At 29.9% G+C, this 60,333-nt stretch overlaps 1 protein-coding gene across 1 annotated transcript; it reads left to right on the top strand.

The window, feature by feature from the left end:
- The first annotated feature begins 20,237 nt into the window (after positions 1-20,237).
- On the top strand, positions 20,238-58,306 carry LOC148310873 (betaine-homocysteine S-methyltransferase-like). Its single transcript, XM_088257685.1, has 7 exons — positions 20,238-20,612; positions 36,987-37,170; positions 46,028-46,189; positions 48,353-48,453; positions 53,234-53,395; positions 54,180-54,394; positions 56,929-58,306. The coding sequence occupies exons 2-7, from the start codon at positions 36,993-36,995 to the stop codon at positions 57,101-57,103; spliced, it is 993 nt and encodes a 330-aa protein (XP_088113811.1). The 5' UTR covers positions 20,238-20,612; positions 36,987-36,992; the 3' UTR covers positions 57,104-58,306.
- The last annotated feature ends 2,027 nt before the right edge of the window (positions 58,307-60,333 follow it).

The raw sequence follows: 60,333 nt of genomic DNA, 5'->3' as shown, positions 1-60,333 counted from the left end.
ATTTACTTTCCTTCACGTAAGTAACGAATGTCCACTGCGTAGTAAAATAGTTAGGCCGTTTCACAACCATGCAGGTAATTATAAAAATAAAATAAAACACCCTAATATTTATATATCACTCTAGACTGATATTTAAAGGACTGATTACTTTACCGTCTTGTAATTAACGAATAATATAATACTACGTCGATGGGCTACAGTACCTTATGCAAAACTTGGTGTGCGGCATTGTCAGAATAAAAAATGTTACGCCACAAATCGTCGATGAAGATAAAACATTAAGGTTTCTTGTAAGTTGATCCGTATTTAATATCTCGGACTCTTTTAAATTCACGTAAATATTTTGATTTAGTATTGTAACCAGGTAATCGTTGATGGGTTGTAGGTACTATAATTTGAAATTAAGATGCAATAAGTGACATTGAACCTAGAATCTTTAACTGATAGTCCGCGACACTGACCACGGGTTTGCAGCTCAAATTCAACATTAACGAATTTTTTTCCTAACCGAGTCAAAGGGGATGATTTTTAAATGTATGTATTATTCCATAAAAATGGTAGTTTTAAATAGTGTTGATTTACTTACATGATTAACGTTTATGCTTTATCTAAGATACTTATATTTTTCTGAATACAAGTTCTCAGACGGAATCTAATAGTGCAATTTAGAGGTTAGTTAATAATTACCAAGTCATGCCGAAGCGAGGGGTATAACGAGTTCGGTTTTTATGACGATTTATTATACAGATTCTGTTGAATGTGCCATAAACATACACAGTAATATTTAATTTAGGCTGTAAAGCCTATTATTCTGCAAATAAACCATGATATATCTTTTGCAGCCTATCGTGACAGTTATTTCGTTTTGAGTATGAACCTAAATATTGATATATTTGTTGAGAGTATAATAGTAATTCCCCAAAATTGCTTCTAAATGATCACCGACGCAAACATGAAAGATTAATGTATGTTTTTATGCTTAATTTGTGCTCTCTTCATCCGTAAAACATTAAACTGATTGCTTAGCTTCAATATTTAATTAAATGGAAAACTTTATTTAAATAATTAGATACATGTACCTACTAATCGATAAATAAATTACGTATTTTTTTTCAGTACTCGCTGTATCTGATCTCCCGTTGCTGTGGCAGCTTTTGGAGAATAAAAGAAAATAGAAAGCCCTCATAATACTGTATGTATACGTTTACAATACAAGCAATGACATAAATTAAAAATATATGAAAAGACAATGAAATCATAAAAGATGATGAAGAATATGGAAGTATGGGCTTTTACTAGGCTGACGGCCGTCATACGCTGGTTTTAGTGATCACTTTAAACACGTGTAGTGTTCACCAATTCTACCCATTATTGACAGCCACACTACTCAAATTCTTAAATTTGCCCCGTAAATGCCCAGCTTCCATATTCTTCATCATCTTTGATGAGATGTCAAAAAATAATATGAAAATAACTCCTTTAATTGAAGATAATCCAGATTTTGTGAACAAGTATTTGGACACACTCAAAATGTTGAAATCATAAATATTGAAAATGCTTACTTATAGCTCTATTCTACCAGGATCTAGGTTATGTGTAGGGGAGAGTTTTACATTTTGTTTTGCAAAATCATAAAACATTTTTGGTACATTACATTTCGGTGGTATCTATCTCAACTTCGATATGAAACATCGATAGATCTTTATATATGAAAGAAGATGGAAGTCTGAGCATTCCAGGGCTTACGACCTGGTATTTGATTTGCAAAACGATCATTTTATACACTTGTGGAACGTTCACCATTCTGCTCATTATTTAAAATCCATATTACATTAATTTTTAAAACTTAAATATATGCAATAGTCTCTGTGATATCCCACATGCTAGTATAATTTACTATAGATTTAGAAGTATGGCTGATTGTGACGCTACCAGTTGAGAAATATTTTTTAACTTGCTCTGGTTACATTTTTGATAGCAAGTAAAAACATGTGGAGGTCTTCACTAAAATGTTACATTTCCATTATAAATCATTTTAAGTAATCAAGAATTCTAGCTTGTAAAATTGTAACGTTTTGTAGCGATATCATTATTAGTCACTAGACAAAGTCATCTTTTTTATAATTCAGCACCATCAAATAACTATTTGAAAAATTCTTTTATATATCGAAGTTTTGGGAAATTCAATGAATATTTTACCCACCTTGACATGTTTTACTTCAATCTTTCTAACTTTAAAGCAAAATTATTAGAAATTTTATAAACCTAAAAGGGTCATTCTATTCCCAGTCCTCTCCTTTTCTTCTTTTCCTATCACTGTCATCTCCTGTTCTCTTTATCCCATCCTTATCTCATATCTCTTCTTATATATAGAATTTTCCTATGCATAAATGTGAATAACTGTAATTGGTATTCATGATTTTTTTTATATTTTGATTTATCATGTATTGAAACTGTTGTTTTTCCTTGTAATAAAATAAAAAAATAATGATTACATATTGGTTTATCTCAGGATTGGTCACGTTTTGTCGCAACTTTAATTAAGATTTCAATAGAATACCGTAAATGGAACAGATTTGCATTTAAAGGATTTTTGTGCAATATTGGTAATTAAACATTTTGGTGAGGACCTCCACACACGTCAAAAGTCAGTGACACTTTTAGACTGGTAGTTTTATTTCCGACCCCGTTCATTCAGGCCTTGTGAGTGCAGTATGCAAGGCCGGTAGGTGTGAATCCCGAGAGTATAGAGCTTCGGTTTACCACACATACATTCTGTAATCCTTGTACTTTGGGATGCGACTTTGGGTCTCAGGTGCGGAACCTTCTAAAAGATTACTGCACCGCGAGCTCGGAATCTGGCCATGTGTGTATACCATGTATTAAATCGTATTAAAAAACTTACATAACACTGATTTTATAATTATGTTAAAAGTTGGATCAGTTTAACGAAAGTTTGTATAAAAGATCCCTCTACGACTAGTAAAAAATATCTTCTAGAAAAATTATAAGAAATTCTGCCGCCGTGGTGTAATGGTTAGCGTATTTAGCTACCGTGCTGGAGGACCCAGGTTCGATTCCCAGTGGAAGGGATAAAAATAAATATTAGTAATTTCACGCTCTAATATTTATTTAATATTACCTTGGACTGGTCCCTGAAGCGCGGGAGTGATTATCTTGCCTTCATGTAAGTAACGATCAAGATAACACTGCGTCAATACAAGGCCGTGCCCTACGCACCATTGGGTGAGGATAAGGGTTAAAAATTATAATAGGCAAAGGAGGTGACATTTGTTGCTGCAAACCAAATAGAAGAAGGAAATTAAATAATTCGAAAAATTACACAATCACTTCACGTTTGATATGTTGGATACGTTTATTAAGTTTCTAGTTTTTTTCAAAAACTTGAATTATTTGTATACGTTTCAAAAATTAACTTAACGGAAAATTCAAATTTTGAATTTTATTATTGATGAAGTCAAATAATAGTATTTTTGGTACTATTAATATATCAATCCGTTTTATAAATCACGGTAATTGATAAAATTGTTTACAGCGCATAGTTTTTATTCCTATATCAGTATTTCTATTCCCAATAGGAAAATAAATCAGGGCTGGCCAATTTTTTCTGATTTTATTGTAAATAAACGTAGTTTATTTTATTTTCTACTTGATTAAGGAGCTCATTCGAAATTTTTGAAATATGTTTTTTATTACAATCTATTATTAATTTCGAACCACAACTAAAATTAAAAATATTAAATTTATTACTATTTTAATACAACATTATACAAAAGTTATCATTAAACTTAATGAAGTGGGTTCATTGTGATCATATTTATTTTTTAATCAATAGATAAAACAAAACAAAAATATGTGTATTTATATATATATATATATATATATATATATATATATATATATATATATATATATATATATATATATATATATATATATATATATATATATATATATATATATATATATATATATATATATATATATATATATATATATATATATATATATATGTATATAAATATTGTTAAAAAAGTCGGATATTTATCCCGTGGTTAGTGTCACGGTCTTTGAGTAAGACGCTCTAGGTTCGATTCCCACCATGCTCAACATTATTTGTATTTTCAAACCAAGCCGAATAGGCGTACCTGAAAAAATATTAAAATCAGAATGTATGTATATCATAAGAATAAATTTTTTATGTGTATTTTTATGTGCCCTCAGCACGGGAAAACCCAGTAAAGACCCATTACTGTAAATTTAAAATTGATTTTTTTTGCATGATGAAATAAATCAATAAAAAATGATAGTATTTTTTCGTATACGAAAGTATAAAGTGATTATATAAGCCAGCCAAATGCTGTGTTGTAAGCCTTGAGTTCTTCAGAATATTCTGAAAATTATTACTTAAGATCTTCATCTTAAGTTGAGACACTTATAATATTGATATATCATCTGTGGGGTGAAAAATCCTCTCATAAAATTATATAATAAAAAATGAAAATAAATCCTTTAATATAATAATTGCATTGGTTTAATACTATGCTGTATGTCATACATGTGCAAGGTGAAAACAATTACTCTTTGATTGACAAACTAGAGATTTTTGAAAAGTATATTTACTCAGACGAGAATAAATCTAGAAACTCATTTGCTGTAGCCGCACTTACATAGGTCAAAAATGCACATTTCCATTTATTTACATTATTTTAAATATTCCTTTGAATTCGGATAAAAAGTTTAACAAGCAATCCGAATTGTTGCACTGCCCAATTATATCTCCCCAAGGCCCTATTTCGAGTGACCCAATAGGAGTCCCAATACTACGATAGGACACTGGCGAGTACTATAGCATAATTTGTGCCATGGATATCGTTACTAAGGCGATGGTTCCATAACAGGCGGATGTTGGTAATCCAGAGACCGGACACAATCAGGAACGCGACATAAAATCCGGGATCGTAGTGCTGTTCTTTACCGGCTGTCATTTTTCCTATTGATATTTTATAGAGGTCATAATATAACGCTGTATACATTTGTACTTACCCACGAATGGTATTCAGTAATAAAAGTACATGTTTAGGGGCTAGGTAGTACTACAAGAATGGATTATGTCGAAAATTGGTTGGGTGACAGAAATTTACTTTCGGCAATATACCTTTTTTGTAATAGATATATTTATTTTTATAGTCCATAGTAAGTTGTTTTATTTTATTATTCTGTATAATTATTATTTTTCTTCTTCTGAGCTTTTTCGCACTCTGTTGCAGAAAAACCATAAACAAACTTTAATTTTAGTTAATTTTAGAAATTTCATTAATGGGTACTGATTGAACTTGAAGTTTCAAAAGAAGTTTATTTTTTTAAAAAATATCAAAGTTATAAGTTTTTTTAACTGTTATAGAAATCGATGCTGGGATTTCATGTACGCTAACTAAGTGTGCTAATTAAATAATTATGCTACGTAAAGGTTGTTAATAACCAATTCAATACGTTTGGATTTACGCACATTTATATATATATATATATATATATATATATATATATATATATATATATATATATATATATATATATATATATATATATATATATATATATAGAAACCTAGTAAAAATGTAAAGAGATTTGTGATTTGAGAACTGGATTTATTCGTCTCGGGATTGTTATTGTCTTTGTTAAGACATAAATCTTATATTTTTGTCAACAGTTTTTAACATATCGCTCACTCCTTTCAACAACGTCATATTTAAAAAAATCAATTTTTCAGTTGTATTTGTTTTCGGAATGCCCATAAAATGTACCATATCCCAACAAAGCGGCATATTTTTAACTTAATATAATTTTTACCCGCTACAGGGCAGAAAGTGTTGTTTTTGCATTTTGAAGAAAAGGTATTTTTGATTTTTTTTTTTTAATATAATTTTTTTTCAAATGGAGATAAAATCTTCAACCTTAAAAGATCTGTTGCACAGTAAAAAGTTCTTAAGTGGCTTGATATTTATTTTTAATACATTTCATCATATTCTTATACTTTAAAAACGATCTCCTGAAAAATAAAGTTTTTTTTTTTATATATGACGTTGTTGAAAATGGCGAGCGATATGGCTTTCCAATTAGCATAAGAAGCGGCAGTTTTAAATAAAAATTCAATACAACTTTTAAAGTTCAAATTAATGTGCATTTATTTTGAATCGTTATTATAGCTGTGAATGTTACGCAAGTGTATAAAGTGATCACATAAAACACCCAAAAGTTAAATCACAAATAAATATTCCCTTTTTCATATTTCCTTCACATCAAAAGTTATTCTCTCACTAGAATTCGTTTGATGTTGTCATGAAAATAATACGGCAATTAATTTTTTTTCAATTAATTTTTGGTGATCAAATTGCGCTCTAGACTCTAATCCAGGTTTAAAAGAACATATACATATTATAGAGTTTAGGAACAAGCATTTATTTTTCAATTTTAGATAAAAATATATTAAGTTGCCTTTCCATAAACTAATACTGTTTTAAATTGATCATTTTATGTTATAAGCACAAACTTCATAATATTATAGGTACTCCGTTTTACGCATAAGTTAGTTTGAATAAATTTGAATTATTCATAACCTCGTAAACTACATAAGCATGTCGACGTTATATTATAAGCCTCGACAATACTGAAAGTAAATATGATTTTAAACATTTATACCTACACGTAAAATCCGAGATTAAATAGAGACATGTTTACTAAGTATAAAGTACATATTTTATCCAAAGATATAAATAAGTTAAGTTAAAATTCGCGTGTCATTGTTGAGGGTATAAAACGGACATTATAAATGAACCTACAAAATCTAGAAAATCTAATTATCCTCCCGGGTGTAATTTCTGTATTCTCTATAGATACTCTTGCATACATACATGTACAATATATGCACAGAACTACCCTCAGATTTTGCAACCGAGGAAATAATAGACATAATAAAAAAAACGTAAGATATCATTTTCCATTTTTACGGAAAATCTTTACAAATGCGTGTACTATTTCTTTTCAACAGTTCTTCATTTCTTTTTTATGTGAAGTTTTATTTTTCTGGCGTAAAAAACATTTATTGAAATTTATTCCATCGGCTTTTTCTCCACATTCTCACGCTGAAAATGTAGCGTTTTATTGAAATATGTTTATCTATTCATCGGCAGCGTTGGGTATTCGCTTCGGCAATAACCAGTTTCCATGTATTCGGGAGTAATCATCGGATTGTTCCGAGCCGAAATATCGCGAGGATTGATATATTTATATGATTATTAGAGGGTACATACCGAGTCAGGTCACGCACCCTCCACTGACGTACCTCGACAGGGGTTACGGAGCTCCCTGAATATTTTCCAAAAATTATTATCTTTATACTCTTGCACGTACGGCGGCTCCTTAATTTATGTATAGTCCGGTTGTTTCTGTAAACCGTGATTATGGCCAATGTAATGAACGATATTTTTCAAACGTACGAAATAAAATTATAAGATAAACGATTCAGACAATTCTGTCCGGTAATTTCGGTAAGGTGAATTTTTAATCAAATTAAGAGTCCAATTCCTTATTCAGGTTTTCACCTTAATCGATACGCGATAATATATTACTAGTAACAGTAACAAAGAGGAGTCCTACCTTGTTTGCATTGGGATGCCATGTTTTCGAGGGAACCCGTCAATGTCAGAATATTAACAACAAAAAAGTGTAGCTAATTTTATTGGATTTAATTCATATTTTATAGATCAGGCGAAAAATTTCGCATTTTGCTGTTTTTTCAGAATTCTAGTCTTTCCAGAACTTTATACCAAAGGGAGAAATTTTCGCTCTATTTTAGATTGTTTAAATTATCTTTGACAAGAGAAGGGAGAAAAAACTTTGAAGTCTTTTTAAATTTATAAATTATACGTAGTTTTCTATGTAAAATAAAGATTAAAACTCATAAGAATCTATTTATATTCTTTAATTATAACTAAATATTTCGATATTTTCTAAATAGTCGAGATATTGTCAATAAAGCTGTCATATATCAAGGGTCGTATAGCAACCATAATATACATGTTCTCAAATGCCCTGAAGTGAAAAGACCCGAGACGTTATTTTAAAACGTTATTTTTCTTTAATTTAATATTGATTTATTGCATTTTTTAATAATAAAACCCTTATCCGCACCCCAATAGTGCATAGGGCACTGCGTCATATAAACGCAGTGTTATCTTGATAGTTTTACACATGAAGGAAAGGTGATCAGCCTTCCGCTTCAGGTACCAGTCTAGGGTAATATTAAATAAATATTACAGTGAAAAAATCACTTATATTTATTGGACCCCCTTGGGAATCGAACCCGGGACCTCCAGAACGGTAGCCTAGCGTGCTGACCATTACACTATGGAGGCGGACATTATTTAGAAAAACTAAATTTTGTACACGAGAATTCGAAAGGAAAAATACTGGAAAAACTCAGTCAGATATCAAGGTTTCAGCTCTCGAATCTTGGTTTGAATTTCCACCCCAATATTTAAAGAGCTCGATAAACGTATGAACTAAAAAAATTAAAACACTTTTGAGCAATCTTTGGACATGCAAATAACCTCTCTAATGTATAAGATTTCTTAAATAAAAATATATTTTAAAAAGATTTGCCAAAATAAAATGACTTAGGTAAACATTAATTACGTTAAAACAATATTTTGCTGGAAATATATCTAAATTATTTTGCGTAGCTGAATATCAAAACACCATGCTTATTGTTCCTTTGATTTCTTCAATATTTTTTTTTAATGTTCAACACTTACAATCTCTGAAAAATGATCTAATATATAATAAAACTACTAAAAACAAACCTCACATCAGTAATGGGTGGGTCAGAATCGAGGTAGTTAAGTTATAATTATCCAAACATTTCCATTCACTCCCCTACATGCAATACATATCACTTAAAATAATATTTACCCGGAATAAATTAACCCCTTTACACAGTTTTTGAGTTAAAACCCGAAAAGTTGAAATGTTATTTAAAGCTGGAATGCTATATGAAGATAAGTATTTTAATAAATTGGGTTTTTATTTGAAAAAAAAAATCTATGTAAAAGCATAAAAATGCATTGATTCGTTTATTTTTAGAAAAACTGGAAGGAGTATCTATTTACACATCTCGATTGACTATTTTTAAATTTGTGTTTTTATCCCTTTTTCAAAACTAGAATGATGGCGAATACGTCAATTTACTTTTCTGCAAACTATGTATTTAATTTATTACGGGATAATTAAGATAAAGTAGTTAAACAAACTCTCTGCATACATTGGTACATAGTAATAATGTCGCCTTAGTATGGTTATCGTCTAGCGAAGATAACAAAAATCACAGATAAAATACTATTATTGCTTTTTAAGAGATAATCGAATCTGGAGATGTGATCTACCTGGAGATATTGAATAAAATAAATATAATAAAAGTCAATCTCTTTTAAGGGTCAATAAAGATATAGATTTTCTTACTCTTAAAAATGCTTAAATATAGTCATAATACAATTAAAGTATCGTTGTAAATACTCGTAGTTTTAAATCTTTGAATTTATAACATTTCCACAAGGTAATGGTTCTTTAATTAAAAGTTAATTAGGAACTCTCTGAAGTTGTATTTTGTTTTCCCTCGCTAATATTTATGAGTAAATACTGATATGTTAAAACATTAGCATTATATAATTCTCATACATTAATTTCATAATTCATTCTCTGGAATAAGCTCCACCCCACTCATTTTCCGGGCCAATTTATAACGGACACGAAAATTTCCAACTTTAAAAGCTGTAACTTATGTTAACCCGATTTTCAGCGAGTCAGCAAGAAAACACTTCGCCTTCTACGCGCTTTATTTTCCGGTTCATAAGTCTACGCAAAATAATTCCGAGTAAAAACACCCTCAGGAAAGCCTTTATGATGTGACTAATAGGAAAACTTTGGCCGGATGAGCCTGTGAAATAAATAAGAGCGAACACCTGGGGAGGAAAAATGGCCAATAGTTACATTCTCCCCGCGCGTCTTGTTACTTCCCAACCGACCCGGGCCGGGCCCTATTTACGGACCGTCACTCACTTCGGCGAGGATTTGGACAGAATTTACCTACGTGACAATAAGAACGACTGACGAGGGTTATAAAAAAATATTACTCCGGTATCAATTACGCCCACGTGTGCAATTTCTCAAATATAAAAAAATATCATTCGAAATATTTATCGTTTGGTTATGCCCAATAGTTTTTTTACCATAAAAAATAGTTGCCATACTATACCAATAGTTGTCACAGTTGTCAGGTCATTAAAAAATTTTGGGAATATTTATCGTTTGGTTTTGACTATTAGTTGTTTCTCAATACAAATTTTAACAGCAGCACAAATATATGTCGAAATAATAGTAAAAATAGGTCAACATTTAAAAACGTTCGTTATCAAATATTCCGTCGCTGATGCTTTAAGGAGCAGGAAATCCTTATAAAAATAAAAGGATTAATTTAATCAACAAATGGCAGATCATAAGTCCTGTAAATGCCCAGACTTCTATATTCTTCTTCATATATGTTGAGGTACCAAAAAATCTTCATTTTATAAAATTATTTTTTTATTTGAATAACAAATTTGATCACATTCCTGTAAGGATATAAAACAACAAGACCTACTGCGGATTTTTTTTTTTAATTCTTAAAAAAGCTCACATAAAGTATGGTATCCGTTGAACCAGTCCAAGTAAAAATTATGAATGAATCTGTATAGATATCTATTTGGTTCTTTTTGTTTAAATTATTAAAAAAACAATTAATATATTCTATCAAATTTATAAGCAAAAACAATTTAAAGTACACTTCCTGCATTGCTTATATTTTATTAAAAGCAAACAAAAAATCGTTATTTAAATTTAATTTTAAATTACTTAATTTTGTTACTTTAATTTATTAATATATGTAACATAAGAGGAACACCGAAGAAGGCCAGTGATAAAAATACATTTTTATTTAATTTATTATTATTTAATGGATCCTGTAATCTTTGATTTTACATAAATCTTGAGAAAATATCATATTTCAAACGATTGTGACCTTGGACACGGCATTTTATAGAAAATATTATACATAATTTATTTTTGTTAGCCAACCAAGTATTCAAAATAATATACTTAGTATAGTGCGAAATATATCATTACTTTTATTTTCTTTGCTAACCATATAAAACAAAAATATAAACAATTTTAAAAAAAAAAGTAATTCTCTAATACCTTAGGGTGAAAAATACTAAAATCTATAGAAAAGATCATCTTCGAGATACCAACCTGACTTTACAATACCAAAATGCAATACCAAACAATTCCAACAGAACTTCAAATATGTACTCGTATGTGGGAACTAAGTACTTCAATAACCTACATACAGATATTTAAAAAAAATATCTAATTAAAATGCTAAAAAATAAATTTAATGAGTTATTTATAAACATCTTAATCCAAGACAAAAAAAAAACAAAAAAGTCTCATAATAAAAATTCATTATATTACGTACCAACAAACGTAAGCAATTAATTATAAATATAAGTCCCTCTTCAAGCACAAGAGCTTAGTCTCTTTATTGGAAAGAACTGCGCTACTAATTTTAAGATTGTAAAAGTAGAAATGTCTAGAAAATGATTTTTTTTCAAAAACTTATCCGCACTCCAATGGTGCATAGGGCACTGAATTATATAAACGCAATGTTATCTTGATTGTTAACACACATGCAGGAAAGGTAATCAGCCCTCCGCTTCAGGTACTAGTCCAGGGTAATATTGCATAAATACTGGAGTGAAAAAATAACTTATATTTATTTGACGCCCCCCCTGGGAATCGAACCCGGGACCTCCAGAACTGTAGCTGAGCGTGCTGACCATTACGGAGGCGGATAATTGAAATTTTTTACACAAACTTTTATGACCATAATAAATAATAATAATAATAATATTACAAATGTTACTATAAAAACATTTATTTCTTATACATTCTTGTAAATGTGGTTTTGTAATTCCGCTTACTGGGGAAGTCTAGGGTGCCTTATGAAATTTGTTTCCATCCGTTGAACATTTCGTCAGTCCTCCACAATAAATCATTCGTATATTGTGAGTGAATTAAGCCTACATTTTTGTGTTTTAATGGCATCTCTCTGTTCGAGTTTTGCCATTTTGTACCATTTATCATTCTACCCAGAATATCGTATCGTGTTGTACATAGCAGCCTTTGTTATTATAGTTTGAGCGTTTATTCTCAGAACACATTAACGAAAGTATTTTAACCCTTAAGGTACTCTAATTAGCTCGATCTGCTCCTCTTATTTACGTAAAATATTTTCAGTTTATCCAGACAATTTTACTTTTAAATTTACATTAAAAGGACTTTTTTTAAAGAATTTAAAACTTAATATTTTAAAAACATGATAAAATGATAAACCATTTCTTTGGAACAATTGACTAGCAACATCTCGCCACATGCTGCTGTGGCTCAGTCAAGTTTAATGGAAATGAAAAAGAAAATGTAAAGCACATATTTCTAATATGTTTAATTTCATAATGCAGGTGAAAATATGTGAAAATATAATGAAAATATGGATTTAAAAAATATTAATTAATTTTAAACATTTTACATGCTAAATGACTACAACTGTCAAGTAGAATGTTGTCCACCATAAAAATGGTTAGCATTGGGTGTATTGCAGATACGTTCAACAGATGGTGGTAAAAATAAGTTCTTCAAAAAAGAGTTTAAGTTGTGTTCTATTAAATTTTCAATAATTTAAACGGCTTATTTAAATACAACGTTGTGTAAAAATTTCAAAACTATTGGTGAATAATATAAGCAGATTAAAGATTTACAACAAATTTGGATTAACATTTTTATTTACATGGAAAACAAATTTGTAATAATCTACTAAAATCTTCTTGAAACCCTTATCCGCACCTCAATAGTACATAGAGCAGTACATCATATAAACGCAGTGTTATCTTGATCGTGAACATATGGAGGAAAGGTGATCAACCCTCCTAAGTAGTACTGAATAAATATAAGAGTGAAAAAATCACTTTTATTTATTAGATTCCCCCCTGGGAATCGAACCCGGGACCTCTAGTACGGTAACTAATACACCATGGAGGTGGAGGTTTTTATTTAAACTCGTTTGGATAACACTTTTGTCATTATATTCTCAAAAATACTTATGTTATGAATACTATGTTCAAAATACTACATTAAAAAAATACGCTTTTTTAATTTATTTTCAGAATTTAGAAACTTTATATAGATAACTTGAATTTTATTTAGTACCAGATTGTATACAATTACATACTTTTTTACAGTATTGTAACTAATCGGATACTTTATGGTCAAGCTATACAGATCCGTTTTCCAAGTAAAACTGGTTTATGGGATTAATTGTGTCGAATGTGTTGTTCAAATAAAAATATACTTTGAAGATCCGTTTTAAGCATTAATATATTACATAATCTCCCAATATTTGATAGAAAATAGCAGTATTTTAATTAATTGCATTCAAGTACTGCTTAATAATACAAAAATAAAAATACAAACCTCCGCACATATCAACAAATTTTCTGACCACATTCAAAATATTGGATGTATTATTCTGCGGTGAGAAGAATTCTGTTGAAAAAAAATTAATTCTCATAAGAGATATAATGATATCCTGTTTTGAATCCTTGTCGTTTTTCCGGGAATTATATATATATATATATATATATATATATATATATATATATATATATATATATATATAAAATATATATATATATATATAATATATATATATATATATATATATATATATATATATATATATATATATATATATATATATATATATATAAATATATATAATTATATATATATATATATATATATATATATATATATATATATATATATATATATATATATATATATAATATATATATATATATATATATATATATATATATATATATATATATATATATATATATATATATATATATATATATATATACATATATATATATGTATATTTATATATTTTTATCTTCCTCTGCTTCTTTTTCCAACCAAATTCGTTTCGTAAATTGGTTCTACCGTTCTTTCCTCACTCATTTGTTCTACATGTCCAAACCATTTCAAAACACTTTTCTCAATTTTATCGATAGTGCTCATCTCAGCTTTGCATTCCTTTCATTTTCCACCATTCGAACATCTATCATACAGCGTTTTGCCACACATTCGTCTGAGGGATCGCATTCCAACTGCATTCAGTCTACTTTAATCCTTCTTTTGCCAACTCCATGCTTCGCTTCCATACCAGGACTCCGTTGTGTACTGCCACTTTTTTATCTTGTTACTAAAAAATCTCAACTTTGATTCGTATAAATTACAATTGAATTGAACGAAATTCGTATAAATTAATTTTTTTGTAATTATCTTATTTACTGTCTCAATAAACACAATAGTTTGCATCATGGTCAGATACTTCAAATTACCATTTTTATTCGTGCTGTGATAACTGTAACAATAATAAATTTATCGAATAAAGTTCATACACCGATGTGGATAGAAACGATCATCTGCAAAACGTGAGTTCGTTGTTCGTCCCGAGAGATAAAAATGCATTTTTTTATTGTATCTTCTCTGCTGTGCATTTTCCTCATAGTTAATATTATCAATATAAGAATGCATATAATATTTGTATGTTTTATTAACTGGTTGGATTGACCTAACAAATATTATCAATATCATTTGACAATGCACTGACATGTGAAATGGTGATAATAATGTTCTAGAATGTCTAGAATCACGTATCGCCATGACGATTTTTATGAAGTTGTTTTACATGAACAGATGATATGATACTTGTATATGATCGCAATAAACAAATTCAATTACACTATATATATATATATATATATATATATATATATATATATATATATATATATATATATATATATATATATATATATATATATATATATATATATATATATATATATATATATATATATATATATATATATATATATATATATATATATATATATATATATATATATATATATATATATATATATATATATATATATATATATATATATATATATATATATATATATATATATATATATATATATATATATATATATATATATATTATATATATTAATTTCAAAATAAAAATTTAGAAAAAAAGGATTTTATGATTAGCATGTTAAGCTACCGTGTTGGAGGTTTCCGGGCCGATTCCCGGGGGGGGGGGTCAAATACATATTAGTTTTTTTTTCACTCTGATATTTATTCAATATTAACATGGACTGGTACCTGAAGCGGAGGGCTGATCACCTTTCCTTCGTGTGTTATCGATTACACTACATATAATGCAGTGCCCTATGTACCACTGGGGTACGGATTAGGGTTAAAAAAAAACAATTAAATAGTCCCTGGACTGGTCCCTGAAGCGCAGGAGTGATCACCTTGCCTTCATGTAAGTAACGATCAAGATAACACTATGTCAATACGATGCAGTGCCCTATGCACCATTGGGTGCGGATAAGGGTTAGAAAATGAAGATATAAAATAAACTTCTCTTCTTTATCCGCACACAGTAGTGCATAGGGCACTGCATCGTATTGTAGCAATATCATCCTAATATTTGATTTTACATGAGGGTAAGGTGAACAGTCTTGCGCTTTGAGTATCAGTGCAGAGAATTATTAAATCAACAACTCATATGAAAATCACCTTTATTTGTTTTGAGTATCTTATTCATTATTTCTTATAATCTATTGTGACACTATTTCGATGCATTACGTATTATTATGCATTTGATAAATATGCGAAATGTTCAAAGACGTTTTAAAGTGGATTTTAAGAACTAGCAGTATTTACCAAATAAAATTTAAATAAAAAAATGACAATGTGACTGCCGAATCAATAAATGAAGAACTGATATTATCTATTTAACTAAAAATCCTCGTACGTCAGGTGTTGTCAGAAGAACGACATTATGATTTATTAGATTTATTTTCTACTCTGATGATTCGCAAAATGATTGAATTATATGAAATGAAAAATTCCAGGAAAGAAAATCTCCGAATAATATCAAAGGATACCTCTTAATATGTATATTAACATAATGAAATAAAATACAGGTAGGCGTAAAGAGCAGATGCTTCCAAAATACGATACAAAAATTGAATCGATTGGAATTTTTTGTGAGTCTATCCATAAAAAGGTGAAATGGACTGATCATTCGACTGTTTGGAAAAAAAAAACACGTTTTGTTGGTTTATATTTTTTTGTCCGCCTGCGTAGTGTAATGGTAAGCACGCTCGGCTACCGTACTGGAGGTCCCGGGTTCGATTTCTGGGGGGGGGGTCAAATAAATATAAGTGATTTTTTCACTCTTATATTTATTCAATATTACCTTGGACTGGTACCGGAAGCGGAGGGCTGATCACCATAGGGGTGCGGATAAGGGTTTGAATGAATGAATATATTTTTTTTAAACCCTAATCCGCATCTGATGGTGCATAAGGCGCTGTATCATATATATTCAGATCTTGATCGTTAACACATGAAGGAAAGGTGATTAGCCCTACTCTTCAGGTAATATTGAATAAATATTAGAGTAAAAACTCACTCATATTTATTTGACCCCCCCTTGGGAATCGAACCCGGGACCTCCAGTACGGTTGCAAGTTACGTGATTTTATTTTTATTACTCTTAATTTATAATTGGCGCCTGTTAAAATTATTCTCGGTGTTTTCAATGCTCTTACAATTGCTCATTATAACTGAACTTTATAGTATTTCTTTTTATATTATTTTTTTTTAAATATTATTTCAACGTGCTTTACTTCATGTATTTCAAGTCAAAAGTAAGTATGTTCAAGTTAAAAGTAGAAGTTTTGACATACTGAGAAGGATTTGGCATGATTAGATACCTCAAAACTTGAAAGTGGATAATTAAGAAGTCGGAATAATCAGCGGATTTGAGGAGATGCATGCACGTGGAATGCAGAGGCGAAGAATACATACTTTCAAAAACAGAGAGATGTAGCGTTCTAACTAATCTGCCAACCTCTAAAAGGAAAGCTGCTTGCTGTTTAGTTATTTATAAGCTCGTTTTATGCATAAATCTCATAAATTACACTCGTTATTTGAATAATAAAACAAGGTTATTTAATAATTACCTAACAAATAACGTTTTTAACTAAAAAAAGTTAAATGTGAAATGTATCTTATGAACATAAAACGTTTTAATGCATCATTCATTTCCTCTTGTACTTTTTTTCTGAGAAACAATCAGTGAAATAAAGGTAATGCTAGCTTTTGAAAATCATTTTTATAATATAATAAGGACTACGCAATAATTCGGCATTATGATTTGATTATTTGCAAAAGATGTTTTTTTTTACAGAAATTGTATGTCATTTCTAACGATTCGATTGTAACGACGTTCATTGTGAGATTGGCATAATTATCACGGTGAGATTCCTGTTTCGTTTTTATAAAATATATGAGTGAATTTTCAATATCATAGCGACTTAAATTTTGCGATATTTGAGTGGAGGAAAAATAATTCAATTTCTTTTTCGATATGTATATTTTCCGATCAATATATACATGTGTGCGTGTGTTTGTATTATAAATTTATATGTATTTAATCTTAATTTCGTTTAAAGAGTTAATATGCAATTATGTTTAAAAAGTACTGAAATTATTAATATGTCTAATTCGTTTCTATGACGGTCAGTTGTATTGACTCATGATAGTGAAATTAGCATTGCAAATTAGATTTACAATTGAAAAAATTATTTTAAAAAAAAATAAGTCGATGCATATTACGATTCTTTATTTTTATTTTATTTATTTTATTATGATAATAAATAATTTAAAATAAAACAGTGTAAGTCCCTCTCCAAGCGCAATAGATATTGTCTTTTTTTATAAAGTACAGCACTTAATACTTATAATTATTAATTATATGTTTGTGTATATATATATATATATATATATATATATATATATATATATATATATATATATATATATATATATATATATATATATATATATATATATATATATATATATATATATATATATATATATATATATATATATATATATATATATATATATATATATATATATATATATATATATATATATATATATATATATATATATATATATATATATATATATATATATATATATATATATATATATTGGCCTAACACCCCTTAAAAGGAATACCTTGAACTATGGGACACTCTGTATATCTTCCTTTTGCTACATCATTTCTCCTCCATTTCCCCTACCGTATGGCATTAATGACGTTTACCTTGAGTTTTGTCACTTACATATACATGATTCTTATGTAAAGGACTGTTGACATTCCCTTCATATAATTAATGATCGAGCTAATACCGTATCGATCCAATATGGCACTCTATGCACCATTTGGGTAGAGGTCAAATAAATAAACTAATTGTTATCACTCACAACAACAATATAAATGAACTTATCCACACTTCTTGACAATTTCGCAATATTTTGTATGATTAATTTTCTGATGAAATTAATTCAATTCTTGGAGCATATTTTTAAATTGACCCTTCTGTTAGATGTAAAATAATACCGTTTTAGTGGCTAATGGGGTATTCAAATTAATGGCTTCTAAATCATGGAAATGTTTCAAACCCACTAACTAACCTGCGATCTCTTAAATTGGGAACCCACTTGAAAGAAAATATTGTTTGATACTTTTGTGTTGTATTTTTTCAAACTCCATTTAATTTTTAGGCGATAACGTAATTTCATAAAGAAAATTCGATGGTTTTTAACAAGGCAATTTTAAATAATACACGACGATCTTTATTGTTATTCAAATGATCAAATTATTTTTATTTTATTAATTTGAATTTTAGTTACAATATTTTGAGTGTGTCCAAATACTTGTTCGCAAATCTGTATTATCTCCAATTAAAGTAGTTACAATCCTGGATTCGGACCTTAAATACTAATGTAAGAATTTCTGCTCAATAAAAAGCTTATTTTCATCTCACCAATAGATGTCTGTAGTGAAGTTCTAGCGATTCAAGAACGAGGTTTCTAAATTGGTTCATATATATATGGAACTTCCAAGAATTTGAGTTGCGTGGTTGTCAATAATGGGTAGAATTGGTGAATATTACACGTGTTTAAAGTTATTTATTAAACCAGCCTATGACGGTCGTCAGCTCCGTAAATGCCCAGACTTCCATATTCTTCTTCATCTTTGACGAGATGTCAAAAAATAATATTGACTTTATTATTGACTTTGTTATTAAAATCAATAAAAATGTTAAGGTCGATTGATTGACGAGTTTTTCATTCGTTGTCAGTCAGTCGACCTTAATACTTTTTTTGTTGAAATACACATTTTCACAATACAAGCATGTGTTAGAGCAGGTAATACAAGTCATCACGTTTTTATGTAGTGTTTTATGGAATTATCAAATGTTATTATTTCTATATCGATTTACTTGTGGATTTGAGTGCTACACATATTGACTACAAATAATTCATTTTTTAAAAATTTAAAACATGTATAAAATACAAATAATCACAAAATGAATGAACAAATAATTAAAACATCTTTTTTATATACCTAGTGAGGATAGAGAGTGTATTATATGTGTGATTATTAATTTCATATAAATTGATTTAATTAAATTATTTATCCTTTTTGCCGTAGCAAACAGAACTTCTAGTTTTATTTACTTTGATAAACGTCAATTTTATGTTCATGAAACTGTAAATTGATGAAAACAAGGAAGACAAAATGAAAAAAGAGAGGTAGAGCAAACAAAGGAAGAATGTTAGTTATTAGTAATATTACGAGAAGCAAAATACTTTTTGAATTGGTTACCCCGCTAATACAAAAGACGTTCATAAACATCGTTAATTTGGATGTATATTAAGTTGTTTATCACAAAAACAGCGAGTTTCAATGAGAGCCGATTAACAATACGTATTCATAGCGATGCAGCGCCTTAGGTATATTATGACAATAAAGTGTCCGCTGAGTTGCGTATGTCGGTAATCAGCAATAGGCATTAACAGCAGAGCAGGCAGTGGATCAGTTGGAGCACCGAACAGTCTAGCTAAGGCGACGAGCGATACCAGAGCGATAGACCAGCCCGGCTTGTTAGTCGTTATCGAGGCACTCAGGCATTCATATTCACCGCGGCAGCGAGACGACGTCTATCTAACCTTACTTCAAACTTAAAACAATCCGAACTAATCTTACGCGCTCGATACTCTGTTCGCTCCATTGGGTTTCAATCAAAGCTCGCTCAAGTTAAAAGCATCAAGATTTGACAATCCGAATAATCCTGTGAAGTCAGTGCTTTCAGTCAATAGTGTGATATTTGTCATCTTCAAGTTTACCTTTCAGTACTAAGGACTTCCCGCTCTTCTTTGGGGAATTCGCCCGGTGTTTGTTCGAGGAGATTGTACTAATATAAAAGGTATTTACATATTTTATTACTAAAGCACTCGACTTCTGTTTTCATTTCTTTTTTTGGCAATGCAAACAAAATAATAGCGAGCGTTCCTTTTAACAAGGGTTATCAAATTGGCAATTTGAACAGTTTATTGTACCATCCGTTTATTTTTTATTTAATACTTTTATGATAAATTCTAATGAGTATTTTTATTCCATTACATTTTTGGAGATATAATCTTAATGTTTTTTTTATGTCATAAATATAAGCCACGTTATTGTTTTGTTTACAAACAACTCCTCATTGTGACGACAATAACATGAAGATAATAATACACGAGTCAATTTCTCTACCCACACCTACAAAATTCATAATAGTAGGCATGTATGTATAATCAGGCCAGTCGCTATGATTTCGTTTGTCTCATTTGAAATTACATCAAATATAGAAGTTTTTATTTTATTATCGCTGAAGTAATCATTGATAACTTTACATAAATCCATTTTTTTGTAACTCTAACCCTACTGTATTAACTGCTTTATGAAGTCATGTCTATTTTTAAATTTTGGCTGATAATATTGATTACCGTATTACAAAAAAAAGTTTTTTTGTTCCAATTTATAATTGAAAAACGATACTGAAATTTGATCATTGTATTATTTCGATAATACGCTTAAAAACATATTTCATAGTACAAAGATATATTTCATAATTCAAAGATATATTTCATAATACAAAGAAATATGTATTTCACGGTGAGTCAAAAAATATTGACCTCAAAGGACAAATTTTGGCAACGTAAAATGAGGAATAAGAATTTATTTACAAATTTAATTAATATTATTTTCAGAATACATAATTTAAGATAGCGACCAACAAAAAAAGAGAACTAATGATCCCTATAACGAACATATAAGAAAAATTTCAGTATTTAAAAAAAATCGTTAGTTTTTTTTTGCATTTCACAATACATTGTAATTACAAATAAAAAATATTCCTTTACATTAATACAAAATTAGATCCCACTTAGGCATGACCTGTGCGCGCGTACACATTTTATTTTAGGTTATAATAAAAGGCACTGGAAAGAATACAATAGATATCAGAAATATAAATAGATTAAATTAAAAGTGCTAATATAAACATTTGATTTTAACAACAAACAAAAATCTTAAAGATGAAAATAAAACAATTAACAAATAAGTAATTAATGATTTATTACTTTTTATAGCATATGGCGACTAGGCTAAATAGATTTAAACATGTAGATGGAAATTTCGGACACAAGCAATGTGTAAATATGTATGAATATAGTGGTACCTCGTAACTCTGTTACCATGTGGAAAAATCGTTGCGCTGATAAAAACATATTCATAAAATAATCATAAGTAAACATTTTTCTAGCAAATTATAGTTTGCCGTCGTTTTTTTGTTTGCGCTCACGTTCACCGGCGTGTATTGTTGTTTACTTTTGCATCGAAGTTCCTTGATGATAATTTGCATAATTAATAAGGCCATAGCGCCAAAAATTTTGCATTACGTGGATGTCGCACACATTGCATAATAAGCAGGTGAAGATAATACCTAGCAAAACAACTTTATTTACTTGCAAATGGTATTCGGTTTGATATAAACACAAAATATTACGTCAGACGTCTATTTCAATAACACGTGTTGTCACCATAGTGTGTTTTTCTAAATTGTTTCAATATCATCTCATACCAGCGGTCAAACAGTTAGTTGAGCGGGTCGTTAGAGACAAGCGGCTATAAATACGCAAGAAAATATTCATTGGAAGTCGAGGCATTAGTATGGGACGCTGTTCGGGGAGAATGTAATAATATTTATAGATGCCGTAAAACAGTGATGAAAACAACAAACCAGGTGCATCAAACTGCAGTTGTTACGAAAGTTAATTAATCTTAAAATACGATTTATTTTACTACCTAACGTAATATTAACACATAAGCGATACAGGAAGTAAGTTTATCTATGTATTGGATTTTTTTCCAAAAAAGGATGCAAAGAATTACAATGACAAAAGCATATTATTTTAAACTAACTATCTAACTAACCATCACGCCACTTCTAGCGAGAATAGAACGCTTCACCACTCTGTCTTTGCGAACATTCTTCGCCTCTTCCACATCCATGCAACTCCTCATACATACCCGCCGATTATTTCGATTTTATTTTTTATTATTTTTTTTGACGTTAAATAAATTTCTTTTCGCGATAAATCAAATTATTTACAAAAGAATATTTTTGATGTTATAAAATAACTTAAACAATTAATTTGTACACATTATGAAAAGCAAAAATAATTTTATATTTTAAATTCTGCGGTAAGGATATCATAAGGACAAAAGATGTTTTTAGTGTCAATTTTTAATGACCTTCATTATTTACGGAAGCCTCTTTCTGCATTATGTGCTGTGTACGGAATTCTTTATCTTAATTCTCAGGGGTCATTTTTTGACTAGTCAATCTATTAAAAAATTACCCCACCTTCTGAAGTCGAAAATATCGATTTTAGAAAGAAAAAAATAACCACAATGACAGACAGGTAAACATAGTTATTAACTTTTAAGCAAAAATGATTTTTGTTTCAAATTAAAAATTATCTTTTCAAGTGTCTCCTAGTATGTAAAGTATAATAATTTAGGAAGAATTTTTGTGCATTTATGAAGGTCTCTACTAAATAAAATAAAAACTTACTCAACTCAATCTTAGATGGTGCCGAGAACTCGCATGCAAGAGGTGTCAATTTAAGGATAAATACAACATCCGAAATTTCAGAAGTGTAGTTGTCAATCATGGGTAGAATGGTGAATGTCACACGTGTTTCAAGAAATCACCTAAACTTTTCAACTCATCCTTAGATGGTGCAAAGAACTTGCAGGAGAAAGAAGCTATCGATTGGAGGATAAATACAACTTCCGAAATTAAAGTAGTATAGTTGTCAATCATGGGTATAATGGTGAATGTTACACGTGTATAATGGGATAGCTAAAACTAGTAAACGACATATCGTTCATGTAAATACCTAGACCTCCATATTTGTATTCATCAATGTTGAGATATCAATATAAAAATTACTTCTTGGTGGACAAACCTAGAATTTGTGAACAAAAATTTGGGCACATTTAACATATTTTTTTTTACAATATTCCATACGTAACATAAATTATCTGTATCCATTACTAAGATTTAATAAGCCTTATTTTATAAAAAAAAAGTAAATACTGCTACCTTAGAACAGATATTTACTATACCTATTGAGGAATAACAATGTCTAATATATTTGATAATAATTTAAATGTAACATTTCTTAATTGTATTATTATAGTTACTCTTTTACCTTTGGAAGGTACTAAACAGAAATTGCGGTTGTCAATCATGGGTGGAATTTGCACTTGTATAAATTGATCACTTAAACCAGCCTATGACGGTCGTAAGCCCCGTAAATGCCCAGACTTCCATAGTCTTCTTCATCTTTATTGAGATGTCAAAAAATAATTTTAAAATATCTCCTAATTGGAGATAATCCAGATTTGTGAACAAGAATTTGAACACACTCAAAATATTGTACAGAACGTATTTACTTTTTACGTTTATAAATGACGATTTTCGGCATTGAAATGAAATTTAATTAAGTGGTGACTTAGATATTTGTAAAGGCAAGGTTCACTCGGTACTTCTTTTGAATATAAAATTATTACATAAAACATATTCTACTCAAATGGATTTGTAATAATCCAGAAAACATCAATTTCCATTAGTTTTATGATACCTTCCATTTATTTCCTTCTTAGGGGAGGAAATATATAACAAATAACATCGGCTAATTCAATCCTCGATTTCGGAAACTCATTCACCATAAGTTGAACCTTTTTATATTTCAATTAGGACCCGGGCTTACCTAGACATAGGCTCTTGGTCCTAACACGCAGGTGTTCCATTACTTACACGACTTAAGAATTTAGGACGAGTATTAGGTTTACAGCCAGAGCTTTGTACTAAAAATTATGTGAAGTTCCGTACATGAACTCCTCGATATATAGGTATGTTATGTATTACAAGGTATGTTCAAATGAAAAAGAAACCCAAATGATGGTATAATCAGTAAAAGCGGTCCTGAAATCGGTGTAAATCAGTTCCCAAATATGGATGATAGTTGAAATTTCGGAATGAATTCACTAAACAAAAGGTTAATAATATATGGAAGTTAGAACATACTGCTGATTACCATATCGCTCACTCCTTTCAAGAACGTCATAAATCAAAAATCGTCAATTTTTAGTTGTGCATGTTTTCGGAATGCTCAGAAAATATACTTTATCCCAGCAAAAGAGGCATATTTTAAACTTATTAAACACTCGCTACAGGGCAGAAAATGAAAAATTTTGCATTTTGAAGAAAAGGTTTTGTTAAATTATTTTTTTAAAAATACTAAATATTTTTCAAATGGAGAAAAAACCTTCAGGCTTTACATGAAAAGATCTGTTGCACAGTAAAAAGATCAATAAGTGGCTTGATATTTATTTTTAATACATTATGTTGTATTTTTAAACTTTGAAAACGTTTTCCTGAAATATCAAGATTTTTTATGACATTCTTGAAAGGAATGAGCGATATGTACCAAAAAAGCGAACCATAAAAGTATTCGATAATTTCAATAATTGATTCCGCAGTCACTTTGTGGTAATATCTATCCATTTTTAATTTTTAACTTTTACTTGGTAAATACCACTATTTCTTAAAATCTATTATGACACGTGTTTCCTTGGGACGTTGAAGGATGACCAAGGACACAACTCTAAAATTTAGACCAAGCTTCATATACGGTGTTTGAAAATGATGCGGAATGCATCAAAACACGTGTTACATTACATTTTAAGAAAAAGTGGTTTATATCAAGAAAAGTTTATCTACCTAACTAACCATCGGTAGGTAGAGAGAATAGAACGCTATACTATCCTATCTTTGCAAACATTCTCGCCTATTCCATGTTCATGCATCTCCTCATACATACCCGCTGATTATTTTGACTCCTGATCCGGCCGCTTTCAAAGTATTTGACATACCTGATCGTGCCAAGTTTTTCTCGGTCTTCCTCTCGACCTTCGCCTCATAAATTTGTTTTACCATTCTTTCCTCACTCATTCATTCCACATGTCCAAACCATCTCAACACACCTTTCTTAATTTTACCGATAAAGCTTATAATGCACTGTTTGCGATTGCGAATGTTTCTCATAAATTATGATCGGTATTACTATAATATACAATTAATTGTACCTGTAGTAAAATTATAATATTTCACATTTTAAATTATTCTAATTTTGTTTAAATGTTATTTCCTTATTGTTTTTATAATCTTGTTTTGGTCTTAACTCGAAGTGATACCAAACAAATGTATCGATTCTCAATATTATTATACGGAGATTTAATGGATCATTCTCCGGTAAAATATTTGAATTTTGCCAGAGAATTACATCGCTTTCGCAATTGTAACAAACAGTGGGCATTCTATCGATTGTTTATTTCGTAGATTTATAATAATGTTAAAGGTCGTCGACATCATTCCCGACCACGAAAATAACGATAAAGTACCCGCCAACTCAACTAGGAAAAGAGTCGTTTGTGTAGTTGATATCGGTCAAGGCAATAGCGCGCTGCCGGTCGTATCAAAAGTGGAACCCGAATAAAAAACAACTCGGTGTCACCGTTCGCTGTTTACAGCAGTGGTTCCCAAAGTAGACCCCCATGGGTCCCTGGGATATTTCAGGGGGTCCGTGAAAATTTCAAATTGATTAGGGGGTCCCTAAATAACGTTAGGGGGTCCGCGCAAGGACACATTTTTATTTATCATTTTATTTTTTATTTTTTTACATCTCAACATAGATGAAGAAGGATATAGAAGTCTGGGCATATACGGGGCTTACGACCGTCATAAGTCGGTTTGAGTGATCACTTAACACACTTGTAACATTCACCAATTCTATCCATGATTGACAACCACACAACTGAAATTCTTGGAACTTCTATATAATTATCTGTGTCGAGGTATCAAAAAAATCATATGAAAAATAACTCCTTTAATTGGAAATAATCTAGATTTGTCACCAAGTATTTGGACACACTCAAAACGTTATAAATATTTTTAATTATTTTAATTGATTGTAAAGTCTGGAAAGCTGCACATTATTGTCAAAGAACTTATTCTACCGGGTGTAAGTGAAGTAATATGTACCGTGTTGCACAAACCAGCTTTCGGTATTATAAAAAGAATTCTACTGAGTAATAATACTGAACGAAGAGTTCACAAGAGGACAGTGTGTGGAAAACTCTTTATGTGACTACTTAAAAACATCTGAATTCTTTATACAGCTTGACGAGCCAACATTGCTAAACGAAGCTTTACTTTTAACATATGTGAGATTTGTAAAATAAGAAGAAGAAAAAAACAATAACTGATATTCTTCTTCAAAATGTTTTATTTTATTTTTACGTTACAATTTACCATTCAACATATTAAAGTTAAATTTGTAATTTTTCTATTATGAATTATGTTGTTTTTCACCCAGGGTCCAAAGGGCAAGATTTGACTTTTGAAAGGGGTCCGTGGCCCAAAAGCGTTTGAAAACCACTGGTTTACAGTATACCATACATTATTGTATGCGACGACCACTTGGAACGGCTATATTAAAACGTCAAAAGTGTAAAAAATATTCAAATAACACACTTGTTAAACAAGCAGACGCATAAATATGATTTAATTGTTTTCGCAATAGCGCTTCTGCAAATGAATAATTATATCAATGTAGCATAAAGATATTGTAAATTTAAATTTGTAATACATAAAGTACTCACAGTTCAGACAAACAATTTTTGGGGGAAAAATTACGGTAAGTACAATACCATATATAACTGCTCACTCACAATAAATATAGTACCGTAAAGTGGGTATACTTTGCACCATGGGTGATACTTTGCACCACCTTCTGTAAAGAAATTGTAGAGCTGGTCATCTCTGATACATGTCATTTTTCATTCTACTTTCTATTGTTTCTGATAGACGGCACTTCAATCTACTTTTTAGTTTACAGAAGTAATAGTCGGTCGCTATTGCTTCAATGCGTTTTTCCTGTCCGAACGTAAAGAAAGTTTTCTGTCTGAAAATTGTGTCCGAAAAAATCCAGTGGAATCAGTATACTGAAACTAGTTACAACAAGTGAGTGGTCTCTAAATCGTAGGTAGATAGGCCCTGCTTTTCTCAAATGCTGTATTTTTAGTTACGTTGTCAAGTTTATGTAAAAATAATATTTTTTTAAGAACTGACTTGTATTGACCACATTTGGGGTAACATTGCACCAAATGCAAAGTATCCACAAAAGGCCATAGTTAATTAATTTGATGAAAAGTCTTAAAAAGGCTAGTACAACTTGACATGTTTGCTAAATATCTATTGGTTTTGTGTACTTACTTAATTCCTGATGGTATATTTTTTTCAAAAATGTCAAGAACACACAAACAGCGGCCTAATGCCAGACGATACTGCGATTTTACACCGAAGAGAGTGGAGCAGTGTTTGGAGGCCATTCGAAATGGTACAATCAGTCAAAGAAAGGCTAAAGAAATTTTCAAAATCCCCAGAAGGACGATTAACTATAAGCTCAAAGGTCAGCACACAAAACCTGTGGGAAAACCTCCGATATGTGACAAGGGCGAAGAGCAATCCTTCGTAAACTGCAAGGTAGACATGAGTGAGTACGGTTTCCCAGTGAGTGTTTTTATCATTCGCTACATTCTAATAGCCTATTTGGATAGATTTGGCAGAAGAGTACGAATATTAAAGAACAACGTACCAGGCTCTGAATGGATAAGATCATTTTTGCAAAGACATAAAACCTTGACTGTTGCTAAAACTAGTCAGTTGCTTAATCGGTTGCCATTAAAAGCGTATGACGATGACGTGCGCAAGAGTTTTCAACAGTTTTTGGAAGAAAACAGATTCAACCCAAAGAATTCAGTCTTAAAACGCAGGAAAACGATACCGATAGAACCAGGTAAGAGCATTGCTCACGATCCAAATGTCGAAATGAACGTTGACGAGACACAAATGCTACCTGAACCAACTACATCAATGATCCCACCTTCCGCATCGAAACTTCCAGCATATCTAGCATTAACAGATTATAGTTCACACGGAAGCTTTGAGGAAGAGGGAGAAGAACAAAAACGATGACTGAAACCAGTTATCGTATTTGTTCTTCCGTTTCATTAGGACCAGTAAAAAAGAAGGTGGGAAAATATGTCGTATTTCATTATGAAGGAGAAAAATTTCCGGGACAGATTTTGGAAATAAAGAAAGACAGAGCTGTTAAATCCATGCAGGAGAGTCTCAAATCGTGGAAGTGGCCGATGAAGGATGACTTTCTTCAATATTCTTGGAAGGATGTAGCGGGTTCCATAAAAGAACCGAAAATGCAATCCAAAAGAGGTTTCTTTACCGTCCCGGAACCTCACCATATTTAGACCTAATTTAATTTTAATTCCTATTACCTTTATAGTACGATATGTTTTATTATCCACCTTTTATTTTATATAATTTTAAACCTTCAGTATTGAAAAAAAAACATTTTTGTTAGATTTTTCAATATTTTTTTTAAAAAATTTCCATCAAGTGTCTTATTTTTCCATAATTATACAATATTATAATCTGCATTTAGTGAACTGTGAGCCAAAACCCTTCATAAGGTGCAACAAAACTTGTAGGATAGCCTTTACTTTGCATAAATTTGGATTCTAGTACGAAAAGTGTAGAGAAAATATCATGGTGCAAAGTTGTACTTTACCCCGGGATACTTTGCACCAAAATTTAATAATTAAAAAAAAATACAGGCAAAATAGATAAAAATTTAAAAACGTATCAGACATGTTACAGGTATATGTGTTATTACATTGCAATAGTTGAAACCTCAGAAAAAGTAAAAAACCTGATCTGAATAGACAATTTTTTGAAAAAATGCAGTATTTTGGTGCAATGTATACCCACTTTACGGTACATTAATATGCCTCCAAAATATCTAAAAGAGCTGTGTATTCTAGACAAATTGGTTAATAGACGTCACACGCTTCGATCGGCTATAACTACTGATATGGCAAAGTGATCTTACCAGGTCGCAACCAGCGCACTAAATTTGGCCAGCGTGCCTTTGATGTTGCGGGAACAATGGCGTGGAATGCTCTTTCTTAGAAAAAAACTAAAAATACGTTTGTTTGCTTAATTATTTCCACTATCTTCTTTTTCACAATTTATTCACAGTGAAGCGGCCTTGAGGTAGGATTTAACAAAAATGGCGCTATATAAATTATAAAAATTAATTATTTTTTTTTATAATGAATATATTTTGAGACCATTTTGAGTTATATTTAAAACAATAAATTATATTATTTTTTCTCAATCTATAAAAAGTAAAACTTAATCTTTGTTTTTAATTTTTTTTTTGGTACTTTTTTCCAACCGGTTTCGACAATCACATTCTCCTCTTCAAGGACGAATACGTATCGTTCGGAAAAAATACCCATAATAAAAGTGGATAAAAACAATGATTTCTTCTTCTTTTACCATATCCGCTCCCTATTGGAGCATATGGAGTCCACAAACTGTCTACAGGCTTTTCTGTCGGCTACCAGCACCCTTGTATCCGAAGTCAGACCCGCGTCCTGAAGTTCAGACGACAACTGCCGACGAATTGTCAGCATTGGTCTTCCTTGGGTACAAGAAAGACTAGTGAAAAATAATTCTAAAATTCATGGAAATATATTCCTGAAATACACGCATAAAACCAATTTATACCTACAATAGTACATATGTTGATTAAATAGCAATGGAATGGAGATAAAAATAAATAAAAATCAAGAGACAAGGAAAAGAGACAAAAACAAACCAAAATAATAATGAATACGAATGTGTTTATAGCAAAAGTAGACAAACAAATATTTTACATAATTAGTTATATAACGAAGGAATAAAAGATGTAGATATTGATAAAAAAAAACACATTTGCATAAATAAGAGAGGTTCAAAGAAGTATTTTGAGCAACGAATATAAAATAAAATAAATGTTTTATAAATATCTATGGGGAAAACGGGACTGGTTCCTGCCTCCAAAAGAGAAAAAACTTTTTGAACTGCACTGGTTACGCTTTTCCAAAAATGTATAAACTCTGTGTGTGAGTATAAACTCTGTTTGCTTGTGTACAAATAAATATATAGTACAGCTCCAGAGTATCTAACATGCTGTGGATTCCAGACGAATTGGTTGATAGACGTCTCACGCTTCGATGGACTAAAACTTCCATGAATAAAGTGATCTTACCGGGTCATAACCAGCGAACTAAATTTGGGGAGCGTGCCTTTGCTGTTGCTGGACCGATAGCATGTTCTTTCACCAACCGTTAAAAACAGTGAGAGTGAGATCATATTTAGAAGAAAAAACGCATTTGTTATCTCAGTAATTTCCACAATTTTCTTTTCCTCAACTTAATCACAGTGTAGCCCTCGAGGTAGTATTTTACAAAAATGGGGCTGTTTCAGTTTATCGAAAATTGTAATTATTATTTTTATTGCTACCTTAACTTACTGTCATCTTTACTACTTACCCTGATTAAAAATTATTTGCATCGCACCCCGATACAATAACCGCAAAATATGTACCAGATCTAAACTTCAACACTGAATACAGCGTCCATTTTTCAACCCCGTGATTCTTCGTAATCAAAAACATAATTTAAAGCAACGAATTTTGTTGGGTAACAATTATTTTACACTCCTTATTATTCATCGTTCACTTTGTGTAATGCCACTTCAAAAAACTTTAAAAAACACTACTTCGTGACTACCGATATCGAAATAATCATCCCATAAACTGGTCAAATATAGATTAAATGAAATTTTTACGGTCTGATTTCATACAAAAATAACAAATTTGAAAAAGTTTTTTAAAGTGGCATTACACAAAGTGAACGATGAATGATAAGGAGAGTGTTAAATTACCAAACCACAAAGTTGACAATGCTTTTTATACACAAAATAAACCATTGTTTTATATACTTCATTCGATATTTTTAATTATTAAGGCAACTTTTTTATTTTAAAATGTATTGTGACAAATTAATGTGAGTACATTAAACTGTAAAAATATATCAAGTCTTATCATAATACAGTGCCTATTTCTAAATTGAATAGATCTAATGATATGCAAATGAGATACCATCGAATTTTGAAATTTCACTGAAAGCGTACTGTTAGCATATTTATTTAATATATTAGAACGGGTTATAGAATTTTCATTATTAGCATAAATTTATTTGTCGTCTTCCCATAATACTAAAAATACATTTTAAAACTTTCTTACTTTTGATTTATCGTACAAACTAAAAAGTAATGCTCACCTCAAAAGAAATAAATATGTATTGAGTATAAAATATGTTGCTTTATTTTATTGAGAATCAAAATGATATCTGTATTTGGAAAGGGTATACTTAAAATACTCGGCACAATCAGGTATATGAAATACATAAAAGCGGCCGGGTCAGGAGTCAAAATAATCGGCGGGTGTGTATGAGGAGATGCATGAATGTGGAAGAGGCGAAGAATGTTCGCAAAGACAGGGTGGTGGTGGTTAGTTAGTTAGTTAGTATACTTCAAATTTTACTCCGTTTTTTACCATCTTCCGCACCCTCTTCCGCTTACAAATAATGCTTCGAGATGCAACTTTTAAGTAACGAGCTACCTCTCATTCTACTAGTGTCCAGGGAGGGAAAAACGCTGTATCACTGTAAAAACAATTATTCATACTGAAAAATATTTTTATTCATTCTTCTTTTACTTATGCATAGTGAATAGGCCACTGCAATAAATTGATACCATGTTAAATTCATCGTTAAATACACGAAGGGAAAGTAATCAGTCTTTTCAAGCACTTCAGCTACCAGTCCATGGAAATATTAAATAAATATATAACCTATTGTTAATTTAAAGAAAAACGAAAACAGTCATCACTACCTCCGTAATTATTTATTACATATTCAAAAAACCATTAAAAACACACGTTCCTATAAATGCTTTCAGTTTCAATTGCCTCATTAATCACTATGCAAAGTATAAGTATATTTGATATGTTAGGTCAGCAGTTATCAATCAGCCTGATAAATGTACTTACTACTTTTACTCTTTCTCTCTCTCTCTCTGACAATTTTTCCATATTTTTGTCTCTTTTTTACTCTTTGTAGTCTATCCGCGATAAACTGTTGTTGAACATTATTTCAAAGACAATAAACCAATAAATAATTGGAAACTGATATTCATTACGAAGTTCAGGGGCATACAGATGTTTACCAAATGTAATTAAATTTTATTAAAAACAATAACAAAAAAACAATTTTAAAAGTATCCTTACACGGTTTAATAAAAATATCGATTTTAGTGAGGCAAATGCAATTTCTTTTGATAGTAAAAGTTAAATTTTGCTTATATCGGAAATAATAATTTATACAAAAATATCATTAACCTACGTCAAAATACACATTTATTAAAATTATTTTTTATCCCTGTAAATATTGACGTTTCTGTAAATGTCGATCACACAGATATTGATTTTTAAGGTATCAAAAAGATTTTTTTTTCAAAAATCAATTTCTCATTCTAATTTCAAGTAATCCATTTTTGAGATCTGAATTTGCCATAATTGTATTTTCATTAAGATTTATGTTCACTCATTTTCCATTAATTTATTTTCGAAATTCTCATCGCCATTTCATTTTTTAACCAATAAAAATTATCATTTTTTTAAATCCATCCAATATAAATAAATTAATTTTGCCGAAATACACAATAGGTATGTATGTCCTACATGTATTGTTTGATTAAGAAGTAAAATTGGTATAATATAGATTATTATATTTTATCCAGCTACTCCACTGATCACCAATCAAATTGAGGTTATCTCATTTTGCTTTGTTATCATCTCTTTTGCTCGATAAAAGCATTTTCAACGGACAGAAAAATTATTTGAATTTAATTGTAACACGTATTTAATATCGTAATTATTATTAATGTTTACTATATACGAATACAATACATTCCCGAACCTTTCTCTTCCTGCTAATAATATACAAATTTCACTGATTAAGGAAACACTCGTTTTAATACCACTTGAGTTTGTTTAATGACTACTAGTTTCGGACGCTAAACTTCCATCGTCAGGTCTAAATAATAGTGTTTCCTTAATCATTTTAACATGTCTTACCACAAATTAAATGCCGAAACAATAAATAAAATACTATTTTAACTGCAAAATAATGTTTTTGAGTATATTATTGGTGGTATTCAGTGTTAAGGTTAAAAATGTGACCTAGTAATAAGAAGTTAACGCAAAAAAGACATTGATTAGACATTTGGGCCATTATATATATATATATATATATATATATATATATATATATATATATATATATATATATATATATATATATATATATATATAAATATTTATGTATATATATTTATACACATATATATATATACATACATTTGTATATATAAATATATATTTGTATATATATATACATTTATATTTATATATTCACTCTTTAACGCATGTACGTAATATCAACATAAACGCAAACTGATTCGTTATTATTAACGAAAATGCCGACGGGAAATAGGTAGTATTCAGTTTACTTTTTCATTTATATTGCACTTAGTCGTATATTTATTATACTTACCCGTATATGGGTGTCTTGTAAAAGACTGGTTTCGTTTTTTCTTACAGTTTTTCGGCTTGTAAAAAATAACTGTTGACCATTTTGAAAGAATGGAACCATATATGGAATAGACTGTTGATGTTGAACAAAACAATAACAAAAAACAGGCAAATAATGCATCGCTGCTATGTAACGCTTCATCGATCTGTCATTGTTCCCAAATTTACGAATAGATATCGAGCATGCGTTTTCATCAAGTAAATCGATATTTCTTATCAAAAATCGAAAAAATATCAATTCTAGAATTAATAACCATCGAAATTATAGAGAAAGTGAAAAACATGTTGAATTTCTTAAAATTTCTACTTATTGTCGTTGAGAATTTCGTTGAATAAAACGAAATTGGATGCTTTTTGCATTGATTTTAAGCATGTAAGGTACAGGGCGGTGGTAATTAATTTAATCATTTTTGTATGAACTTTGTTTGAATTTTATCAGAATCTGTGATGTCTAATATTCTGACATACAGAATCTGTCTAATATTCTTTAAATTTTCATCATATTAATAACAGCGAAGCGCCCTTGAGTTAGTATTAGTAAATGGCGCTTTGTAAGTTATTCAAAATTACTATTATTATTATTACTGAATAACACGATAGTATGATATTTATTTGTTGACCTCTATCTTAAATGACATGAAGGTTAAGTGATCAATCTACAGGTAATTCCTCTAATATCATGTTGTCCCCTTCATTAATCGAATGCATGACCTCTCTCACAGTAGCAAGAATAGCACTATATACAATACATATTTACCTTTTTTAAATTTACTATCCAAAAATATTTTTAAAACGTGAAAAATATATAATTTTTTATATTGTATTATTAAAATTTATTTTAATCATGGAAATTCCTTTCAACTGCCTTTTATATTGTATCATAATATTTCTCAATTTCCATGTCTTATCTCTAAGTAATTTACTATTTTGTATTAAATCTTATAATGAAATACGACTATAATTATGTTATAAATTATGAAATCTTAGTTACATTTTTTAATAACTCCTTCTCCTTCAAACCCTATGGTGCATAGGGCACTGCATCACACAAACACAGTGTTATCTTGTTCGTGAACATATGAAGGAAAGGAAGCCTTCCGCTTCAGGTACCAGTCCAGGGTAATATTGAATAAATATTAGAAAGAAAAATCACGTTCATTTATTTGACCTTACCCTGAAAATCGAATCCGGGACCCCCAGTACGGTAGCCAAGCGTGCTAACAATTTGACAAAATTTAAAAACACTGAAATATAATAATATTTTTTCAAACATACAAAAGTTCGCGATAACAGAACCCATCGAATAAAACGTTTACATTTACGTTTTAAAAAATAAGCGAGTTCAATGACCAAGAAGCTTACTTTCCTTCGAAATAATATTTATGAATGCAACGTTAGCGTTCCTCTAAAAATATTCCGAGTAAGTGAGTTTATTCTTGCTCGTTCCATTTATTTTTAAGTAGGTAATCAAACATTCCCAGAAATTCGGAAATTTGCCCTTCTGCACCTAATGTCTACGAAAACGTAAATTTACTTCTAAAACTCTACTTATTCTTCGTGCCTGCTCATTAAATAACTTGTACACGTGAAAAACTTCCATCATTTTAATTTTAATTTTAAAACATTTTTAAATGGGAATATTTGGACTTACACTGCTTGTTTTAAGGCACGTTTTGACTAGTAAACAATTGGAATTTCAAATGGAAGTAAATTTTTTAACTACATAATGTTGATAACTTTGACTTTACTGTTGCATGCAAATCAATAAATTGTATCATTATCTTCCTCATAGAATATTGTAGTTATAATATCGTTTAAATCTATCTGCACAGCATTGATAAAACGTTTAGTTTATCATCTAATCGATGTCAATGTCCTCTTGACATATCGTTCACGCCTTTCAACAACGTCATACCATATATCAAAAAAACTAGATTTTTTAGGAGATCTTTTTAAAGTTTAAAAATATAATAAAATCTATTAAAAATCAATATCAAGCCACTTATTTAACCTGAGCAACAGATATTTTTAGATGAAATCTGTTTAGTACATTTAAAAGAATAATTAAACAATTCCTTTTCTTCAAAATGCAAAAACAACACTTTTTGCCCTGTATGATATAAAAATATGCGGTTTTTGCTGGGATATAGTATACTTTCTGGGCATTATGAAAACATGCACAACTGAAAATTGACGATTTTTGATATTTGACATTGTTGAAAAGAGTGAGCGATATGATTCTTATTTTATATTTTAAAGTTATTTTACTTTTAAATTTGCCGAAAATTTACACAAATATAAAAGCGAAAAACCAAAGTTTTAATCATAATTATTTAGTTTTCATCCAAATAACAAAAAAAATCCATAATTAAAATAAGTAACTGTAAAAATGTCTGTAACTTTTCATTAGGTATATTTTTTAAACGTCAGCAAATATAATTACTAACCATAAAAGCCTTGAGATCTGAGATATGATATAATAAAAAATGCACGATCGAAGGTGCTTTACACTTTTATCATTTCCTTTATTTTTTCTCCCTTTTCAATATTTATTTATTTTTCAGCTGGCGATGAAACCTACGAATGGTCAGGCTCGCCAGAGGGAAATAGTCATCCTGGATGGCGGGTTCTCTTCCCAGCTGAGCTGTCACCTGGGAGAAGTGGTGGATGGCGACCCCCTGTGGAGCGCGAGGTTCCTCTCCACACATCCTGACGAAGTCATCAGCACCCATCTGGATTTCCTCAGAGGTATGCAAAACTACAATATGGATACTCGTATCATCTTCAAACCCTCATCCGCACCCTATGGTGCATAGGGCACTGCATCATATAAACGCAGTGTTATCTGGATCATTAACACATGAAGGAGATCAGGGTGTTCAGCCTTCCGCTTCGGGTACCACTCCAGGGTAATATTGAATAAATATTAGAGTGAAAAAATTCACTTATATTTATTTTAACGCCCTCTGGGAATCGAACCAGGGACCTCCAGAACGGTAGCCGAGTTTAGTTACAGTAATTACCAGCATCAGCAAAAAATTAACTCCCTTAACGTTTTCGGAAAATAGTATCATTCACACCCAGAGAATTATAGTGTCCGGTACTAGGAACCATCCGGTCATAAAAAGACTTGTCATCGACTGGTTTAAGTGAATCTGCTTATAAGTAAACTTCCATATCGTGTTGAAATACTGAGCTTGAATAGATTATTGAAATCCAAGTATGAACATTTTATTAGAAAGAAGTGTGGCGAAGTGAGGAATGAGAAATACGTCACAAATACCCGGGGAAACTATTTTTGAATTACTCTTTAATTTTATTTGCAATTAGCGTAAACTCGAACCCGTAACGCCAGTTTTACAGTAGGGCGCTCATCCAAATACACCTTTATTTGAAAATAGGCTCTTTATAAAAGTAGGATAATTTGGCAATATTTTCTAAATTAATTACCATATCACCGTGATACTTTTATATCTGAATTGAGCTGTTTCCAGAGAATCGTTAGTCAAACGTTAACCGAAACAAAACGACGCATCTATACTACGGTGTAAGAGAGCTCTTTGTTATTGAGCGATAAACTAATAACCTCTTCGATTAACTTTAACCGATCTTTATACGTCTAAATGACAATTCCGTTAAAAATATAATAAAAAACAATGAAAGTATTTTTATTTTTCGTTATCATGAAAACGAAATATTTTTAACTCTTTTTATCATTCATCGTTCACATTGTGTAATACCACTTTAATACACAATAATTCGTGACTACCATTCACGGAATAATTATTCCATCATCAGGTCATTAAAATAAAATTATTTTGGTCTGACATTTATACAAAAATATTTTTTTTAAAGAAAGAAAAAAGACAAATCAATCACAGTGAGAATATTTTTAAAAGTAGACTTGAAGTTAAATTTAGTTGGTTATTTATTACGGGTAAGTCTTTATTTATTCCTTTACTTATTTCTAATTTTTCTAGATTTAGATAATCAAACAATGACCAGTTTTATTTACATGTAAAATTTCTTTACCCGTTGATTTATTGAAATGATGGTCTTCGGATATTAGCAAATTCAGAAAAATTATTATCATAAATTTGGAAATATTGGTACTTGAGGCATTTCTTTAAGATTGGAATTGAATTTATTATTGTCTTACAACATTTTGAGTGTGTCCACAAATCTTGTTGTTCACAAAGTTGTTCACAAATCTGGATTATCTCCAATTATAGGAGTTATTTTTCATATTATTTTTTGACATCTCATAAAAGATGAAGAAGAATATGAAAGTCTGGGCATTTACGGGGCTGACGACCGTCATAGTCTGGTTTAAGTGATCACTTTACACACGTGTAACATTCACCAATTCTACCCATTATTGACAACCACACTACTCAAATTCTTGGAAGTTCTATATATATATGAACCAATTTAGACACCTTGTTCTTGAATCACTGAACTTCACTAGAGACATCTATTGGTGAGATGAAAAAACGCTTTTTATTGAGCATAAACTCTTATATTAGTATGTGAGGTCCAAATCCTGGATTATAATCGCACACATGAGAAACGCCAGAAAACATCATTTTCATTTTATTATTTCAGCTTTTCATTTGACCAGTTACTTTATTTACAACATTTTGAGTGTGTCCAAATACTTGTTCACAAATCTGGATTATCTCCAATTATATGAGCTATTTTTCATATTATTTTTTGACATCTCATCAAAGATGAAGAAGAATATAGAAGTCTGGGCATTTACGGGGCTGACGACCGTCACAGGCTGTTTTAAGTGATCACTTTACACACGTGTAACATTCAATGAATGCCCAGACTTCCATATTCTTCTTCATCTTTGATGAGATGTCAAAAAATAATATTATTATCTTTGTTACTATGTACAAGTACTTGAGGCTACTGAACCACGTAAAGTGAAGGCTAGTGAAGACACGTTATAGAACTTTAAATGAGCGATATGTGGAATTACGTATACTCTACATCAAAGGAACAAATTCTTGATTTTGACACAAAATTGTTATAGAAACTTCCAACCGATAAAACAACCGCCCAATAAGTTGGTGAGGGTTTATATTTCCTCCGCTAGTTTCAGTTCGCCATAGCATTTACCAGTCGGCGGTAGGTAGACGTGCGTAGGTACTGGCAACCCTAATCTTACCAACCCTTCCCCTGACATGTATCTGGGTGTAATATTTTGGTAAGTTTTACATATCCACATGTTAATATTGTGTAATACAGTAGGCTTTTGTGAAACATGTATTAGCGAAGGGTGATTTATTATAGTAAAATAAAATTTAGTTCCTACAACTACGTATATAAAATGTATGCAATGAGAAATTAAATACTTATAACTTATCATTGTTAAATAATGTTTTTATAAATCTAATTCTCCATACTTAGTTCTAAACTGGTTGAGATTTTTTCGTTTGAAAAAATATAAAAATAATAATAGTGTTTTTACCAAATAAATAAGTAAATAAGAAATCGGAAAGAGTATCGTATAATTAGCCTGTATAGTATATCCTATCATATCCTCTTAAAGACTTTTTTGACAAATGATTTTTTTTCCGTCCCTAAAAAAGGAAGGCGGGTTATGTTTTTCAAAAAAAAAAAAAAAATTATTTTGTAATAAATTTTTGATTATATTTATACAGCCTACATTGTTGTTTTTTTTAAATCGAGTATATTGTACATATTTGTACCTTAGACAGACTATTTATGGAAATAGTGCACAGTAATTTGCTTTTGAGTATATATGTAGTTAGAAATATGAGCAGAGGAAGGCCGAGAGAAAAACTTGGCATGATCAAGTATTTCAAAAACTTAATCGGCGTGTTTGTATGAGTAGATGTTTGAATGTGGAAGAGACGAAAAATGTTTTCAAAGACAGAGTGGTATGGCATTCTATTCTCTCTGCCTACCCCTGCGGAGAAGCGTCGTGATGGTTAGTTAGTTTAGTAAGTACAATAAAGGTTGTATACGTATTATACCTACAATATTTGAAGTAAACCATATTTTCATAGAAAAAACTGGGTGATAACTGTTTTTAACCATCCGAAAATCGATCCAGTTATTCTATTCCGATTCCAAGGATGAACTGGAAATTTATGTCACATCTCCCAAAGTAATTTTAAATCGTCTTTTTTTACACTTTTGTCGGTATTCTACAATATTTCAAAATATTATATGTTTCATGAAATCGAAATAAAACTTACTCAACATAAATTTATACGTATAAAAATATAATGTATCGAAAAGAATATAACGATAAATATTCCAAAAGCACAAAGGTTAAGATGAAATATAACGTCGTATTCCACTCTCACCTAGAGTCGATTCTTGATAAAAATATATCGGTGACAAATAAATTATCGCCATTTCTGTCTGAAATATTTCCCACAAAAATGTTCTAAGATATCTGGCTTGCCAACAGCATTATGTAGGTCAAGATTAGGTGAATAGCAACACATCTTGATAAAAATAAACGGTAATCAAATAGTTAGTATTAGATCATTTAAAAAGCATATTATCATATTATCTCTATTCAATTATGAATGCAATTGGTTAATCCATATCGCATCATCAATAAAAATAACAATGACAATATCGTCATCTGAAAGAAATCGTTTTAAAAATAAGATAATAAAAGTAATAATATCATTAGAACGTTACTAGCCTATTTTTTTTATGTTTTACTTGGTAAATACCACTATTTCTTAAAATCTATTGTGACACGTATTTCAATGCAATCCGCATCATTTTCAAACACCATAGTATTGTAAAATGATGGGGAATGTATCGAAACAGGTCATAATGGATTTTAAGAAATAGTGGTATTTACCAAGTAAAACTTAAATTAAAAATGGATACATATTACTACAAAGTGATAACATTAATTGATTCGGCAATTTTTTCTTAATATGTAGTGGAGACTGCAGTCCGAAAAAAACATTTTTCGGCATTGAAGTTTACCAAATAAACATCTTTTAAAACTGAAGATGCCGGCAGATAGCTTACCAAATATGTTATCTACTTTTATGTCCTCCAGAGATTCCCATAAATATGTTGCTTTTCTCTTTTTCCTTCTTACTAAATCTCTTTTATTCTCATATAGCTATAATATTCTTCACTCTGAGCTTCCTCACTTGAATCATCAGTACGTCATCAAATATATATATCACTCCTACACCAAATAAATAAGACTAATGTACCTTGACGTCCTGTAATTGATATCAAGTTGACACCGCATAGATCCAACGTGGTGCCCTATCCACCAATGTATGTAGTAAGGATTTTTTAAATACAGTTGTTTTAGATTATGTAGATTATGTAGATTATCGCAGATGTGTCTAGTGTTACTTTCGACCAAGATTTCCAACTCCTGAAATCTTTGTACCCAAATTTTCGCGCCTAAGTTTCACGTCACCTCCGGAAAGTAACACGGAAAGAGTGGGACTAAGAAATGTGGCAAAAGCAGAGTGTTTACTTAGCAGAGTGCATAGGAAATAACGTATGCGGGTAGTTATTTTGGACCAGTGTTACTTTAGACCCGATCTCCCCTTTTTATTCTTTAACTCGCCTTTTGACATTTTAGCAGATCCATATTATGTAATGAAGCATTAATATTTTTATGTTGACCTGGTCAAGAATCGACTCTTTTATTTTTTGAATGACAGTTGATGTACCACGATGTAGGCACGATGGTGCCATCAATAAGACGGCACAAAAATAATAGAATAAAACAACTACAACAAAAAATAATCATGAGTGTTTTTTACCAATGAATAAGCTACATATGACAAGACACCTGATGCTCTCAACTGTTCACATAAAATACCTAAATTTAATTTTTTATATATATTTATATATATATATATATATATATATATATGTATATATATATATATATATATATATATATATATATATATATATATATATATATATATATATATATATATATATATATATATATACATACATACATATATAAAAACAGGGTGTCCCATAATCCAACGTATTCCTTTTAAGGAGTGTTAGGCCAGCTTATGACTCACCAAAAAATGAATATATGACCTCAGTAAAAGTTCCTTAGTTTTCCAGATACATATATACCCTTTTATGAATTTCCCGAACGTCTACCCCTTAGATCAGTTTTTTGAGTGCCACTTTTTCAAATTTAGGATTCTAGATAATTGATATTTTACATGTAATTAAAACTGGAGTGTAAATATACATTACAATTACATTACAAATTAACATTTTAGTGTTAACATAACACTGTTATAATAATTATGCTAATCTCCGAAATTGATTAATGATTGTGTACTAATCGCGTACTCAACGAGTATTATACGCACGATAATTATTATTATTATCGTTCCTTGAATATTGCGTAGAGGCAGACAATGCGTACAAACTGTTCAGTGTACAGTGGTAGGGAGACTATTACTGTAATAAATGGTAAGATACAACTCCTTAACACGCTACAGCACGTTTAAGTGAAACATAACAACATACTGCTCCATCAACAAATTTTCATTTGATATCGACCAAAAAAATTTTTCGACAATTTTGAATAAATTATAGTTGCCACAATTGAAATCGCTAGTTTTACAATATCTTTTGCAAGGGCCATTATACATTATCTCGATTTATAATATCCTTGACTCGTAGTATTTTGTGATATACGACTAAAATATCTCCGTAAATTCGTAAAATCTAGCATGCTCTGCAATTATTAGAATTTTTGCTTTTAGACTGCGTTTGTGAACTGAAAAATATAAAAAAATCCGTATTATAATGGTTAGCGCGTTTAGTTGCCGTGCTGGAGGCCCCGGGCTCGATTTCCAGGAGGAGTTAAAATCAAAATTAATGATTTTTTCCCTCTCTTTTTTTTATATCTTGACTAGTATCTGAAGTCCAGGATTGATCACCGTACCTTAATGTAAGAAACGATCAAGATTTAGTACCCTATGCTACATTGGGTTCGGATAAGGGTTAATAAAGACGAAGAAGAAGAAATAATAATTGAGCAATATTACTGGTCCTTTATGCACGTAATACCTAGGTACATGCATTCATCGATTCAAAATCTGTATTAGACTTTCCACTCATTAATTGCATAATTTAATCAAATAATTGCCATCTCAATCAGTGATGTTCCATCTCCCCTGTTTGAATTCGTGTATAAATTTATTTATGAAGACAGAGTATGTTTTAAATGCGAGATAAGTATGTTATAGGTACCTATCGTACCTCATATATTAATAGAATGATAACTGTTGCGTGCTGTGCAGTAACTAAAGATAATTGAGGTGTTTACTTACTAATTCACATTAGTACATACTATTCTTCCTTTCAGTGCAGTGTTACCAAAATACATGAAGCAGTTTGATACGTATTCAAGATACGAAATTAAACTCGGTTAAGATTAAAGGAGGTAAACCAATGTGTAAAGAAATTATTTATTGTTAACTGATGTGTATTTACTTTATACAATTCCATTTAAACTACTCGCATAGGTGAAATTCGTTAGTGAGAAGTAGAACACACAAGATAAATAAATTATATAACACTAGCTGTACCCGGCCACGCATTGCTCTCACTCAGTCTGGTTTAATTAGAAAAGAAAGAATAATTTGTAAGAATAACAATAATAAGAATCATTTTTACTATCGTTTGAGTGATTATTCTCAGAAGACATTAGCGAAAATATTTAAACCCTTACAGTTTTCAAGGAATTCTATAACAATTGGCTCGTTCTGCTCTTGACAAATAAACAAATCAATCGCAATGGAAAACAATTTTCCATATTGTTTTTCAGTTCCACCGATTATAACATCATTAAAAACTTGAGCCTACATACCTTTAAAATCACCTAATTATGTTTTTTATATAAAATCAAACATAGATTTTTTCGCCAACGTTTATTTTTTATCCGATATAATGATTTGATTTTCCTAAGTAGGTACTCGGCTTTTACTCTCTCGAAATAAACATAATTCTTTTTTCTCCAAATTGATACGTAAATATATCATATGAGTACATATTACAAAGAGAGTAAATTACATATTTGAATATATATATATATATATATATATATATATACATATATATATATATATATATATATATATATATATATATATATATACATATTTTCATATATATATATATATAAATATATATATATATATATATAATATATATATATATATATATTTATATATATATATATATATATATATATATATATATATATATATATATATATATATATATGTATATATATATATATATATATATATATATATATATATATATATATATATAAAAATATGTATATATATATATATATATATATATATATATATATATATATATATATATATATATATATATATGTGTGTATGTGTACAGCGTTGTAAAAATGTAACGCTTACTATCCGCAAAAAAGTAAAATGAATTACCTAACCTTAACTAGCCATTACGTAAATATGGACAAATTGTACAAATTATAATATAATATTTTGACGTTTTACGAACACATTTTACTATCGGTATTCAGCTTTCATGTTTAAAGTTTGTTCCTTGTAGTCCATACAAAAACAGGTAAACCCAATCCTTAAAAAAAACATTATTAAACAAGAACCATAGTTTTTCTGGTAATTTTCCGTCACTTTGTACCAAATTCAACATGAAATATATAAAACGCAACATTTTCGATATGTAACACGAAATTTTTAAATCTAGAATTTAATTTTTTTTCTCTATACTTTTGTTCATTTAAGCAAGTTTTTTTTCTGACCGATGTATTAAAAAATATTTTTTTAATCTTTAAAAATGTCAAATACATACGATATCTACAAGCAACTACGCAACAAAATATGCGAAAATTGACAGAAGACACACGACATAATAAGGATATAATTTTGACTGTTTTTCATGTTTAAAAAAACTCACCTTGCTACTTTTGCACAGGCAATATCAAATACATCAAGACTAATCGCAAATAAATAATTTCTTGAGCGTTTCTTTAAAACCCGCTAGTTTCGAGAATATAAATAGTGATAAATATTACTTTTTTTTACAAAAATGTTAATAATATTAGTATATAACCACTCACCGAGATTTTTATGTCTACCGGTTTCGAGACGTACCCGTCTCTTCGTCAGGACAATCACTGCCACAGCATCCAAAAAATACCACCCTTCACACACTTAAAACTGCACAAAATGTTTAACACATGCGATTTTTGGTCGACCCGAAGACCAACATGCACTAAAGGTTTCAGCACAAACATGCGTTACGAGCCGAGGTTAAACATGCACTAGGATTAAACATATTAATGAACCAGCTTACATACTCGTAGGATTAAAAGGAGTGGGCGGGATTTGAATCGGATATTGTTGACGAATCTTGCTTAACCGACGTTGAATCAAATAATGGACTATAAGTCAAATTTATTTGGTTGTTAATTAAAGGAATATTATTTTTTAATATTAATTTTATTTAATATCAATAGGAATATTATTTTTAAATAAATATTAATTTTTTATATTCTGACCGATAAACATTTTTTCAGCTGGAGCTGATCTCATCATTACGAATACTTACCAAGCCTCTATTGAAGGCTTTAAACAGTATCTTGGAATTAACGCTGCGGAAGGCCTGGTTCTCATGTACAAGGCTGTGGAGCTAGCCAAGCAAGCCAGAGAGATCTTTCTGGAAGAATATCCCGATGCAGGTATTATTCTTTTTTTTTCGGGAATGGTACAGCTTACATATTTAAAAAAAATGATATTATAAACAATAGCTACGTTAAAAAAATCCAATGAAACAATTCCACATTTATGTTATAAATCTATTAAAAAACATTCAGAGATTTAAAAAAAGGATATTATATAAAAGAATAGATTTAGCAGGAAGGAGAAGCAGGATTTAAACTATCAGTATTCATCAAATACAATTTTTTGTAATTAATCTTTATGTTCCCTAATTGCCTCCATTCTACCAATCCTGGGTTTAGTTTAGAACATTCAATGATACATAAATAATGAAATTTATAAAAACTAACTAACGATCACTGCTGCCGCTATCCCACAGGGGTAGGCAGAGAAAATAGAACGCCATACCACTCAATCTTTCCAAACATTCTTCCCCTCTTCCACATTCACGCATCTGCTCATACATATCCGCCGATTATTTCGACTCCTGACCCGGCCGCTTTCAAGTATTTGATATACCTGATTGTGCCAAGTTTCCTCGGTCTTCTGCTTCTTTTTCCAACTACATTCACCTCATTTTTTTCACCGTTCTTTCCTCGCTCATACGTTCCACATCTCCAAATCATCTCAACATACCTTTCTTAATTTTATCGATAATGCTTATCTCCGCCTTCCATTCATTCCTTATTTCACCATTCGAACACCTATCATACATCGTTTTGCCACACGTTCGTCTGAGTGATCGCATTTAAATGAAACCCCATCGAAATAATGTATTTAATTTTTATTTTGATTAATAAAAATTATTATTTCACTTCTTCAATATATTTCTTCATATAAAAAAATAATGAATTTAATTAATTTCACTGCTGATGTAATACGAGTATTTAAAAGAATAATATATGTTTTAACGTATTTTTTGTATTAACTTTCTCCCGCACAGCTAGTTCATGAAAAAAAATTACATTCTCTTGAGACAAATCGAGCAATATTTCATTTAAAAATATAATAAATTGATAAGAAATATCTATAAATAAATTATCTTTTTGACATCAAAAAAATATCTGCTCGGAGAGACAAAATGTCTGCTCTATATTTCTGAAAATCGATTTATTTTTCTTAAATCGTTAGTAAGTGGGTAAACTCCACCTTTAAGTAAAATGTTATTAAATATTTTTAAATGATTTCAACCAATTCGTATATTATGAAAAATATTTACAGTGAATTTTTAGATGTTTGTACTCTTGTGATAAGACTGAAGTCGCTTGTGTTTAAAATATAAATCAGTAGATATATGGGGTCGAACAACAAAACTCTGACCCGACCCAAATTTATAAATATATTTTCAGTACTTAAGGCGCGTCTTAATTTTTGTGCAAATACCAGATTTACCCTAAAGGGATTGTTATCAAGATATTATAAACGTCTCATCAAAGAGGTAGGTTTTTTTTTTCAGACGTGACATATCACTCGTTAGCTTGTTTAATTTCTTAATTAACACAGTGTGAAACAGTTACGTTTCTGCTCGATACTGAGTATCCATATTTTACTTTTTTTTATTTCTATGTATAGTATGAACAAAGCACACGCAAATTCCTTCTGTCATCTAAAGTGTAAAAAGTGATCCCTCAACCACCTAATGGTTGGTCGTAAGCTTTGTAAATGCTACAACATTTTGAGTGTGTCAAAATGCTTTTTTTCAAATCTGAGTTTTCTCCACTTTAGTTATTTATATATTTTTTTACATAGCAACAAAGATGAAGCTGTATGTAGATTTATGAAGCTGTATGTAAAAATAATCCTGGTCCGGATCTTGCGTACATCCAAATAAATGGGTCTCTGCTAAATAAAAGTTTTCTCAATCCAACATAGATGCCTCTGGTAAACTCATCTACTATTGTATCGGGAGATTAATGATATATGTAGGAGTTCCAAAAAAATTAGTTGTGTGGTTTTCAATCATGGGTAGAATGGCGAATGTTGCACGTGTGTAAAGTGAACACTTAACCAACCGATGACAGGTCAAAAGTCCTGTGAATTACCAAAACTTTCGTATTATTTTTCATACATATTGAGATGTCAAAAAAATGCTTGAATCTGCGAAATATATTCAATTTGTATGGTTAACCGTTTTCAGGGATTGGTACTTTCTAAATTGAATATTCACTACGTTTTTTTTTCAGGAAGCAAGCCCCTAGTAGTAGGATCGGTGGGTCCTTACGGAGCACATCTTCACGATGGCTCTGAGTATGACGGAAGCTACGCTGATACAACAACAGTACAGGTGAGGTGAGTGAGAGAGAAAAGACTACATTGTAGAACGAGGACGCTACCTATTTCGAAGAAGGATATTAGGTATGCGCCCTTCGCGATTTTCTAATTTGTTTTCCGTCCTTGATCTCAAAAAGTTTGCCGACCCTCGCTAGAGAATGTAGATTAAACTACCCACAACAATAGGGTTGGCCTGCGGGCTAAACTTTCAGGTATCGAAGGGTTGAACGCTGCTTAATTATTGTTTACGTATCGGGACGTTGTTTTTTTGGGATATGTATAAAAATTATGCATACAGCGTACATGTATTGTAGCTTTAGAAAAGTTATCTAGAAAATTAAGATATCATAATTTAAAAAAAAATATATAAACATATTGCATGTGCCTAAAAATTGGCATATAAACCAATGCTAATTTTTCAGCCTTTCGCGAAATTTTTCTTCTTCTGATATTCGGTTCATCAAAACAAAACAAAATATTTTAAACGATAATATTTATAAAAGAAAATATAAATAGAGAGTGTATTTTCTCTTATTTAGTTTTTTTACAAAAATGTTAATAATATTAGTTTATAACTACTCACCGACATATATACTAATATTATTAACATTTTTGTAAAAAAAAAATAAGTAAAAATGACTAACCACAAAGTAAATGCTTTAAATATTAATAAAATTGAGAATAATATATTTTCATTGACACCTTTTATTTTGAGAGTGATTAGAGTAATGATTATATTTATGAATAAATTATAGAACTAAAAATAATCTTACTTACAATTTTCCAATTTTAAATAAATCTAGTTACATATGAATTTTTATCTTAATGACACAAATTATTTAGGGTTGATTTATCAACCTATCATAGTTATCATAAGTACCTATATTTAATTTAAAAATAAATAATAGGCTATCCTAATAAGGTTAGGAACACTAAGTATTAAATTATATAATTTTTTGTTTTCATTATCGTCATCCGAGCTACCTTTAAAATATGCACCGTTAAAACTTGACACCCTGTATATTAATGTTCATTTCCAAATTACCTTACGGTTCAAGGGTCGGGAACAAACTAGATATAATTCCCGGCAATCTTGCAAATTACATGAAGGTTTAATAATAGGCTAGCGTTATCCTAAAAGAGCCAATCCACATTGAACTTAATCAGAAATAAAAAAAACTAAATATCATGTGAATTTATTCGTAATGTTTGTTCATTTGTTCGCTTGAATTTTTTTCTATTTCTAATCAGTTTTAAAGTTCCAAAACATATCATTTTTAATTTTGATGATTTTTTTGTACTTATACATATATATTTTCTATTTTTAGTATGATTGTTTTTTTTTTCATTTTTCAAACCCTTATCTGCACCCCAATGGTGCATAGGGCACTGCATTATATAAACACAGTGTTATCTTGATCGTTAACACACGAAGGAAAGGTGATCAGCCCTCCGCCTCAGGTACCAGTCCAGGGTAATATCAAATAAATATTGGAGTGAAAAAATCACTTATATTTATTTGACCCCCCTGAGAATCGAACCCGGGACCTCCAGAACGGTGGCCGAGAACATGATTGTTACCTACTTAAATTAATTACACATCCAAGATACAAGCCCATATGTATGTGTCCTTATGTGCCCTTATAACCCATTTGATTACATAGATTTTTTAATATTTTTCGTACCCACCTCGATATGTTTTCAAAGAAAAATATGCAGATTAAATGTTAATATCCTGGTTTTACCTTGAACAAACTGTAGAGGTAGGATAGAGATTAATCGAAATTCTAAAATTGCCTAATGTTGAAAGTTACAGGATAGAAAATCGAGTAATAACAAATACTATTGTAACTTCAAGCAAAATCTTATAGTTTTAATCATGTAAAGTTTAAGGATATATAAACAAACAGATTTCATAAATTATGTGTGTTTTCTACTGAAACCAAACAAATGAGATTTGAAACATTGACAATGTTTAACATAAACAAATTGAGAAAATGAATATCAGAACTCGACTATCGACTTTTTTTCATATGTAGACAATCCCCTTTAATGTTTTTTCTTTATTATATTATTTTTATTTGTAAATAATAATAATTAATATATAATTACTATTCTGCCCAGCAATTAGGGGTTATTTCACTGTTTGATGTTATAACATTGAACAGTGAAGTACAAAATGAATTTTGTTCATTGTTGCCAATGAGTTCAAACTTACCGAGATTAACTGCTCTATAAAATGATTGCCAGGTATACATAATATTATTGACAACTTAACAAATTTAATACATGTTTAATAAATACAAATTTTAATTATTTCTTGAATAATTGAATAGTAAATTATTGTTTGAGAAAAAAGAATGCAAAATTGAAACTGTTTAGATTAGTTTTAATAGTTTAGTTATTTTGAGGCAAAAAGTTTTTGTTTGGTAAAGTTTGATCGAATTATGATTAAGTAAGAAACAATCCTTAGTCAAGTAGTAGTCCCAAAGTTTGTGTGTTGTGAAATTAAATCAATCTCCTTAGTGGAATCACAGGACTATGATTCGACCTCACTCCACTTATTGACACAACTTAATTCCATTTTTAATATTCAGGACCTTAGGCCTATAAAATACCAATTTAGAAATATCTATACATATCTCATTATCAATTCCCTATGCATCGATCTTTTTTGTCGACTTTGAGGACTAGTTCATTTCTGCATAACGACATCCAATAATTTGATGGGTAAATCATATTTTGTTGAAATAATACACCAACCACTCGATAAAATATACACCTCACCAAGCATATAAATTAATTCAATATCTTTTACCACGAACCTTTTCGTACGTATGCCTGTTCAAATATATAAATACAAACACATTTTCACGGACACATAAATGTCACATTCGGGTGATTGAAACTTGAGGGTATTACGTGAAAAACAGGTGGGATAAAATTGTCAGTAAACTGAAACATTTAACCCGAAATTTAAACATTTCAAATAAATGTTATTATTTGGTTGGCCCTTGTCAGATACGTACTTACCTTTAAAAAAACGTTATGAAACTATTTTTTAACAGAAGGGAAGTACCTTTTATGATTAAAGTTTGTTTTTTTTTAATTCCCAAAGTGAAAAATTTTCTCCACTTCAAATTACTAAGTGGTTAACAATTACATGTTGTGCTTTAAAAATTTAACAAAACTTTTTTACAAGAAGTCAACATTTGTGTTTAATTTTTTTAATTGTAGAAATATTTTAATTTTATACTATTGTCAGGTAAGCCTTAGCGACTTGTACTTAAAGATAGGAATCAAATTGTAGCAGAGTGCGATCGATCTTGGAAAATCTATCTCATAGTCCGTGATACTAAGGGACTACAATTAGACTCTTATGCAATACTGTTTTGTATGAAGAAAAAAATGTAGTATAAATTAAGAAAGAGAAATCAGAAAATTTCAATATTTGCGTCCTAAACTTTTATTTTGTCATATAAAGATTTTTTCTTCATACAATTATCGCGCCGTTTCGCAATTAAACTTAAATTAAATTAAAAATATAATATTTGGTGCTAGTAAAACATTAGTTTTTAATATTATAAATATTTTGTCAATCGTTCAGGGGCGTGTTGGTGTAATACTCAATTTATTTCGTTGGAAGATTAAATTTCTCACAGTCACGATGGATATATAAAAATAGTGTTTTCTTCTGTACGTCTCATGTCAGGTCCGTCGACTATCACTTGAGTAACTGTCTTTGCCTTAGGCAGCTCTAAAAAGCTCCTCGACGGTTCTGATCCCCATCCAATTTCGTATATTCTGGAGCCAGGAGATCTGTCTTCTGCAAACACCTCGTGTACTATTAATAATTCAGTATGTAAAACATAGAAACATTTTTTGTGTCACTAATAAGTCTAATAAAATCAAATCAAATACATTAAATTAACTAAAATCTTCAAGACTCTATGACTTATGATTTTTATTATCAATTAACGATAACGGCATTGCAACAACAAGTATGTTTGTAATCTTTAAGTGACCTCCGAATATAGATTTTTAAATTTGAAAAAGATAGTGAAAAAGATTGATTTGTTTCATTAAATATGCAATTTTGTGTATTATAATAATCGATCAATAAATATAATACAAATCAATTACATCTTTAGATAAAGATTTTGAATTTCTTTTCAAAGCATTGAGAAATTTAACTACGCATTGGAATTTTTTTTTAAATACTTATCCTGTCGAAATCAGACTGTCATTTTAATTTTAAAAAATTACATATTAACATGGAAAAAGAAGATAATGAAGTCTGGGTATTTACAGGGTTTATGACATGTTATAAGCTGTTTAAGTGGTCACTATACACGCGTGCAACATTCACCATTCTACCCATTATTGACAATCACACTACTCCAATTTTTGGAACTGTTTGATATATGATCAATATGACACAGTACATGGTTCCCAAGAACCATCTTTGTTGGATTGAGAAAGCTTTTATAAAGAAGAGACCCTTTTAATTAGATATATCCTAGAATCGAGCCGCGGATTATATTTACATACTGGGAAATGCCTGAAAATTTGATTTTAAAATTTGTATGCAGCTTGTAATTTGACCAGTTATTTTTATTCACAACATTTTTTAACAAGAATTGAACAAGTATTTGGACCCACTCTAAATATTGTGAATGTCATTTTTACATTTAGTGACTTTAAGCTTGATGAACGAGGATATGCTTCAATATTTCTTGGGTTTTTGTGGTTTTGAAATTGAATGTTAATTTGAAGATTTGTTAATACCAAAGGCGATGAAAGAGTGGCACAGGCCGCGCATAACTGCTCTCGTGGATGCGGGTGTGGACCTCCTGGCTTTGGAGACTATTCCTTGTCAAGAAGAAGCCGAGATGCTCGTGGACCTCATCAAGGAGTGGCCCCATATGAAAGCTTGGCTCTCCTTTAGCTGCAGGGTAAAAAAACGTATATTTTTTATCCACACATATTATTTGCCTTCTTAAAAAAATATTTACTTGTGATATTTTTGCTTTGTGATATATTCCTTATTTGCTTCTTTCTCTATTTTTTTTAAATTAATGTTTTTATTCCTTCGAATTCTTTTTTGTCATTTTCTTCGTTTTCTTATCTAATTATTAGTTCCTTCTTATTAAACCCTTTTTTGTTTTTAAATGTCTATATTTCAATCATTTTTCTTTTTCAAGTATTTTTAGTTAATTACTTTTCTGCCTTAAATTTTTATGGAGTTCTAATTTTTTTTCGATTATTAAATAAATGCAGAGGAACGATTAAATTATTTATAACGTATATTTATAATTTTTTATCAAAACATTCATTAATTTCTATTGACACTTTTATTATTACTTTTTTAAAGTAACATAAAAAATAATAATTATTTATCGGAAATATCGTGGGTATGTATAATAAATTAAGCATACCTGAGAAATTTATAACAAGGTTGTTTACATCATTGGTTCCCCACATGGGCAGTACCGCCCCTGTAAACTCTGGAGAGATCTTCTAGGGAGTATTAGAGACCCTAAAAAAGAGAGTTGTGAAGCGGGTAAAAAAATCTTCTCTCTTTTCTCTAAAGTGGAATATTCTGACAATTTTAGAAATTTCGGGAGGGTAATGAAAGGCAAAAAAGTTTGGGGATCTATCGTTTTACATAATACATTAAAGTTTTACTGAAGCGAGATGTAAATGTTTAGATTTTATTTATGTTATTACTTCTTTCAGGATGATCAAAGTATAGCTCACGGGGAGAGTTTCCAGAAAGTAGCCACGAAGTGTTGGGACAGCAACCCCACGCAACTGGTGGCAGTAGGGGTCAACTGTCTCAGCCCTAGTCTGGTCAAGGGGCTGATCTCTGGCATTAACAAGAATAGGGAGAACAACAGGATTCCACTCATTGTCTACCCCAACAGTGGAGAAAAGTACAACCCTCAAATTGGGTAATTATTTGCGAGAAATATTTTCGTTTCATAAAATTCAATTAAATATAGTTGTCAACACATTAAAGAAAATATAATGGAAAGCCTTTTAAAATATAAAAACAAAATTCAAAAATATCAAAAAGATATTCGAGAAAATAATTCAACGATTATCAATATTTTTCTAATAACACATTATATTAATTATTAAAGATACCAACTAGTCGGTATCAACAATTAAACCAGAAAAAAATAGAATTGATTGAGATTGACAGTATTTCACTTCAAAAAACATTACATTATTTGTCAAAAAATATCATTTGCCTGATTAAAATAATCATAATTAGTGACGTTGGTAAACGAAAAAATAATTAGTATCAGTTTTTAATAAGACTAATCGTCTGAACTAGTAGTCGGTGCATAATGAAATAATGTAGAATAGCATTAAAAATATGAAATATTAATCATATTTTGTTGAATAACGATTTTCTTTACAAGCAATAACAGGGGCAAATACCTTAACGCGTTTAAGTTAAACTTTCCTCGAACTAACGATTTTAAATATGAACTTCACAAGTCAAGTCACAATGCGATTTTTTTAAACACGTATTTAATTTTTTTAATTAAAAATTTACTCATTAAATCCCACTAAATCTTAAAATATTTAGCTTCTAGCTCCTCTTCATCCTTCAACGTCCCAAGGGCACAACTCTAAAATTTAGACTAAGCTTCACATACGGTGTTTGATAATGATATTGTATGCATCGAAACACTTGCCACAACAGATTTCAAAGAATAGTAATATTTACTAAGAAAAAAAATTACAGATATTACCACAAAGTGACTGCCGAATCAATTTATGACATATTGATATATTATGTATTATGTACATAATGAGGTATCATTTGTTGAATCATAAAACAATATTGTTTGTTTTTATTAGAATGAATTGTTATTATTTCCGAGATAAATACAATTTATCGCTTGTCATATGAAGTTAAATATCGAAAACAACATTCTTGTGTATCAGAAAGAAGATACGATAATAGCTTTGTTTACATCATGTGCCAATAAAATTTATACAAGAATAAAACATCATGTCAGTGTCTCGAGTCATAAATTAATACCCTTGACTCTTGAAACGGTTTAACCTCCAAATTAATGATTTATTCAGCGTATTTTGGGATAATCTTTCAACTCACAAACTGCATAGATGTAAATAAAAAACACATTCGCTTATCAGTATTTACTCTATATTGTTATCAAACTCTTTCTTTTGCCAAATAAAACATATACATTTTCTCGTATAGCTATGTTTATAAGATGTTGATAACGTTATAATCTCGGCCAATTTTATAAGTGATGGTTGGGAAAAATATTTATATTTAGCTTGCTGATAAACAAACAACGTTCGAAAACAAGATTATTTTTATATCACTTTTATATTCGCGTTCCTAAATACAAATCGATTTAACCTCTAGATTGCAAATTGTAGTTTTATCAATATCTGAACCCTGAGCTCATTGTAATGATTTAGAAAATAAATTTGTTACATCATAAAGATTAACATTAAGTTTTTCCTATCAATTATACTTTTGGTCTTTTGTAAAATGAAATATAAACATAAAACCGACTGTAATATACAGAGCATGGCCGCAATTTTGTAACTGCAGATTGTCTTTCAATTTTTCAAATCATAAATCGTTTGTTAACTGATTATTCATTAATTAATTAATAATTATTTCATTGTTGTGCATAAAATCTACCGCAAATATGATCATGTACTCACTTTTGTATGGATAATTCAGTATTTGGTATAATTTATATCTGACTCTATAGTATGTACAAGAAAAACTAAAATTAATACTAAAATAAACACTTATATTCCTGGATATCCCCTGATATTATTGCACTCAGTTTTTTCAATGGAATTAATTCAAGTCAGGAGTGGTTAAGACCCTATGTAATAAGCGTTATCTGTCGATTATAATATTTAGAAAGTATTTTTATCAAACCAAATAAAAATAGGTCAACTGAGATAGCGAGACGTCTAGTGTAGTAACAGTGAATATGTCTGCTGTGCTGTATTACTTAAACAACTTTGCTATGAAAAATATGATTTTTTGTAGAAAAAAACTTGTTTTGCCATATTTGTTACAATTGTAAACAGCATTTTTATAATTATAAATAACATGGGAAATTATAGTAAAAGCAAAACTCCAATAAAGTATGTCAATATCATCGGACTAATCAATACCATGATATCACTGCGCATTTGTGATTGACGACAAAATATTTCAAATTATATATTTTTAACGTGAGTGACAATTTCAATATGCAGGTTGGTGTTAAATTCTTTAAAAATCTGATTTCATTTATGATGTACCTGTATATTCTCTTATTCATTGTATATTTAATCAAATAAAAAAATGTATTAAACTTTAACCGCATAACAAACACTAGTTTATTGTAAAAGGTTTCCCTGTTTTCCACAACGGTGATTAATGTTGAATTTTTACTGTATTTTTCTAATTTGTATTTCATTTTATTCATAGGTGGATTGATCGCGATAAGACAGAGCCGGTGGAAGCGTTCGTCCACGAATGGTTGGACATGGGAGTAATATACATCGGAGGGTGTTGCAGAACCTATGCCGCTGATGTGTCCCGAATCAGAACTCAAGTCTTCAGATGGCTGAACAAACGGCTCGCCACGTTTCAAATAGAATAATAATTTCGAGCGATCTCAAATAAAACCAGGGTTTTTTTCACATTGTTTAATTAATTCACAACACAAACATTAGATAATATTTTTAATCTTGAACCAAATGTAAGTGTACCTTTACACATGTATAAATAGACCAAATAAAGATAAATTCGTAGATTCCTTTTCTAGTTCACCTGTATGTGTACTTATTACTCAGATGCTTTGAAGATATATTTTTAAATCTACTCAAACAATTCTGAAGAGATTTTTATAATCTCTCAAAATATATATTTTTTACTATTTTAGTGTTAATTTTACAGTCTCTTTTCTAGTCGTAAATAATGTTAATAAACTTAAGTTTAAATCTCAATATTGATAGGTATTTCAAGCGGTTTTATTTTTTAATCGATTTTTAGTTACCAATGACTGCTAAAAACTTTTATCAAACTTACGTAATATAAAAATATGTCTTCCCAACTTTGTGCCTCGACTAAAGAAAAATGACAAAGAATATTTTTATCACAAAATAGATTACAACATATCCCTTCTAAAATATTGAAAGGGGGAAAAGATTTTTTAGAGATAATGATTTGACTTAGACCTATAAAAGTAGTGTAATGGTTTCTCAATTTAGAATGTACAGAATTCTAGATGTCCTACAGACATAAATACCTTCCTGTTAGACTCAAAGAGTATCAAATACGTCGGCACCAGATATTGAAATTTAAAACGTATAATGTAAATAAAACTAAAATAACAATGTATTTTGATGCATTTGACGTTTATATGTACATTTAAGTCTCGTCAAAATTTACTCACTTTAAAAAATTTAATATCAATTTCTTACGCAACGTCATTAACAAAAATTCAAGTTAATTGAAACTGTTTGATTCCCACCCGATGATACAATGTATAACGTTTTCCCGTGTAATTAGAGTTTAATTGGCTTAGTTTTAAATGTAGGGTTGCCATTCGTCTCGATGATTCGGGAAATGTTATCGCTATTGAGAGTAGTCTACCGACATCGATGACCTCGAAAATTACAAGACTTTCTTTCTAATTGATTTTTTTTATTCCTGAAAATTTCAGAGAATCTGAGTACGAAGAGCGTTAATTTCCCACGTCGAGCACGAGAGTTAGTGATTTTCCCATTAGTCCTGAAGAATAAAAACCGTAAAAGTTAATAATGAGTCTCGGAAACGAAAAAAAAAATCTTTAAGTGAAAATGCTTCGACGGAATTTTGCGAAAGTCTGGCTACCCTAATCTAGTTTCTATTTGGTTCCAGATTTTTGCTGGAGTCCGAAATAAAACGATTTGTTTAAAACTATTATAATTATTATAAATAAAAAAAACAACGACAATGCTACCGATTAATGGGGCCTTATGGTGCTTATCTATGTGAACAGAATAAAACACAAAAGAATGCGTATGACCCTAGAAATAACTTACTTTTTGGTAGATAGTCATACGAAATCAGTTCTAGTCCCCTAAGAACGACGATCAAATGTTTTATTCTGCATGCTATTTGTCGTTATGAACGATATATTATTGTAATGAATACATTGTTTTTACTTTTAAAATATATGTTATATCATATAAAATATTGTATATTTTTTTAAATAAACGTATTTTTAATTGACATAATTTTCATTTAAGCAATTCCATTGTAAATTGTGTTGTTCCCTCTCAAACATATTTACACGGTATACGTACGTATACAAATCATTACGTCCAATACTATCGAATCTTGACAAATTGCAAAACGAATTAATTATAATTTGGTACTGAAGATAATGTAATATACATATTTTTTTTTAAATGTAACACTTAAATACGAAATTTCCAAAATGTCATTTAAATCTCACGAAGTGCCAAATTGTAGGTACTCATATTGTTTAAGTTTAACTCAGCCTACCCCTGTGAAAAAACGACGTGATGATAAAATAGAGACAGTGTCAGTATTTACAACAATATTACTAAAAGTTAATTGCTACTCTTTATACTAAGAAATGATATCAAAACATCAAATCGCTCCGCTTTCAAATATTTTTTTCCACGAACATATTCAAATGAAAAAGTATGTCTATGCATCGAATATTTTTTTAGATAGACTAAATTAATTAATATCTTAGTAAAAACTTAAATCTTCGAATAAAGGGCGAAAAATATTTGTATTCTCTGATTTTTACTATAACCCGAAATAGCTAAAATTTGCATAACCCATTCAATTATTATTGAAATATTGTATATCTAATCAGATTCAAACAAGAATCGTTCTCGATTTAAATGCTAGTACATTCTCGTTTTCTGCAGGATGTGCATGACATTTTAATATATGTTTGTGAGCACTGGCATTGGTTCCTATAAAAATTAGTTCAGATTACAAATCTGTTTTGTACGTGTAAATATAATATGTACTATACTATAAATATATAATATAAAAACAAAATTAAGTAAGTACTTTTCTGATACTTTCAGTAGTACTTGATGAAATTACCTTTCTGTACACGGGTGATTTCCACATTTGGATTTTTTTAAATTATAAATATATAATACAAGAACAAAATAAAGTAAGTACTTTTTTGATAATTTCAATAGTACTTGATGAAATTACTTTCCAGTACATGGGAGATTTCCACATTCAGATTTTTTTTCGGAATTTCGAAACAGGAAATCGAGAGCAATATCGGAATAAAATACTTCTTCTTATTCTTCTTTTTTTAAAGGCTTTTCACCCTTCTAGAATGTTCTAGCCAGTGTCCACGAATAACATACTTGGTCATATGTAAATATGCATTTTTTTAGATTCTCCTTATTTTTAAAAGAATTAAAATTAAATAATGAGACTAATTATTCTTATTTGCAAAATCTCACGCATATTTCGTATCTAAAAACAGCGTTTTAGTTTTTTCATAATATTTATAATACTGTATTTCGGAAAAATAATTTTATTTATGTGGTGTCAAGATTCCAATAAGAATATTTTTCGTTTGTTGAATATGTCAGGACCAGCTATATTGATTAACTGTATGCGTGAGGCCGATTGAGTAGTCTGAATCACACCTTTATACTCGTATGTAAACTCATAAATAATCATCAGCAAGATTACAAATGCCTGTTTTCCTTTTTTCTTTTTTCTCAGCTGGCGTTTTCATTCCCTAGATAAACATCAGTAAGATTACAAATGCCCGTTTTTCTCTTTTCCTGTTTCTCAGCTGGCGTTTTCGTTTTAAAATCCCATACAACAAAAAAT

The sequence above is a fragment of the Brachycentrus maculatus genome, unplaced genomic scaffold (genome assembly GCF_059751285.1).
Source record: "Brachycentrus maculatus isolate JH-2025_06_01 unplaced genomic scaffold, ASM5975128v1 h1tg000086l, whole genome shotgun sequence".
NCBI classification, from domain to species: Eukaryota; Metazoa; Arthropoda; class Insecta; order Trichoptera; family Brachycentridae; genus Brachycentrus; species Brachycentrus maculatus.
The sequence above is the reverse complement of the archived record's forward strand: the minus strand, read 5'-3'. Positions and strand labels throughout refer to the sequence as shown.

Excerpts from the sequence above, each read along its gene's own strand:
- LOC148310873 (XM_088257685.1), top strand. The coding sequence starts at position 36,993 with ATGAAACCTACGAATGGTCAGGCTCGCCAGAGGGAAATAGTCATCCTG. Across the intron at positions 53,396-54,179 it reads GGCTCTCCTTTAGCTGCAGG|GATGATCAAAGTATAGCTCA; the intron begins GTAAAAAAACGT and ends TACTTCTTTCAG. Across the intron at positions 54,395-56,928 it reads AAGTACAACCCTCAAATTGG|GTGGATTGATCGCGATAAGA; the intron begins GTAATTATTTGC and ends TTTTATTCATAG.